Raw genomic sequence first — 71072 nt, 5'->3', positions numbered from 1 at the left:
CTCCTCCAGAGATTGAGACGCTTGCTTTTCCCTACCTTCAGTTTCAGCTGTGGCCAAAAAACCACAGTCACCAAACCAAACATCCAGAAATGCATGTACTGTCTGAACTGAGAAAGGGATTTATTCTGACTTTCGCTGTCGGATGACAAACACCCACAAGGGTGATGGCGCGACGTGCTGCAGGCAAAGCAGTGGAATGATGATCTGCGCAGTGAGTAGGAGGTCAGGTCCAACAACAGAAGATTCAAACGCGAAGTGTTTGCTGACACACCTGAGCTGCTACTCAGCACATGAAGGAGCAGCAACTTTTCACTGGACTAAGCTCGCCATCAAAGCCCACATTACTCATTACTTTCCCACCATTACCAGCCTGGACAGCTTCAGATTCTCAGCCCTCCCTTGCAGAAGTACCAAGTGCTAGCAGTATCCATGAACACACTTAAAAGGCACTCAGCATCTCTGGAAGAAAACCAAACCTGAAAAAACGCTTCCTAACTGGCCAGCCTTTAGGGAACTCCAGCTGGCAGGTCACTGCAGCGATGCATCAGGGAAGAATGAATTACTCACAGCTTAGTGCACAGAGATTTGCACAACAGGGAGAAAAGAGAAGGTATGAACTGCAAAAACAATGTGCTGAAAACCAAGAGGAAACAAAGTGAGAGAAGCGCAGGGGGCTGCAGAACTCTTAACCAACAGTCGTATCATAATGGAGGTTCCAGCCTCTCACACAGACTCTTGAAGTTTAATCAGAAGTTTTGCTCTGTGAAAACAAAAATGCCTCTAGACAAAAAAATCCATCAGAAGAAGACAGAGCTCACCTAAGGGAATGTCCATGGCTGTCACCACTGCTCCAAGAGTGTTCTGCACAGCTTCCCCCACCTTCCTGGCAATAAGTGTCCCCCCTTCCTCATCTGAAGGCAGCTCAGCCACATCTGCATGACACAAGAGTAAAAGGTTCAACACCTAAGTCCAACACAATTTCTGCCAAGTTTTGGTTAATTTACATCAGCAAAAACCAGCTGCAAACCCAAAAGGCTGCTTGGGGCCTCTACTCAGCCTTTATCTCCCACATCTCCAGTCTTGGATTGCAGAGTTTTCACTTTCATCTCAACAACAATGGACAAAATACGTAGTCTGCTGAAACAGCAGCATCCCTGCTCGGGTGCTAGCTCCTCACCATCAGCAGGTGCCAGGAAAACAAAGTAAAGACCCAATTAGAAAATAATTTTGTCAGGGGTCAGATATCTGGTAGCTCGTTGCAAGAATCATCTTCCTGCCAAAAGACACTGAGCTCTTGATCTTCCCTACTAAAAACCCTGTGCCGAATCCCAGTTTGAACAACGCTGTCTACACCCAATGGGAATGGGCGCAGAATCCAGAAGCCAGGAGCAAAGATTCAGACTAACTTATCGCCCAGGGATAATTCTGTCACAACTCAAAATTACCTAACTGGATGCCCCTGTTTTCATAGCAGTTGTCACACACGCGCACTGGTGCAGGTCCCCAGCCTCGCTCAGGCACTGGACGGGTCTTGGAAGAACAGCCATCGCAGAAGCCCTCTCCACAGGCCCGGCAGTGATGTTTAGTGTCATTATCTTTAAAAGGCGTGTTGCACTTATTACAACTCTAATCAGAACAACATAGAAAGAAAAACTGTTATCTTGATCTTCCTTAATAGAAAAACAGAGAGCAGAATCCCAGGACGGCGAGACTCAGACTAAAATTGTGACAAACCTAGTAACACCCAACACCTGGGTGCTACCAGCCCCATAACTTTACCCTAGGGAATGGATTCAGACAGGCAGATGTACAGTGGTTAAGCCAAAAGATTGCTATGATCCCTTCATTCACAATCACAAATAATTACAGCCACATCATGCAGGACTGAATGGTGGCTATTTGATCTTTGTGGGGGTAAGAATTCAGAATGCAGCTTTTGTTGAAGAAGTATCTGTTTCCTGCAAGACACAGGGAATCCTTTTCTAATTGGATGGTCGGGGCCAGCTTTTTGCATCTGGTATGAAACCAGAGTTTAATCTCTACACCTGTCTACTCCCAACTATCAACTGCAGTAGCCAGATTTAAGATGTTGATTCTTTGCTTTGAAGAGCAAGCTCATGCAAGCCAGGATTTTCTGTTATACTGCTGGGAGAGGATGTCACAAAAAGTAGGGAGGGAGCAGTCTCTTTAGCAGGGCTGGGCAGAGTCTCTGTTCATACTTCCTCTGACTAAGTCAAGTATGGCGAGAGCTGAAAGCTTTTCAGTTTTCTGCAAACTGTAGGAGAAGGGCTTGCTGCAATAAAACAAGAAGCATTTGGAATCTACAAAATACTACATTACTTAAGGAGTGAGGAAAAGGGTTTTTAGTTATGCAAAGCTTTTCTCTACAGCAGCTGCTGTTTACCAGAATCTGAGAGTTGGGTCTCCAGTAAGCTGGGGCAATCTGGTCTGTCAACCAGGAGGTCACAGCTTTTGTGGGTCCCAGGCTAAGTTCAGAAACTGATTGTGCCATGAAATTCATCCCATCCAACAAACGCTGGGCTGCATTGTTGTTGTCTTTCAGAAATCCATCAGTCTGGAATGAAATGCATATTAATTTGAGAATAAAATAGGGAAATCTCATTTTTCTAGAAGCAGATGGTTCTGTGACCCACTGCTCCTGTTAAACTGGAGAACAAGCATGAGGAAAAAATTCACCAGCCTTGCTTTAAAACACAGGGGTATGTTTTAAAGGTGTATCATTCACACAAAGCGTTCACAAACTGGCAACTTAGCTATTTCAAGATAGCCAAAAGATGACTGCAGGCCCTTGCAAAGGTTCGTTTAAGCAGCAGAGACAAGAAACAGCTCTAATGAAAGCCAATCTATTTTCTCCATCAATGTTCAGAAGAACCAACACAAACATGTGCGTGGCTGCACCCATACACAATGACTATCCAGCAACCAAACTTACCCCTGGCCAGACATGCTCGATTTCTGTCCTCACTACAGTGTTCACAGGATCTTGGTTGCCAAACCAGTACTGTCGGCTGCGGTACACCACTCCACAGTTGGGGCACTCAATCACGTACCTGCAGAAGGGGAAGACGGGTTACCTCAGTGAGAGACTGGAAGTCCAGTGTACCAGGCAGCATAGAGGCAACAGAGAGCAGGGAGATCTTAGCTGCAGTACTCACCCTGACCAGGCGTACTTGGCAAGGCCCAGCCAAGGGGAGTCAGTGGAAGCAGAGGTTTTTGGCACCACGCTGACCTCCATCCCTCGTTCATAACAGGCCTATAAGACAAAGGCTCAATTAAAAGTGCATTCTGGGGAATCCCAGACTCCAGGTCTTGCAGCTGTTTGGCCACATGAAGCATATAATTGGCACACAGTGGTCTCCACAGCAAAGGATAGCACTCATCAAAACTGATTTAAAAACAAACCAAAACTAGATCCACTGTCAATGACGACATAACAAAATACCTCTACAATAATAAAAATCATGATGGTAGCTTAAAATTTTCCTGTCTCCTGCACACATCCTTCAGAAAAAATGGCTAATACCAAGCAACAGGCATAAGCAAATAAGAAGAGTAATCACATCAAGTGTGTAGAAAGAGAACATCACCCAGGCTGAGAGCAGCCGGGTTCACAATTTAGCTAGCAAATGACACACAGGACACAGAGGTGATGACCTCTCCAGGCAAAAATACAAGTTCAACAGTGATCCATTTTTCTTGTCAAGGCCATGAGCACCTCTCCCATTTGAAAAATGCAAGGAAAGAGGCACGTGACTGATATTGCTCATTTATTGGGCCATCCTTTCTTTTTTCATTCTTCAGACCTTGTCCTCATGTTGCTACTCACCTTGCAAGTGTAGACTCTGTTATCATACTGGTGAGAATATCGGCATCGACTTTTGGATTCATGAGGGACTCCTTCCTTTGCATGGTTCATGCTCTTCTTACAGCCACACCTGAGTATGCAAAAGCAAACCATGAGCTGATGCTGTTAGATATGGGACAGATGTCACCAAGAGTTCATTTATGTTACTATCTCACGTTTGTACAGGTGTTGCAACCCCAAACCATGTTCACAACTGTACATACAGCAATGGCTTCATTTATTGCTGAAAGGCAGGCTCCTTGGAAGGTGTAGCAATTGTTTCACACTACAAAGCCGCACCACACAACAGTGTAGTGAGTGTAGGGAATGATCACTGTAGCCAGAGAATTTTAGGCAGAACTAACCGTGCTGGAAATCGACCAGGACAGAGTTAACACTGCAGTCTGTGCCAGGAGCTGCTAGAAATTCTCTGATGAGCATAAAAGAGCAGGAACATAGCACTGTATCACATTTGAGAGAAAATGTTTCCAGAAGCATAATCAGCCGTAACATCACGCTGCTATGGTGTGCTCACAGACTCAGAGCACTAACTGCCATCTACTGCCTTCCAGGCTCAAACTCTGGGCTCGTCCCAGACACCTACAAGCCAAGCTCTGATCAAACCTGGGGCTCCACTTAGATCTAGTCAATGAACACAGCCCAGGCTGATGATGATGTATGCTTTAGGATTGTTTATACTGTTTAGGTAATAAAAATGGCAGGAAAAAATCATCATAGGAAATTTCAGGGCATTTCTTTCAACACACCTTTCTTCCTGCCCTGCGTGCATTGAAGAAAAGACATGGGCAGAACAGGTTTGTAGCCATACACAAAAACAGAGTAGGCAAGGACCATGCATCCAGCTGGGACACAGCACTAGCAGCCATCCAATTCACAGAAGATTTGAATTTCAAGCAAATTCTCCCTGGAAGTACTACCCGATGATATATGATGTCAGGTGTCAAGAGGTCACAGAAACTTAACGTTCTATGGCTTCAGAGCAGGGCAGCACTGTCTTCTAGAAGGATGAGGGTGCATTTCTCATCTACTTACCCACAGCTCAGGCACACAGAGGAGCATGTGAAATATTCATCTGGAAAGAAAGAGCTGTGAACCATCTGGTCATCGGGGATCTCCCCACTGAACCGGTCACTTAGAGCCTGCCAAACAGAAAAGAATGAGCTGGTAAGCAACTGAGAGCAATGCAGACATTTTAGGAATGCTTTAATTTGCAAGCAAAAGCATGGGTTCATCTACTGGAGGGAGAGGCAGAGAGAGAGTACACAGCTATCAAATGTCTTACTAACCTGGAAACCAAGACAAGGATTAGAAACCAAGCAAGAAGACAATCTTGCACTTGTATGAAAGTGACCTGAATGCTTGTAAGGTACTTAATCTTCTCTTCTCCTCCTGCCCCTACTTTTAATTTTATAGCAAAAATGGGTGGTAGAAGATTGCACCCCCCTCTGTGCACACAACCCATGCCCAAAATAGCAGGGTGCTTGCTAAAAGGGCTTTGCATCCTGCAAACCTCCAGAAGGAAGCTCAGAGTCGATTCTCACAGTATATGAGGACTCATTCTTTGCTCCTCAGCTCAGAAAGCGCTGTGAGCTTTCCTCTGCCCCTTGAACAACTGCTCTTCTCTGCTGAAACTGCAAGACTGAGACAAAGGGATTTGTTCCCTTTCCTGGGAGCATCTGTTCTCAGAGTAAGTCAGTCCTTAGCCTTGGCACACTTAACTTTTTCATTTCTTTTGGGTGCTATGTTAAAAAAAAAGGCATTGGAACGAGCAGATGGTTAGGGTTTTTCTTGATGGAGACCTTTGAAGGCATAAGGTCTAACTGAAACTCTTCCTACAGCCAAGGTAACTATAGCAGCTGCCTTTCTTTCTCTTCCTCCCTCTCCCCTCCCAGGGAATGGGGCAGTGAGCATCTCTGCTGTCTACCAAGGACTGGCTGCACATACACACAGACAGACATATATCTCGCATCACAGCTGCTCTCAGATAAGTTCTCTACACAGATATCTGATTTCACAGAATTTCAAGGGAATTATCTTTAAGATCTCTTTCAAGCCTGACTGGAACTGGCCAATGGATTCAGAAGTTAGAAGAGATCGACATAGATCTCTAGGAAGCCTTGTGGCCTCAGGAAGTGAAGCAAAAATGTTAATTTGTCATCAGTAGTGATCTGAACACAGCAACCACTTTACTGGCCGTGAATTTAAGTATACTAGCAGCTCTATCTGAAACTACATTACTTGATTATTGCAATAAAGTGATAGAAATTAAACTGGAACTAACTACTCCAACTGTTATCCCCTTGCTGCCTGTCTGCTCCCTAATACAAGGAACTGTGTACATGCCACCCTGACATTCCCCTCTGTGCTTCAGCTAACTCAAATACAGAGCAGCTAGAATTATCTGTTCCAACAGCTGTGGCTAACATTCGAAAAGACTGCTAACACTACCTTCTTCTGCAGATACGTCCCAGCTCTGCCCACCCCTGCCCAGTGACAATGAGAATATGATGCTAATCAGGTAGTGGCAGCAACGTGTGGAAACTTGCAGGACAGACTGCAAATCTGAAGACCAAATAATCCCTCTGACATCCTAGCAAGGTGAACCTTCTACAAAAATCACCAGCTGCTCTCTCCAATTCCTTTTCGTCAGCCTTCTGATTTGATGCTGCACCTCTGAAATGATACATCATTTGGCTTGATCCCATCTTGTTTCCTAGCTACCAACACATCTCCTTCCTCCTTTTTGCTTCCTAGCCCTTGGGTTACACTACACTCAGTGCTAGGTTTTGCCAGCCATTAACTCCCTCTAAGTTTCTTGCATTCCCTCCCCTTGTGCTGAGGACATTCTTAGGAATTTCACCAATAACTCCTTCTGGGCCTCCTCTTTGTAAATCAGTATCATTAAGTGCTTGTCACTCACAACACCATTTATTTTTTTCCTTCCCAGTCAATTTCTTCCTGGCCCAGTTTTTTTGATTATGCTCTAATTTCCTCTTCAACTTTTCTTGACCTTTCAGGGTCTTTGCTAAGGTGTTTGTTTGTTTTGAAGTAAAAAAGCTACCCAGCCTACCTGGCTGTTACAGAAAAATCATCCATCTTCATGGAAGACTTGCTGTATCTCCAGACATCTGCAAGTCCACATCACCGGTTCACGCATTCTACCTTTATTAGCTGCAACTGACAGTTACTAGCAACAGCGACACAAATAAAGATTGTGACAAACTCTTCTCCACTTACTTTTAGTGCTTTGTAGATAACCCCAGGCTGTCTAGGTGACCGAGTGGTATTGTTCTCCAGCTGCTGCTCCACAGCTCGCCTAAGTCCAGAGAAATCTGTTGGAGGATTGTATGTCCTTGTTCCCTTGTAGTGGATTGAGCTGAACGCCTCAGGAAAACAGCTCAGCTTCCGAAACCGATCCTGAATGAGCTTCTCAGGAACCTCAGAAGGATGATCTATATATAAGAGTATCAGCAAGTATATAAACAACCGACTGTTTAATATAATATTTAAATTGCACAGTGCTTTCATATGCAACACAGCACTAGTTTTCCTAATCAAACCTTCTAATACACCTGGAATGCAGTTACCATTACATTTTACAAGAAGGAAAAGAAACAAACTGTTTCCAAAAGCAGTCTCTGTTTTTTGATGCACAGCTTTAGATTCTAAGACGAAGTTCCACAGGTAAAACCAGAAACATCTAGGTTTGGAAACACAGATATACAGAATAAGAAGCAATTTATGACGTAAGCAAATTCCATGTCAGCACACTTGTTAGCTCTTCTCACCAGACCATAACTTGGTATAGCGAGTCCTAGCACCTGGTAAGCAGAGCACATAAATCTTCTGTGGGCTGCTTATGCTCCATGCAACCGTGTAGCAAGGAAGACCAAGCCTCTATCAACCCTTTGTACATGGTGAAGCACTTCAGAACTGGCCACATCAGGTCAGGTTCCATAGAGCCGACCACATTCTTCTGCCTGCTTCCAAGGCCTGTTCTTCCCTGCCCTAAAACTACATAAACACATTTATCTCAATTATCCATTGAGACAGACGGTTACAGCTTGCTGCAAATCTACATGCTAAGAGGTTTCTCTCCTAGTCCTACCATGATCAGAAGTGATCATAAAAATATAATTTTTTTATTACCCTGACTTCGCACACAGGTGTAGCTATCATTATGGGTCACGAAGTCCAACCTGCTGAAACAGCAAATTTCAACAACTATATGAAACTCTGCATTGCTACTCAGCAAATTGGTCTGTAAGAAAAGGAATTGCCTTGGCAGGTAAGTTAAAAGTAATTAAGAAGTCACTCTAATAATAACCAGCAAGAATGCCAAGTTCTTCTACTAGCTCCAGATCTCAGTGGTTAGAAAAGCCAAAATAAGAATGTGGGCCAGCAGGGAGCTGCAGTGGTATTACACAGCAGAAGACTCCAGATGTTCATAGACAGCAGGACTGAGACTCAGCCACTGCAGGCCAGTTCATTAGGGCTCTTGCTCATCAAAGCATCAGAAATGGACAGAATGAAGGAAGGTTTCACCATGTCTTTCAAAACATGGAAAAAATGGGGCCAGGAGAAGAAATTTACATCCCTGTATAGTCAAAACCAAAATGTGCGATGACTTCCATAAGAAAGTGCATTTCACTCAGACATACAAATAAAACACACAATTTAAATATGTATAATCCAGTACGACACAAGCAAAGTTAAAAGCACTGGTGAAGAACACCAAAAGTGATGGCAATAATAGTGTGCCAGGCCTGTTGCATTGGCCATATCAGATACTTGCACAGAGAAAAGTGGCGTCAAACCATCAGCTCTGTGCCACCACAACCTGTCTCAACCTTATACCAGCCTCAGAACAACGTTGGTCCACAGAATTCAAAAAAAGTAAGGTGAGGTTACTGTAAGTATTGAAGTTCACCAATGTCATTATTCTTGCTCATCCTAGTTTCTATGTAGGGTTTTATTTTAGGCTTTTTGCAACAGGATCCTCCATATCCCTGCCAAAATCCCATGGTGTCTCACTTTTCGCCTTCGCCTGCCGTATCGCCCATACTCACGATCTTGTATGATGACCCCTCCTATGGGTGGCAGAACTGCCATCATGACTAGTCAGTGCCAATGCCCAGCTGGCTAAGAGGATTATTCTAGCTGATCTGGGGTAGTCAGATTGCCATCAGGGAATGCCCTGCTATTTCCACAGCCTGGCTCCTAGACTGGGACAAGTGAGAACAAAACTCAAACCACATCTTCTATGTGGTAGTAAAGAATGCTGAATATTCAATGCAACCTGATAATTTATAGATAGCATTTAGCACATTGTAATTCAGTTTCTTACTGCCTACTCACCAGAGCCCAGTAGCTTGGTGTACACAGTCTCGTGAAAGATGATGACACCTGGACCCAAAGTTGACAGAGGAACATCTAGGCCACAGCGGGCTGTGGTAGCTTTTAGCTCCTTGGTGAAATGTTTTAAATAAGCCTCCGAGGCATCACCAAGGAATTTGAAGAGATCATTGTGGAGCCTGTCAGCACGAGTACGGTAGATGACAAGGTCAGAGATGGCCAAGACCTTCAGCAGCAGCCGTGTTCTCTGGCTCAGGTTCACAGTGGCCCCCAGGAGGCCCTCTGTATCAATTACCACCACTTTGCGGACTGGGTCATAGGCTGCCCAGACTCCAACTGTGCAAGACTCTTGGGCTGGAGACGTCTTGAAGACTTCCCGGCCATAGAAGAAAGTGTGGTTAAGGGTGTGAGACTTGCCATCCCCCGTGTTCCCAAAGATGGACACTACCTTTAGATGCTGGTCAGGACTGCAGTCCAGTTTCTTAATAAAATCTTCTTCATTCCTTACCTTCCAAAATAAAGAGAAAAATATTATAACCATGCAGCTGGAGTGGACAACACTGAAAACACAGCTGGTTTCAGGATTCATAAGATTAATGAGAGTGATTACTTCCTATTGAGATTTCATCATAGGTTTCTGAAGCACCAAGAAGTCCAAAGCAAAATATTAGAAAGCAGTTTTGTAACACGTACGTATCAATGGGATTTAGGCTGTTCCATCACATAGCTGTTTTGGAAGTGATGCCTCACTGTGATTGCCTGTCTAGTGAAACCTCTCGTACCTCACCCCACTCCCTGAAGCAATTCTTTCAGAGAAGGGAGCACAACCCTACTTCCAAGCCAGCCAGAACAGCTACCTGAAGCATGGCAGACACCCTCAGCAGCACTGGTCTCCTGGCAAGAATCCAAATTCAGGTGCAAAACAGGGGAGTGCTTTTGTCACCTTAACTTGCCTCATCCACAGAGGCTGAGCACCCGTCTAGGGAGAAAGAGCTCCTCCATGCAGCTGTGCTGCATCTGTCCACAGCTGGAGGCTCTCAGACATAGCCTGCCCCGCTCCCACTGCTCTCCAGCTGACAGATCCTTCAGCTGGGAGGGGCAGAGAAGAACAAAGCAAAGTTGTGCACTGTAGTCCAGTTGTTGAAGCAGGTCAAAGTGGCTTTTACAGAAGTGCCACAACTGCCTCAATGATCCATTTCATAATTTACTGTATTGTTCTTCCATTTAAAAAAATAACACACACACACACACAAAATCAAAACAGAGTAGACAGCCCTCAGCAGGTAACTTCTCTTTGGCATCACGTAGATTAAACAACAAGCATCATGCTATTTAGGTAAGAGAACAGGGCATTTTCTGTTCCGATACTAGAGCAACAGGGAAAAGATAAACAAACAATGAAACAGGTTAGGGCTTTGTATGAGAGCCTGCCTTGTTTTCGTTGCAGAATACGGCCTTGGCTTTCAAAGGTTTCAAGCTTCTGGCTATGGCTGGTTGTCACGTGCTTTTTCTTCTTCCAACAGGTTTTATCCACATGTTATGTGACAGAGAAGAATCCAACAGAGGCACTTTTTGACAAGGATTAAATTCACCTCCTCAATCACGATTCCCTTCTCAAGGAATCCCCATCAGCTGAGAGGAGCAGGGCTTCCATCCCCTCTTGCCTGCCTCTCAACTTCTGGAAGCTCCTTGGCTATTTCCCCCTCCATGAGCACAGGTGGAAGGTCTCACACTACACAGAGGCCATGAGGTAATAAACAGTTTATTTGAACAAGTTTATTCTTAGATCAGCAAATTAGTTTAATGCTTAGCCAGCCCCTTTTGTTCTGGTCAAATCTACCAGCAGCACCCAGACCTTGAAGGAAAATAAAAAACAGCCAGTGTGCCAAAAAAAAAACCAAACAACCACCCAAAACCCACACCAGTGTGCCAGACTGCGATTAGGAACAGCGTTCAGAAAAGAAACCTGTGGACTGTGAGGCTGCAGTAGCTTCTCATGGACTCAAAGCATCCAAGGCAGTCTCACAGTGTGGAAGAAAACAGAAAATAGAGAAATCAAAACACTCTCAGCAGAATCTTTTCTGCTGTCTGTGGGAGACCGTCAAGATACGCTCAAGTTACATGTGCACAAGAGAGGGTCTGCTTGTCATCAGGAAGGTAGTTTAGATGGCAGAAGCAGTTTCTCTTAGTGTCTCTGGAGATGTCTCTGTGGATTAAAGAAGTTCTTGGTTCATGGGATACCTCCTAAAAACATTCACAGATCTGATAATATAATAATGTTGTGTGTATGTAAGAAAAAAGGAATATGATAATTTCTTCTCCAGATTGTTTTGGTTTTAACTCTGGCCTCCCCACCTTCTTCCCATCAGGGTGGCAGACCCTCCTTTTGACAGAGTCAGTGCCTGACCAGACCCAGTCATTCTGATTATGTACTCCCTGGATGGCCCAAAGAAATATCACACTTCAAACAGCTGCTTAAGTATTGCCAGGACAACTAATAACTAAGGTCTTTCAGGCAGCACTGGTTATTATTCTGGTATCACTTTGGGAAGTACGTGGAAGGGGCTGAGTCAGTAATGTCAGAAGGCAGAAAGGACAATAGCGACTGCAAGGATAAGGGTAGCTCTGCAATGCATTCCCACCAGTAAGAAACAGAAGTCAACTCACACAAACTCCACTGCAGTTGAAATTGTCCCAAACTGAGCTAATGCAAATTGTCCATACCAACAGCCTTCTCTCACTTTCAACATACTTTAACAACTGCTGATGCCAAGGGCAACGTATTGTGGGAAGAAGAGCTGGATTGCTGAGCCAGACAGAAGAAAAATTGGTTCCAGGTCAATAATCCAGATCACTCCAACAGAAAAGTTACTCTGAATATCAAATCAGACACTCAAAGCACTGAGCTGTTACCCCCTTCTAAGGCACTAGGCTCTTTCAGACTTCCTTGCAGGACAGAACTCAGGAGTGATTTGGACAAGCAGGTCACCCAGGAGCACAAGAATGTACCGAAGTCCAGCTAGTCCCACGTTGTATCTCACGACTCAGTAATGAGTGGCAAAGAACTTCAACATGAAAAGAGTAAACATTTCCTAGCATGCTTTACTGGCTTTCAGCAGTCAGATGTCAAAGGACTTCCCAAGCAGTGGCTGCATCTAGACGCTCATGTTTGGTAGAGAACCAGTACATCTATCCTCTAAGAGGCTGTCTAATTGCTTTGTGTGCCTAGTCATAGTTTTGGATCCTGCAACATCCTGTTACAATAAATTCCATGCATGGGGGGAAGGTGACCAGGAAACACAAAAAACAAAACAAAAAAAACCCAACCAAAAAAACCCCATCCTTTTGCTGAATATGCTTGTACGTCATGCGTGTTTCTTGCTCTTGTGTACCTGTCTTCTTTAACCACTGCTGTGTGCAGCAATGATATTCTCTAAAAAAACATCCAAAACAATCCCCATAGTAGTAGCCAAATTCACTTCCCTTGAGCAAGTTCCTTTAAGACATTTAAACTCTTGAGTGGGTAATAAGTGTGCCAAAGTACTAATCCCCATTGGGCTCAAGTCCCGCTTCTACATCTTGCTTCTCATCTCTGAAGAAGTCTGCATGGTACCACCTTCTGCTGCATGTGCAAAGAACTCCTGTTGCCGTAGCTGTGTCTACTGCCACGTTGCCCAAGAGCTCCACATCTCTGACATGAACAGCACAAGGTAAATATGAAACCTTCCTTAAAGTGCACAGCAATGTCAGTTAAGAACGAAAACTTGTATGTCTAACCTAAGACAAGATGCATACCTCTCCAGCCCCTTCTCTATTTTGCCATTTCTAATATCAGTGACTCATTTATACTTTTGTTATAGATCTTAGAAGAAGATTCTCTTATAGAAAGAATAGTTTTTACTCCATCATAGGTTAGAATCATGTTTAGCCTTCTTTTATAGTTTTAACTACATTTCTGTTAGCAGCTGTCATTCAGCCCTCCATGCAGTCACTTCATTCAAGTGGAGCTGAACTGAAGGTGAAGGTCTTCAGCACGAAAACCAGAGAACTTTACAGCTAGGTCCTCTGTAAGGAGGACACAAAAACTCATACCCCGCTGCTGTGGAACACGTTTAGACCTGAAGCCTCCTTGTCACCTGTACTTGGAAATCTATTATACCTAACATAAGCTTCCTAGATCCGAGCCATAATAAAAGTAGAACCGTTTAGGAAGAGACAAGAAACAAATACTGCTAAAATGCTGTTCCTGCCTATTAATTTCTTGGAAACAGTGTTATTAAAACAGTAACATGTCAAAAGCTTAGGAACAAAATCCATAGAATAGAATGGAGTTTCCAATGACCTGTACTCATACAACTTTAACTCTGCCTCCAGGCAAAACAAACACATTGAGCGAACGAGACATTTTTACCACAGTTTCCTCCTTTTAAAACTCCTTATGAACCCTTTAAGGCTTGCTAATATTCATGGGAGCGGTGCACAAAGCCAGAGCTGTGCCACGATGACACAATAGCTCAAAACAAAAATCAAGAGCGCCTTCATTTGCTAGTCTTACGCTGTCATTTTGACTTTCATTAGTACTTTTGTTGTTGCGTTTTGAAATCTTACTCTTTGCTTGATCTGATTTAACAGAGTATTTTTAATAACTGAAATACATTTTCTGCAATGAAGAAAGATACCATCACATAAACAATTAATGAGTCATTAGACTTGTCTGACAACCAGCACATGACAACATCTTCTGACATTATTCTGATATATAACCATTAAATCACTAAAAAGGATATAAATTTAACACGCTTTTCAATGAATGGAAAAATAAGCCACAAGATTTGTAACAACACATCCAAATATATACCAGCATAAAATTGCAAACATCAGAAACAAATCAGTCTTCAAGTACAAGTGGTCAAAACAATCAAGTGGAAAAAGTACTGTTTCCCTTAAAGCATTACTTAACCCTGCAATACAACCGATTCTCCTTACAGTTCAGAAAGCATTTTAAAAAGATAATGCTAGCAAGAATTCAAACTAACACCTGAAATCAGGGGGAGAAACTGCTAAACAAGCTAAAACAAGACCTGCAACCTTCTAAGCAGCCCTGAACTTCTAAAGCACAGAACAGACAGTTTTTGGTAATTGATCTTAAGAACAGAGTATCATATCAAGCATTAAACCTGGAAACAGAACAGATCTATCAGATCAGCCCACCTCAACACAGACCAGTTCTTTATGACACAGCTTCTAAATGTTGGCAGTTGTGTTTCAGCTCTAAAGAACTGAGCTCCTATCCAGAGTTAGATTCACACACAAGTCTTACGGATGTACGCCTAAAGCTCCAGGTCCTACCGTTAGGATCATTACATCAGAATTTCAGTGCACACTGAAAACAAACAGGAGGGAAACCTATGAAACCAATTTCTTCCTTTAACTACAGCCTCTAAGACAAATCTCAGAAGAATAACCTGCACCACTGTACAGTGCCACGACCAAAAAATTCACATCTCTGCAGAGCTCCTCACTACCGCTCCCAGAAAGGCAGTGCATGAACGCAAAGATGTGCAACAGGCTATTAAAAAAGCAGCTGGAAACTCCCTGCTTTTGCCCCAGGAGAAACTTTTGTTGATATTCCCAAATGTTTCTTGCTACCAAGAAAGAAAAAGGATTGGATAGCTCCCTGTGAGGAAGAGAAACTCCTTGCTATGAAACCCATGGCATCAGTAGAGCTGTGAGAGGTGCTCTAGACTATCATAATTCAAAGCCTGTTTCTGCTAAGATCATAGGCTAATTCAGGCTGGAAGGGATCTCAGGAGGCCATTACTCCCTTCCAGCTTTTAGAGGCCTCTAAACAGGGGAGGAGATTTTGATCATAAGCAGGTACTCAAGAAGAATCAAGGCTGACTAGTAAGTCCAAGCAGCTCTAGCTTCCTACCTTAGTTTGTCTCCTATTTACCTCTTCTTCTGCATGACTTCCCCCGGAAAATGTCATGTATGCCATTACTCAAGTCTTCCACATATAACTTAAAATCCATAATCCAATGACATAGACATATTTGATAGAGAAATAAGTGCCTCTAAAACATAAATTTCCTAGAAGATTGATGAAAATAAACAGCAGAGTAGAAAAGACTCTAATAACCTTTCTGAGGAAAAAGCTTGTCTTGTGTCCACTCCACACAGCCACTAAGATACAGCAGTAAGCTGAGCAGTCATGCCCATACTTGCTAGCCAGTAAGCATGCTTGCTGGTGCATGGTAGCACACCTACTGCAGCTTACCCACAAGACAGAAGATGTGGATAAACCCTGGATAACAGGAGGTAGGAAACTCAGAAATTAGGCTTCATTAGTTCTACTGCCCAAAGAGTTACTTGCTACTATGCAAACATTTTATGGTAGCTTGGGAGAGGTTTTCCCAAAAGGGCTGTGTCAATGGATTAGTTTGTAACTACCAGTATGACATACGCAATTTTATAATCTGGTATTCAGGAATAAGTTATTAATCACTGACCCAGCAAACCCTTAAATCTATTTATCATTATTGTCCTCAGTAGTCTCCCAGACTTCAGCCAAAGTGACATTTGACATCAGCATTTCCAGGATGGGAGTCCTACAAATCCTCAAGCCCAAACCGAGTGACCTGACACTAGAAGCAGGGAGGGCAAAATAAAGGAAGGGACAGACGCACCCTGAGGATTTAAGGTTAGATTCCAACACTACTCCTCAGGTTCAGATAGTTTTGATCTTATTCCCCACTGGCTCAACCAAAGGAAAGCATTTGTATTACGGGTGTTTCTAACCTGAAGTTTTTTGTACTTGCTTATTTGCCTTCACTGCAATACCACCTATGGGTTTTGTTGAGATTTGTTCTGTTAGGCTCTGTACCTACCCACGCAAACAGCATTCCTTAACTGAATATCTTCTTCAGAACAAAGTTATCCTGTTCCTTGCCACAGCTCTGGCAAAGGAATGCAGGGACAGTCTTTTCATGGGTCTGTACAGAGCTTAACAGAATGACTCTCAACAGTACCTACGGGTCCCTGCAATGAAGGGTGGAGGCTGCCCATGGCTGAAACCCATGTCTGTTACAAGACTCTTTTCTGCTTAACAACCCTACCCAAAGGGAGAGACCTTATTTCAACAGTCTTAAGACAGTGGTGGAAAAAACATAAGGGTATGGGAGGTAATCAGTTTGATTGGACTCCTCCCTAACACAAGAGGCAATATTGACAGAAATATTGCTATTACCAGATAATTTACCCTTGTAGAGGACAACGGAGTTATATGAAACTGCTGAAATGAGAAGGAAGACCAGACAGCCCACTAACCTGTTTGCTAGCTGAAAAACTACTGTTGCAAGAACTCAAAACTAATAAAGTCTTCAAGGTAAATGCAACTGCTGCAGAAATAACACTAATTTAAGAGTGTCATCTAACTCTTAAAGAGAACAGTAAACAATTAAGCAGAAATCATTATTCTGTATCCTAAGTACCTTTCAAATTCTCCATGGATGTTAATTTGGCCACGCAACTACCAATTACCACCCCAACATCACAGCTGTAGCAGCAGAGACCTCATACAGGTAAAGAGACTTGCCCAAAAGACAGCAAGTCAACGAGCGAGTTCATGCTGTAACTATTCATCTTCCTCAATACTAAGGGTAACCTTCTGGACACTGCTTTATACCACTGTCCTTGTTAAGAGGGGCATGGACAAACTTACTTGTATTACAGTTCCACTCTTCCTAGGAAATAGTTACTCTGGTTATTTTCCCAATTGCAGCGTGTTTTGACAGGCAGACCAAAGGACTGTGAAAACTCTGCCTTCATGCGATCCTGACGCAAGGCATTAACAACCCAGGTACAAAAGTAAAAGGTATACTGCAGCATCATCTGCCTCCTGGTGACCCCTGCAGAAGTGAGCAAGTGGAAGAGATAGAAAGGACAGGAGGGCTAGAGGACAGCAAGCTGCTGGCTCCCTTTTCTTTCTTGCATGCACCCCAAAGTACTCACATCCTGCTCCTGCTGGCAGCACCCAGGAGCCCAGAAGGATTCACTGGATAAGTGCAAAGAAGGGTAGAGCAGAGGAAGCACAAAAACACCTCCCTTCCCCCGCCAACCCTATTTAGTTCAAAGGGACCAGACAAGCTCGAGAAGTGGACACGTGTGAACCTCACAAGGTTCAACAAGGCCAAGTGCAGGGTCCTGCACCTCGGTTGGGGCAACCCCTACTATCAATACAGGCTGGGGGATGAAGGGATTGAGAGCAGCCCTGCCGAGAAGGACTGAGGGGTACTGGTGGATGAAAAGCTTGTCATGAGCCACCAATGTGCGCTCGCAGCCCAGAAGGCCAACCGTATCCTGGGCTGCATCAAAAGCAGCGTGGCCGGCAGGTCGAGGGAGGGGATTCTGCCCCTCTACTCTGCTCTGGTGAGACCCCACTTGGAGTCCTGTGTCCAGCTCTGGAGCCCTCAGCATAGGAAAGACGTGGACCAGTTGGAGCAGGGCCAGAGGAGGGCCACAGAAGTGATCCGAGGGCTGATGCACCTCTCCTGTGAGGAAAGGCTAAGAGAGCTAGGGCTGCTCAGCCTTTCAGTACCTGAGGGGGGCCTATAGGAAAGATGGGGGAAATATTTTTAGCAGGCTTGTTGCAACAGGACAAGGACCAATGGCTTTAAACTAAGGAAGGGTAGATTCAGACTAGATATAAGGAAGAAATTTTTTTTACCATGAGAGTGATGAAACACTGGCACAGGTTGCCCAGAGAGGTGGTGGAGGCCCCACCCCTGGAAACATTCAAGGCCAGGTTGGACGGGGCTCTGAGCAACCTGGTCTAGTTGAAGATGTCCCTGCTCACTGCAGGGGAGGTTGGGCTAGATGACCTCTAAAGGCCCCTTCCAACCCAAAACATTCTCTAAGTTCAGGAACTCCTCGAATGAAACAGTGGCTAATTCCAGACTGGCTTGCTGCCAGCTTCTCTCACCTGTGACCTGCTCTCCTTTGCTTCCACACCTGCGCTCATTTCGGCGCACAGACAAAAGAGACAGGAAGCAAGCAAGAAATTTGACTTTAATTACAGCCCAGGAGGACTGCATCATGAAGAAGGTGCAAGAGCAGTTCCAGGGGAAAGCAAAGTTTGTAAGTGGCTATGTTCAAATTCGCTAGGAGTCAGCTTGAGCCTGGTAAAGGAGCTGTGCATTCGCCGAATGGATGGCTCCTCTCCCATCTGCTAAAAATACTCTTCCATACACTGGTATACGTCCAGAGGAAGAAAGAACACTCCTAACCAGCAACTGCTAAGTAATTTTTCCACTACTTTATACCAATGACAGAAAAACAGTGCACTTCAGTGTAGGAGAGGGAACTGCAAAACTGATAACAGACTAGATGGGAGGAATACTGAAAAACAACAAAGAAATAAGAGAAAAATTCTGAAAGGATATGACAGCAAACTCCCAAAACCAGTTTGGCAAGCACAGAGAGGAAAACTCATCAATAGTACAGCAACAGTGATGAGGGACAGAAAACAGACTGACAGATCACACTGACCTAAGAAACTTGGATCTTTCTCCACTTCTTCCTCCTTTACATCCACGGCAAATACACCGGCTGCAACTCTTCAGTTTACAGGATATGGACTACAATTCCCAGAAACTTAGAGCCGACTGCGCTACCCTAATGTACAAAAAAATCCCAACAATCCCCCAACAGCAAATCAAGCAAGTGTGTCACAGGAACTGGTACTATTTGCTAGACAAATGCTTTTCTACTACAGAAGCAAGCAACAAGATTTAAGAGATTGTGATCCTCTCTTAGGAGAGAGGACATACGTTAGCTTGCATTGACTGACAAAGAATACTTGACTAGAAAAAGCATTCCTAGCGAGTCTCCATTCTCTCATCCCTAGACTTTGGCCTGGCTCATATCAGTAGATAGTAAGGAAGAAAAATCACAGCACTTTCGTCACGTTTACAGTGGCAGTGAGAAAAGCAAAGCAGCTAGCACCCCTAAAGAGTTATCCCTCTGTATGTGTAACTTCATAACAGGAGAGGACAGAGGAGGACACACAGACTGTTACGTTCTTAGAGGCTGGTTATTTAATGATTGTATAAAATGGTCTGCATTTAAATAAGGGCTACGGGTCATTCTCCGTCATCTAAACTGACTGGAAAGCATTATATAGATTCTGCTCAGTATTTGCTGAGGGAAAGATCTTAATCCTTTAGGTGTCTAACCCTGCTAGCCAGAATAAAAAGAAATTAAGGAATGGGGCTGAATTTAGGAAATGGAGATGTCTAGTGGCATAACAAAATGACCTGCTAACTGAAGAAAGGGTATCTCATGGTGGGTATCTCAGGGGAGACCCAATAATAAATGTATGCTCCTTTCTCTCACATAAAATTATACTGCTGGGGATATTGGTTTTGTCACTAGCTAGAGGAAAAACTTTCTTTTCTTCTTGACTCCTTGGTAAGACAGGCTACAAAGTCAGTACCTTTTATTTTTCTTTGTAACCCAGAAAGCGGGTAATTTCTTATGACGGAGCTAGTTTCTGGTAGATCAGCCTTTAGTCTTAAAGGCAGACTAATAGCAATCAAGAATGTCTCCCGTCTTCTGGGGTCAACGAAAGACTTTCTCTACTTCTATAAAGTATATGTGTCAAGTCCTTAACTAGGGCTTTGGACAAAGCGTTATCACAGAAGCCACTAGTGACACCACAACCAAGTCCTGATCCCGTGGTAAAAACTCTCAACATCTGTTCTGCAAGATAAAAATATCCAATGGCTGTTACACGTTGTTAAGCATTTCTTCTCCCTTACCTCAGAAGCAGCAGTAAATAGAGTTCACTGTACAACTGATACATAACTCTCTCCTTTATGCTAAAGAGCTCTATTGCAAAAGTGGTGTATAAAGACAAGGCAAAAATGGATACTATTCCAGAAACTGCATAAACATAAGAACAAGAGACAAAGACAGGCACAGACCAGTGGAAAAGTTCAAGAGACAGTGAGACAGTATCAGGACTCGAAACAACTATGCTAACCTGAGTGGTGTTTTTATTGTTACATTTTGCTGTGTTTGTCTTAATAGATCTACGAGTACAGGGGAGTTCTAAACAAAACCAAGGAACTGATTCTTTAAGTTCTTAAGGGAAGTCCCCTCTGTGTGCAAGGGGCAGCACCAGTGACAGCAGAATGACGCTTGTTTGAAAATTCAGCAAGTTACAAGATAAGAAAGGAAAGCTGACATCTTGAGAGCAGATCAGGAGGTTCAGCTGGGGGATTTACACACATTAAAAAAAAAGAAGGCACACAACTGGAGTCTAACATGGCAAAGAGGAGATGCGGAAGATGTAACGAGAGCAGCGACAAAACCAAACAGCTGCTGCAGTTATCAAGAACAATTTGATTGAAGTCTCAGCTTTATAAACACAATAGATAAGGCCAAAAGTTTAATACCATGTAAAGTGAAACTACATAATACAACCTGAGAAAAAGGACCTAGAATAAGGTCTGAACTGCAGGTGATGGCAGTTTGTAAAACATGGATGACATTTTTTTTCTGATAGAAGAAGTCAGTAAGGTCTTTTGAGGGGCAGTAAGTCCTGGAAGAAGGAAATGAAAAATTGGTGGTATAGGTCAAGATGGCCGGGGACTAATTCACAAGAGTCGCAAAGCATCACACTGGGTGGCATGTGACAGCTGGGGTTGGGCTCCATGAGGAACAACCTCTCTCCCTGGTTCTTCCCCAGACTTGCAGCATGAACTTGGATTTAACTTTCAACGGTATTTGCTTAACACGAGATACCAATCTCTTCTTGAAGTGCTCCGATACAGTGTTATTACAATGAATATCACAGATAAGCCTGCATTTCACAGGTATGAGCTTAAGCTACCATCAGTTCTCTACAAACAACTGCTTCTCAAGCAGTGGTTTAAAATGGGACCTTTCCCGACTAAGTGGATTTGAAACAAGCACAAGAAGTCCTCGGCTTTCTGAGCTTATGGTTATGTCTGCAAAGCACAAAAAGCTCCAATCTATCTCTGAGCAGGCCAGCATATCTGTGCAACATGGCACAAAGACAATTATGCAGGTCTCAGAATTACCATAGCTTCATTAGTGCAGTGCTGAGCCCAAGCCGAGAACCTCTACCTCTCAGCTAAACTAAACTAATTTTCTTAGGCACAGCTCCTTATGGATTAATCTGCATTGCTTCTGGATCTGGAACTTGCTCAGTCATTGCTTACACACTATAAATGCCCTTGAGTTTCAGAACTATCAGCCCCAAGAAGCCAACAGGAAGAATAACATGAAACATTACTACTTGAGCTGAACAACTCCAAGTTCCAAAGGAAACTGAAAGAGAAATCTCTTTGTCTTGTGTTCCCATCTCATTGAACTCCTTTCAGGTTAGAAGTTTGTAAACATGTATATTTCAGCATGTATCTCAATACATTATGCTTGCTCAGCAGCATAACTAGTTCTGCCTAATTTTGTACGACTAGCATTTGACATTACTATGGCAGAATCTACCACTGACAGCAAATCAGCAGGTTCCTCTCTCTTATTTCCTAATGCAACAGTCTTCAAGTTCCAAAGGTCAGAAAACAGATGGTTAAAGATAGCTGTACTCTGCAATTCTGATAAATACTTTCCTGTCTGCTCAAATTTAAAAAGCCATACACTCTCAAACCTTGTATCTCCACATTTCAAGTTATTACTGTTTTAGTGTTTTCGGACAAAAAGTTGGTTTAAATGAATAACGTTCTAAGGATTTCTCCCCAGGCCACCAGCAATAATCTTCCTAATGACAAGCACAAAAGAAAAGACTGAGGATGACCTTCCTATAGTTAAATTGGCTGTTGAGTATTATCAAGAGCCAAAGATGCTACAGAAGATGTCTTCAGGGCTAGCTAGTCATCTGACAGCCCTCTCTAAATAAACGTCCTCATGCTCACTAGCACAAACACCACTGTAACAGCAAGCACTCTTTAAGTTCCAGCTGCCAGAAAATATTTTAACTGAAAACCCTCAAACTGCTTTGAGACTGGCTGCGAGGTGTCACGTAAGTATTCAGCTATGAGGAAGAGCAGATCACTCCAGATGGAAGAGCTCTGATTCAACATCTTGATAGTGAAGATGACTTTTTGAGAGCTTTTCCAACCCCATTCTGATCAAATTGCTATGATCTGATAAAGGACCATTGCTGTCCCAACAAGGAAGTTGGCTTTACTGCCTGTGACATTTAAATAGCACGCACTTGCTTGCAAGGGGCAGCCAAAAGTCTGCCTCAACAAGGCTTACAGATTCTTGAGTTTAAAGATAACTCAAACTGGTGCAACCATACACAGCCACATCTTGTGAGCAGCTTTCCAGGACAGCCTTGTTCTCAGGCACTTCAGACCTTGCTCTGGTGGCTAAATGAAGACTACTGAAAAGTCTGCATCTTACAGCAATAGTTGCATCTGCCTTGCACTACAAGGAAATGTGTGTGTGCTCAGGAGAGGCATACAAACTTAGGACTGCTACTACACCTGAAACTCTGTCACTCACATTTACAGTCCCTGGTGTCCTGCGTAGTGTGTTTTCTCTGTCAGTGCATCACAGGGACTGTCATCCTTTCCTCCCTTTCCTTTCCAAAAGCCACCAGAATTTATCAATCAGAACACCTAAACTGACCAAAATGTGACCTAAGTATCTTGCACCTATTCTATACTATAGTGTAAATATGGCATACATACATATACATACAGTCTACTATGAACAGATACAAAATATTTAAGTCATATTTCCTTGTAATACATGGCAGACCCATTGGCTGTTACTATGATGGATACAAAGAACTGGTCTACCAACAATCAGAATATCATCACAATTCTTTTTACTCCTGGTAGCACGAATATGTTAAACGAGAGCAACTAGATATTGAGTCTTCAGGCGAACTCGCATTTTCTTTCTGTGTCTCCTGAATGACATTTAATACAAAAGATACAAACTGGAAGCCAGAAGATGAAGCTGAAATTTCAGTTGTGTAATTAACCTGCTCTGTGACTTTCACACGCTGCTGTTTTTACATTTGTAAAGTGCTTATGCTCACCAAATGTAAGGGCCAGCAGAAGAGTTAAGTAACTGCATGTATTGCATGCTAGATTCTGTAAAATAACCCTTTCTGAGAGACTGTTCCAAGTCAACCAGTATTTCTGTTCTACCATAATTACCAGCAGGTCTACCCCAAACTGATGGCCAATTTCTTCCTCTTTCGGCAAAAGGCTAACGTGGAATAGTATTTGTGCCAAGCAATACAGCTTAACCATGGTGTCTGTAGGACTTGGATGGCACCCTTTAGACATCTATTTCCACTTTGTCCTATTTAAAAAAATCAGATGGATTTACTGATGCTAAAGAAGGGTAGCAGGGGGCCGTGGCCTTGCATTTGCGCTTCTTGGTACAGCGCCCACTCCTTGTCATACGGTAGGAGACTGGCTGACAGCACTCCCATTTGTAGGGCATCTACTGCAATACTCTCAGTTCAATTCTGTTCAGGAATGATCAGCATCCTGCGCAGAGTGCTCTTATCTTCGTTGTGTGTGCCTCAGTACAAAGTCAATTCTTCCACCAGCTTTGCCTACCAAGCCTCTTAGAGGGGGGTCTTGCCACACGTAAGGTTTTAATGGACTTGACCTTTCGAGGAACTGGTGAGCAAGGCCACTCCAAGGCACTGTGTCCTTTTGGCACAAGATACACACTTAGTGTCACTTAACCACCGCTGCTGCCAGTTACGCTTTGAGTACTAATCATGCACCGCAGCAGCCTGTTAGACTAAGACAGCGACTAAAGGATCTCGCCCGTTCAAACAAATCGCAGCAGTTCTTACCTGAATCTCCTCAGTTTCATCCACCAAGAGGAAACTCACAACTTTCTCTGTCATCTTCCTTCTCTTGGTCTCCTCATCCATCCCCTCGTCGTCTTCCTGCTCTGGAGCTTTGCCAGCGTGGTACACGGTGACAGGGTGCTTCCTTCTGTTCCCCCCGGCATGTGTTCTCTTCTGACACTCCACACAGAGGTTGATTTTGCACACCTGGCACCTCACCGCTGCGATCTGCCTCGAGCCCGGTGTGCTGGCGTGCATTATGTTCCCGTTGGCGCCTTTGCACGAGTCACAGTACGGGACATGGCCGGGTCTGATACGGGTCCGCTCGTGGTGCCGTAACCTCTCCGGCTGATGCAGCTCTTCCTCACAACGCTGGCACTGTAGGCTCCTGCACTCGTCACACTCAAAGATTGCTTCATCTGTCCCACTGCAAACATAGCTCTCCTGGCACAGGAGCGTCGTGTTCTGTCCTTTCTCTGCAGTTTGCGTGTGGGCACTCATCTTCGGTTTTCTTTAAAGCAACGTTTTTCCCTCCTGTTTCCGTTTCAAACAATCATATGTGTAAGTCAGCTGCAAATTTCGTATTTTCCCACGGGAGAGAAACACAACAGGGATTCTGTCTGCACTGAATTTTAAATAATAGACCCTTCCATAAGATCCATACGCTGACCTGCTGCCCGCGAAGAGTCTTACGTGCAGATGAAGTTTTCTTTCTCCAAAATAAACTTGCAGAACATGGCTGGTTCCACGTACCGTTATGCCCAGACGCTGGCACGCATCCTTCCTCTGCCTCACTGTAGCAGGTGTTTTCAGGGACGAAGAAAACACCCAGCCTGGTGTGCTCCAGCGGGCAGGGCAGGCGCCTCCCTGCAGCGGAGAATGGAGGGGGCGGTTAGTGACACAGGGACAAGGAAGGCGTTCAAAATGCACAAGTGCACACACACACACACACACAGAGGGCTGTGTCAATACCAGAAAATTCTCTGCTTTCACCCCCCGGCTAAGCTCCTCCTTCAGAGTTCACAGGATTTATTTATTCGCTGGGAATTTCCCGGTGCGCTTCGCCAGATAAACAGCAACCCGCCCGCTCGGCGCGCTTCACCTCGTAACGCCGGGGAACGACGGCTGCTGGCCCCAGCGCTGCCCCCGCCCGGCCCCCGCCCGCCGTCGCGGGCTCCCGAAGCCGGCGCCCGCCGAGGGCCGGCCGCGCACCCAGCCGCCTTTGTCTCGCCCCGCTGCCCTGCCCCCCCGGCCGGCGCAGAGCCGCTCTCGCTGCGGGCTGGCCCTCGGCGCCCGGCTCTCCCCGGCCGGTCTGTCGGCCGGGAGCGCGGCTGTGCCGCGGCCGGCACTTGTGGCTCGGCCAGCCCCGGGCCGGGGCTCGGCCGTAGCGACGTAACGCCGCGGCCGGCCGGCGCCTGGCTCCCGCGCCCCGCACCTACCTGGGGCTGCGGCCGGCGGGGAGCGAGGGGGAAGCTCCGGCCGCGGCTCCCTCCCGCCGAGCGGCGGCAGCGGGCGGGGAACAAAGGTGGCGCGGCACGGGGCGCCGCGAGCCGAGCTATTGTTTACGAGCCGGCGGCCGCCTCTCTTCCCCTTCCTCCCGCCGGCAGCCGGTGACTAAGGGGTCGGGTCCCGGCCGCCGCTTCCTCCGCCCCCTGGGGGTGTCCCGGCTCTCCGCCCCCAGCGCCCGGGGCGGCGGCCCGACCATGCAGGCGAGGGGCGGGGCGGGGCGGGGCGGGGCGGGGCAGGACAGGACCCGTGCCCCCGCCGCCTGCTCCCCTCGCTGCCGGCCGGGATCAGCTGATCGCGGGGAACTTCGGGGTTATTTTCTCGCCGCGGAGACGGGCAGGCGGCGGGAGGCGGGGCGGCGCTGGCACGCCGGGAGCTGTAGTCCGGCGGCCCGGCGCCGCCCTGCCGAGAGCGGCCGGCGGGCCGCCCGTCCCCGCGGCGCCTGCCGGGAGCCGTAGTTCCTCGGCGGGGACGGGAAGGGGCGGCGAGGCCCGACGTGTCGCTGCCGGGGCGGGGCGGTCAGCGGGGCAGAGGTGGCGGCGGGTGACGGCGGGGGGAGGAGGGCTGAGGGCTGAGGGCGCGGCCGCGGGGGCCGAGCCGTGAGGCGGCGCTCCCGCCGCCCGCCCCTGAGGGCCGACCTCCTCCCCGCGCTGCGTGTTGGGCCCCCGCCCCGCGGCCGGCGGGCTCCCGGGGGCGCGGCAGGCCCCAGCGGGTTCCCCTGAGGCGGGCGGGCGCAGGCGGCGGTCGGAGCAGCCCCAGGGGGAAGGCAGCCTCGGGCTCACGGTACTGGCTGGAAGGGGCACGGAGCTGGAGCAAAGGGAGAAGTTTTCTCTTTTTTTTTTCATTGGCTGTACACGTGTGTGAAAGTATATGACTTGGGCAATATGCAAAAATATTTTTTGTTGTAGCCAGTGAGCAAGCAATTTCTCTTCTAAAATTGCCACAGTTTTTGGCTGGATGCTTGGACCCAGTGCTGATGGTGACATGCCCGGAGGAAGGCAACGCGCTGTGCCGCTGCACCTCCATGGGCCCCACGTGTTGATAACCGCAGGCGGGCAGCTACGGAGCGCCCGTTGTCTGGTCACATACCAGTAATGTGGAGGGGGAGCTAAGTTTAGTGATGATGAACGACTGAAGATCGGCACAATAGCTGGCTTCTCTGTTCTCCTTCATACTATTACGATAATGTGTTTCCAGTCGGTATTTTGCAGAAAAGATTACTCAAAAGGACCAACTAAATGGACTTTACATCTATGGGAATAAGCTTTTGCTTAGCCAAATGTCTTCAGAGTGAAGAAATCCTGGATAGTGTATACATTTAATACATACGAGGTAGAAACTTTTTTAAATCTCAGAGTGCTATTCACAGGGAGCCAAGGAATCGAATCGATGTCCGTTTGGCATTTAAGGGATCTTCCTCTAAGTTCCTGTATTTAGACTGGCAGTGTGACAGAGGGAGTGATTAAAGCATATGAGGAAGAGAAGACAAAATTTAATTTTTTGGTTTGTGGTGTTAAAAAGGCTACTTTTACTTAATATATTACAAAATGCACAAAGTTGCAGTAGTTACTACTCTCTGCATAAACCCTAAACTTTCCTCCTGCACCGTTTCCTACTTCTCTGTCTTAGAAAAAGTGCAGAGCTGCTCCTCCTGGAATAGCAAGTGTAGATTTGATTTCTCTTTTAAATGCCCTGCTTATAACCATAAATTTAGTTTTGTTGTATGTCAAAAAAGCGCAGCGGGGACTCACTCGCGGCTCAGGAGCGCGCAGCGCCGGTCCTGTCCAGGAGAACGGGTCTGTTGTGCGAGTTTGTGTCGTATCGTATTTTCTTCTTATCTGTATCGTTGTTGTTACTGTTCCCTCTGTTTGCTGTTCTGTTAAACTGCCCTTATCCCGACCCACCAGTTTCTGCCTGCTTCTTTCCATTCTCCTCTGCACACCGGCGGGGGGAGGGGCGGCCGCGTGGTGCTTTTTGTTGCTGGCGGCAGTCGAAACCAAGACGTTAATTTGGTGCCCAGGCGTGGGGCGGGGATAACGGCAGGGCTGAGCTAGCTGGGCGTTAAAACTGCTTTCTTAGATTTTGTTAAAATTTATTATACGCATTTTTCTGTGTTAAGTAGTCTCCGGTAAAAAAATGTTTCTGACTTTGATCAAGTGGCTCTGCTATGTAAATCCGTACTTGCACTATGTGTTCATTGCCATGCTGTTCATCATGGCTGGGAAAAGGATCAGGATGATGATTTTCCTCTACTGTACGATATTGACTTATGACATGATAACATCAATGTGCATGAAATTAGGCTTGTATTTGTATGCGGCACTGCGCTTATTTCCATACCTCGAATCCTATGTCTTAGAATTTGTGAATAATCAAACCCAATCTGCGGGGAAAACCGGGGGGGGGATACCTTCCCCCACTCTTTTGCCCCCCCTCTCTCCTTCAGGCTGGTCCTAACGGCTTTTGAGAATTTCGAGTACCCGTGGGATGCTCAGGCCAGCACTCTCCTTTTGTTCTGCCTCCTGAATGGGTTTCAGCTTTTGTTTAGTGTTAAACAAGTAGTTAAGAACATCGTGCAGAGACCTGCCCCGGGGCCAGATAGCTGTGAGTGGCTGGGTGTGTGGGACAGCATGGGCAGGTGTCTAGAGCAGTTGGGCACCTGCGGTGTGTTTTAAACTCACCCCTGAACAAATACAGAATCCGGACAATCTGGTAAAATATCTGCAAAAAGTATGCTGCCACCCTGGGAACTTGAGAGAGACACAGATCACTGCAATGTGCTGGGGCTATCCTGGCAAGTGGACCAATATGGAAAGGGGTATTCAGTACTTGAGGGAATTAGCTGTGCGGGAGCTGGTTTACTGTGACACAGACGATGAGCAGGTACCCACAGACCCAGATGAACTCCAGTGCTCACAATCCATGTGGAGGAAGTTTGTGCGGAGCGCACCCTCCTCATATGCCAACTCACTGGCAGTTGTAAACTGGAAAGGTAAAGACGCACCAACAGTGGATGAGGTGGCTGTCAGACTCCGCCAATATGAGGAAAGTCTCTCTTCCTCCCGTGTCTCAGCTGTGGAGAAACTGGCCCGGGAGGTCCGGCAAATGAAAGAGAGTAGGTCCTACTCCCCACCTGTACGGGCCAGTGTCTCAGCTATTAGGGGCAAGCGTTTCTCTGCTCAGGAGAGGGAATACAGAGGCTACACACCCCGGGGCACCCTGTGGTTCTACCTGCGTGACCATGGAGAGGACATGAGGAAGTGGGATGGAAAACCCACCTCAAGTCTAGAGGCACGAGTGCGTGAGTTGCGAGGTAAAATAATCACCAAAGGGGATTCTCTTAGGAAAAATGCCGCTCCAGTTTCCAGCAGTCAGCTCTCCAGACAAGGTAGACAGTTTGATTTTGATTCCGATCCTCTGGAGGGGACCTCCAAGTCATTTTTACAGCAGGTGAGCAGCAATTTCTCTGACCAGGATTAGAGGGGCCCTGCCTCCAGCCAGGTGGAGGAAAGGGACAACCGTGTTTATTGGACGGTGTGGATTCGGTGGCCCGGCACGTCAGATCCACAAGAGTATAAAGCTCTAGTGGACACTGGTGCACAGTGTACTTTAATGCCATCAGAGTTCAAAGGGTCAGAGTCCATTTGCATTTCTGGAGTGACAGGGGGGTCCCAAGAGCTGAGTGTACTGGAGGCTGAAGTGAGCCTCACTGGGCAGCAGTGGCAGAAGCACCCCATTGTAACTGGCCCCGAGGCTCCGTGCATCCTTGGGATAGACTATCTTAGGAGAGGGTATTTCAAGGACCCAAAGGGGTATCGGTGGGCTTTTGGCATAGCTGCTGTGGAGACGGAAGAAATTAAACAGCTGTGCATTTTGCCTGGTCTCTCGGAGGATCCTTCCGTTGTGGGGTTGCTGAAGGTGGAAGAAAAACAGGTACCCATCGCAACCACAACGGTGCACCGGCGACAGTATCGTACCAACCGAGACTCCCTTGTCCCCATTCATCAGCTGATCCGCCAGCTGGAGAGTCAAGGATTGATCAGCAAAACTCGCTCTCCCTTTAATAGTCCCATATGGCCAGTGAGAAAATCTACTGGAGAGTGGAGACTGACAATAGACTACCGTGGCCTGAATGAAGTCACACCACCGCTGAGTGCTGCCGTGCCAGACATGTTAGAACTTCAATATCAGCTGGAGTCAAAGGCAGCCAAGTGGTATGCGACAATTGACATCGCTAATGCATTCTTCTCCATCCCTTTGGCAGCAGAGTGCAGGCCACAGTTTGCTTTCACCTGGAGGGGCATCCAGTACATCTGGAATCGACTGCCCCAGGGGTGGAAACACAGTCCCACCATTTGCCATGGACTAATCCAGACTGCACTGGAAAAGGGTGAAGCCCCAGAACATCTGCAGTACATCAACGACATCATTGTCTGGGGTGACACAGCGGAGGAGGTTTTTGAGAAAGGGGAGAAAATAGTTCAGATCCTTCTGAAAGCCGGTTTCGCCATTAAGCGAAGTAAAGTCAAGGGACCTGCGCAAGAGATCCAGTTTTTGGGAATAAAATGGCAGGATGGGCACCGTCAAATCCCAATGGATGTCATCAACAAAATAGCAGCTATGTCTCCACCAACCAGCAAAAAGGAAGCACAGGCCTTCCTGGGTATTGTGGGTTTTTGGAGGATGCACATCCCAAATTACAGCCAAATTGTGAGTCCTCTGTACCACGTGACCCAGAAGAAGAATGATTTTGAATGGGGCCCTGAGCAACGACAGGCATTTGAACAGATTAAACGGGAGATAGTTCATGCCGTAGCCCTCGGTCCAGTCTGGTCAGGGCAAGATGTTAAAAACGTGCTCTACACCGCAGCCGGGGAGAATGGCCCAACCTGGAGTCTCTGGCAGAAAGCACCAGGGGAGACTCGAGGTCGACCCCTGGGGTTTTGGAGCCGGGGATACAAAGGATCCGAGGCCCACTATACTCCCACTGAAAAAGAGATTCTGGCAGCATATGAAGGCATTCGAGCTGCTTCAGAAGTGGTTGGCACTGAAGCACAGCTCCTCCTAGCTCCACGATTGCCGGTCCTGGGCTGGATGTTCAAAGAGAGGGTCCCCTCTACGCATCATGCCACCGATGCTACGTGGAGTAAGTGGGTCGCTCTGATCACCCAGCACGCCCGAATGGGAAACCCCAGTCGCCCAGGAATTCTGGAGGTAATCATGGACTGGCCAGAAGGCAAAGATTTTGGAGCATCGCCAGAGGAGGAGGTGACACGTGCTGAAGAGGCCCCACTGTATAACCAGCTGCCAGAAGATAAGAAACAGTATGCCCTGTTCACGGATGGGTCCTGTCGCATTGTGGGGAAGCAGCGGAGGTGGAAGGCTGCTGTATGGAGCCCTACACGACAAGTCGCGGAAACTGCCGAGGGAGAAGGTGAGTCCAGCCAGTTTGCAGAGGTGAAAGCCATCCAGCTGGCTTTAGACATTACCAGTCGAGAGAAGTGGCCAGTGCTCTATCTTTACACCGACTCTTGGATGGTGGCCAATGCCTTGTGGGGGTGACTGCAGCAATGGAAGAAGAACAACTGGCAGCGCAGAGGCAGACCTATCTGGGCTGCCCCATTGTGGCAAGATATTGCTGCCCGCCTAGAGCAGTTGGCTGTAAAAGTCCGTTACGTGGACGCCCACGTCCCTAAGAGTCGGGCCACTGAAGAACATCAAAACAACCACCAGGTAGATCAGGCTGCTAAGATTGAAGTGGCTCAGGTGGATCTGGACTGGCAACATAAGGGTGAACTGTTTATAGTTGGCGGGCCCATGACACCTCGGGCCACCAAGGAAGAGACGCGACATACAGATGGGCTCGTGACCGAGGGGTGGACTTGACCATGGACACCATCGCACAGGTTATCCATGAATGTGAAACATGCGCTGCAATCAAGCAAGCCAAGCGGGTAAAGCCTCAGTGGTATGGAGGACGATGGCTAAAATATAAATATGGGGAGGCTTGGCAGATTGACTACATCACACTGCCACAAACCCACCAAGGCAAGCGCTATGTGCTCACAATGGTGGAGGCCACCACCGGATGGCTGGAAACCTACCCTTTGCCCCATGCCACTGCCCGGAATACCATCCTGGGCCTGGAAAAACAAGTCCTGTGGCGACATGGCACTCCCAAAAGAATTGAGTCGGACAACGGGACTCATTTTCGTAACAGCCTCATAGACACCTGGGCCAAAGAACACGGTATCAAGTGGGTGTATCACATCCCCTACCATGCACCAGCCTCTGGAAAGATTGAACGTTACAATGGGCTGCTAAAAACCACTTTGAGGGCAATGGGGGGTGGGACTTTCAAAAACTGGGATACTCATTTAGCAAAGGCCACCCGGTTGGTTAACACCAGAGGGTCCACAAACCGGGCTGGTCCTGTCCAGTCAAAACCTCAGTGCCCCGTAGAAGGGGATAAAGTCCCTGTAGTGCACATGCGGAACATGTTAGGGAAGACGGTTAATCCTGCCTCAGGCAAAGGCAAGCCCGTCCGGGGGATTGCTTTTGCTCAGGGACCTGGGTGTACCTGGTGGGTAATGCGGAAGGATGGGGAAGTCCAATGTGTACCTCATAGGGATTTAATTTTGGGCGAGAATAGTCCATAAATAAATTGTATACAGTTAATTGTTAAATAACCCTGTCACTGTCTGTTATCACTGTTATAATTGTTATATTTTGTACCAGTAGTAGCATAGTAAGAATCGTCCAGATTAAAGAAGGATGGACTTTTTCGATGAAAACCTAGCAGAGCACAGCGATGATGGAACTGGACCTGGTTTTCAACAACTGGCATCCAGCAACTTCATCAAGATCAACATCTCCTGCAGACTGTGGGCATGGGCCGCACCAGATACATCAGCCGTGAGCTCCGGATGCAGCAAGTGACTGCCCATCACCACATATCACCTCTCCTGCCACGGAAGACCATTACGACAGATGGAGCCTGAAGTCATGGATTAAATGAACTCAATGGACACTTTAGAGAGATGATCCATAGACTAAGGGAATGATATCTGGAGACAGGAGAAGTGGTGGTGATCAACTGGACAATGGGGGACCTGGGCGTGATGTAGATGGTATGGAATAATGGGTGGATAATGTCCTGGGTTTGGCCAGGACAGGGTTAATTTTCACCGGACTCCAGGAAAGGGGCACAGCCGGGGGGTGGGGGCTGACCCCACCTGGCCAAACAGAGCCCGGTATTCCATACCATGTGACATCACGATGGGTTCCGGGGGGGGGGGGGGGGGGAGGGGCGGGGCGGCGCGTCGGGGACTCACTCGGGGACTCACTCGCAGCTCGGGAGCGCGCGGCGCCGGTCCTGTCCGAGAGAGAGGGTCTGTTGTGTGGTTTGTGTCGTATTTTCTCCTTATCTGTATCATTGTTGTTACTGTTCCCTCTGTTTGCTGTTCTGTTAAACTGCCCTTATCCCGACCCACCAGTTTCTGCCTCTTTCTTTTCATTCTCCTCCGCACGCCGGCCGGGGGAGGGGCGGCCGCGTGGCATTTTTTTGTTGCCGGCGACAGCCGAAACCAAGACACCCCTGTACCCTGAGATGCTGCCTAGCATGTTTGGAATGATTTCTCGTGCTTGAAATGCAAAACAATCTGCAGACATAAAAAGCTCCTCTCTTAATTTTGGCCTTAATTTTAAAAGCCATCTACTGCACTCTTCTTGGTTAGCTTGAGTGTGAAACTCTGTGGAGTCCGCAGTGGGGAACTGAATGAACTGAGATCAGTATCTGGAAATTGGGATCTGAGTTTCGCAGTTCAGGGGTAAAAAGGTAACGTGGATAGGTTTAGGAGTGGGTAATTCTAAAACTCAGTATCAGAAAAAGTAGAGATGTGGAAGCAGCTACTTTTAGTGGATGCTTCTGATGCTATTCTTTCTTGATTAGGAAGGATACTGGACGCTGAAGTTCATGATTTGTACAAGGAGAGTAGATGCAAAACGGTCTCTTTCTTTGGCTAAACAAAATAGATGAATGTCTAAACAAGGAAAGCCTGTGCAATGTTTCCTGTAAATAAAAGGGCTTGTTACAGCAACATGAGTGAGTTTGGATTTTGGATTTCTTTTTTTGAGCAGATAACGGTTTCAAACTGAGACAACAGCATGGAAGCAGGAATCTCAGAAGATTCTTTTTATGCCCTTTCTTTTTTCCTTGGTTCTCCTGCAAGCTGCAAAATGGGTACCATTTTTACCTACATAGGTATAAACATTCATAAATTATTTGAACTATTAGCAGTAGTCAGTATCGCATTTACTAAATTTGTATTCGTTGAAGTGAGACATGCAGGCTGCATGGAATAAGTTGTAATTAATAAAAAGCACAGATGCTCTTTCTGAAAGGGGAAGGAATTGCATTCAATCTTGAAGTATTTCCTAAACCTGCTACTGGTAAAATATTTGCCCTTGCACATCATCTTGTAAAGCAAGGGGATGAACAGGACCTGAGTTCCAGCTCAGTTGTTGACTTTTCAGTGGCCATGTGTGACATCAGTCAGGTAGATTTAATCTGCTTTGTACTGAAGAACTCAACAGTGTCTGCTTTGAATGTTTTTTCTTGCTGTTACAGATGGAGGCGATTGTTTCTCATTAGACCCTGGTCTTTTGAGGACTTGTCCTTAAACAGCATATATAAACAGTGGAAAATGTAATATAGAATTATTATTTTTTTCCCCTAGCTGATCCAAAATGTTTTAAACAGCTTTGTGCATATATGCTCATGTTGTGGTCTACCTCATAGCCATCTGTAACACTGCCTGCCTTCCTTTCACAGTCACTTCCTCTTCCCATTTGCAGTTGCTTGCCATCATTGTGGTAACTACAGCAATTACCGTCTTGCATGTAACATTGGGGGGAATTGTGCGTTTAAAATTGTCTTTTAATGTAGTCTAAGTGCTGGAAGTAGGTCAGGGAAACTATAAGTTGTAGACCATGGCTAGGCCCAACTGCTTTATAGCACAGTGACATCTTTTTGCTGAGCATATGGCCACTTCAGATACTGGTGTTTGCTCTTGTTGCTCTGTAAATCCTTGTTTTTATCAGCAGAGATACAGCCTTCCACAAAAGCCAACCGTATCCTGGGCTACATCAAAAGCAGCGTGGCCAGCAGGTCGAGGGAGGGGATTCTGCTCCTTTGCTCTACTCTGGAGAGACCCCAGCTGGAGTCCTGTGTCCAGCTCTAGAGCCCTCAGCCCAGGAAAGACATAGAACTGCTGGAGCAGGGCCAGAGGAGGCCACAAAAATGATCCAAGGGCTGGAACAGCTGTCCTGTGAGGAAAGGCTGAGAGGGTTGGGGTTGTTTGGCCTGGAGAAGTGAAGGCTCCGGGGAGACCCGATTGTGGCCTTTTAGCACCTGAAGGGGCCTACAAGAGGGCTGGGGAGGGACTTTTTACAAGGGCATGTAGTGATAGGACAAGGGGTAATGGCTTCAAGCTGAAAGAGGGTAGGTTTAGAATGGATGTTAAGGAAGAAATTTTTTACAGTGAGGGTGGTGAGGCACTGGAACAGGCTGCCCAGAGAGGTGGTGGAGGCCCCATCCCTGGAAACATTCAAGGCCAGGTTGGACAGGGCTCTGAGCAACTTGGTCTAGTTGAAGATGTCCCTGCTTACTGCAGGGGGATGGCGCAGGCGACCTTTAAAGGTCCCTTCCAGGCCAAACCATTCTATGATTCTGTATCTTTACACCTGACCGTTAGGACTGCTTCTTGTTCTAGCTGTCTAGGCCCTTAACATTTGCTAAACGCACCTAAAGCTCCTCACCAAAGGCCTGCCAGCAGCGCCAGGCGCGCTCCCCACGCGGCTGTGCCTGCGGTGCCGCCTCACGCACCGCCGCCGCAGCCGGGTCGCAGCTCAGAGCATGGCGCCGGGGAACGGCTCCCCGCACCGAGAGGCGGCGCGGACGGGCGGACGGAGGGGGGCACGCCAGCAGCCAGGAGAGGAGCCGGTGCCAGCCCACAGCGGGAGGCCTTCCACGGCCTTCCGCCACCCGCGCCGCAGCCGCCAGCACCCCCAGCCGCGCCACCTGACCTCAAGATGGCGGAGCTCTGGGCTGGGCCAGGGCGCCGCATCCCCTGCCCCCAGCAAAGATGGCGGCCGCGCGCACGCCTCCTTCCTCTCTCTGTGCCCTTCTAGCCGCTACGGCTCTATGGTCGGGCGCTTTATTGTCTTGGCGCGGAGAGGGAGGGCGCTCTAGCACTGGTGCGTCTATGGTCGCGTGGCGCGGTGCAGGTCGGGCCGCCGACGGAAGGGGCGGGTCACATGACCCCGCGCAGCGCGGCGGCGGTGGCTCGGCGCGGTGTGTTCGCGGCCTAGCGGCGCCCCGGGGCCTCCCAAGCGGGCCTCAGGCGGCCGAGCGGCGTCCCCCTGCGCCATCCCCCACCCGCGCCGCTCGGAGGGGCCGCGGCGGCGCTCCGGACGCGGCTTCCGCTCCGCGGCGAAGGGGTGAGAGAGCGAGGGGCTGCGGCGGGGCGAGAGCGGGAGGAAAGGCGGCGGCGGTGGCCGCGCTTCAGCCGCCCGCTGAGGGGAGGCGGGGCCGGGCAGAGGCTGCGCTGACGCGCCCCCGCACCCCGGGCCCTGGCAGGCCGGCGGCGGCCCGCGCCTCGGCGGGGAGGCTGTGCGGGCCCAGCGGCGGGGCGGAACGGGAGGGCGGCCTCGGGGAGGCGCTCGCGGGAGAGCGGCGGCGGGGGCCTGTCGCTTCCTCTCCCGCCCAGGAGGCGTGGGAGCCCTTCCGCCTCCCGGGGGCGCAGCGGGGAGCCGGCCCCGGCGGGCGGGGCGGCGGGAGCCCGCCTGGCCCTCGGCGGGGAGCGGGCGACCCCGAGGCGGACGGAGCTTTGCCGGCGCCCGGCACCGCTCGCAGCCGGGTCCGGGCCGCCGCGGGGCGGGAGAGGCAGGTCGTGCCAGGAGACGTTTTTCGGAGGTGTGGCGGCGGGGAAGGTGATGTCCGCGGTGTGGGCTGGGGTGGTCGCCTTGAAACACTTGTGGCGCCTGGAAGAGCCAGGGCGAATCGTCCGCATCGGTCGGAGTTGTGTGTGCGGGCGTGTTTTTGTCGTGATGCCTGTTTCCAGCATAGCAAAAGACCTTTGTCTGCCTGAGGGAGAAGAGGGCTTTTTTTTGTTGTTTCAATACATTGAGAATCCCGAACACAACTTACTTTTTTTTTTTTGTTTTGGTAGTAGGGCTTACATGAGCTTATAGGAAGGGAAATCTCAAAGATGTATTGCTTTCCGTCTATTCAGATTAAAATGCATGGACTCGGATTCTTAGTAATTTTTTGTGGGGCAGGGAAGCCTTGCTTCAGGTGTGACAGCAGCATTTGTGGAAGATGGTCCAGAACAAACTGACTTTTGTCCTTACTTTTCCTGTCGAGGGGTGGCATTGTACATAGCAGTTCTCATTTCTCTGCTTCTGTCTCTTGAGTGTCCATTCGCATAAACGTGATGCCACAGCCGTATTTGTGTTTTGGGAAGAGTTAATAGCAAAGTTAGAGTGGAGAGTCACTTATTTGACTGACTAGGGCTTTATATGGGTGCAGAAGCACAGAATGGGGAACTGAATCAAAGATCTTGAAAGTTCTGGTGACATGCTTAATGGAGCCCTAGTTAAAGGGCTGTTGGACTGGGGCTTTGGTTTAGATAAGCATGTTGCTTTTAGGGTTGCTTCACAGTAAGAGTCTGGGATACAACTTACTTCGTGGCAGTTAGCAAACGCTTTCTAGAGCACCTCTGAAAAACAGGCTTGAGCAAATACTAGTTTTGTTTGTTCAGAAATAAATATACTTAGAAAATCTGTGATCTGTTCTGTCTTTCTCCATGTCTGTTTGACATTGATGCCTTGCTTAGCTTGCAGCTAGTTTTGGAGAAAACTGTACAGCTCTATGAGAAAGTGGTCATCTTCACTGACGGAATCAGTTGGCTTGAAATAAAACATTTTTGTTTTAGGGAGTTTTTTTTCCTGTGAGAAGCAATAATATAAACAGTATCTCCAATGTGTGACAAACTGTGTGGTTAGTTATTTTTATGATGGAACAGCTTAAAAATTCATACATTGTGTAGAGATGGATGTACAAGCCTATGTGATTATACTTACTTTAGTAGGTTGGTTTACTGTGTGTGTTTTCTCCAGTTGTTTCTGAAAATGCTTTTGTTGCTCAGCTGCACCCATCATGTGACACAAGCTGTGTAAAATGTTTTGTCATAAATTAGAGGACATTATTATTCACTCTGTGTTGCTGCCTAGGTATTGATGTTAGAATCAAATGCCAAAGCATTGTACAATTCTTAGTAGAAATTACTCTAATTCTTAAAAAACATTAAAAACATTATTATGCATGAAAGCTTTTCTATAGGGACATTTCAGTGAAACAAAACAATGTGGATATACAAATCAAATGTCTTGGTATAACATCTCCTTAACCAGGGTGTTACTATACAGTATATTGTTACACACTTTCCATAGGTGTGGGATTTTGTCAGGTGCTCTGGTAATATCTAAGTGTTAGGATTGTAATCAAAGGTGGATTGTAGTTAATTAAAAAAAAATTCTAAAAAAGTTTTATGCTTACTGCTCTCTTACATGAGGGACTGGCTTGCACAGCTATTTCATGCAACTTACTCTAACAAAGTGTACAGATTTTTTTGTGGTGCAGAAGAATTATATTGGGAAAATGTTGAAGGAAAGTTAAGAATCGGACAAAAGGAGATCAAGCTACATCAGCCGTACTGTCATGACACTACGTGTATGTATTGTATGTATTCTTAAAGCACAATGTTTGTTTATCCATTAAAGACTTTGGATTTTTACAGTTAAAATTAACTTTGTTTAGTGTAACAGCAGCTCAACAGTAAGTATTGTGACTGTTTATTTCATGGGGAACTTAACTGTTTCAAAAATGGTTAAAATGTTTTGCAGGTTTTCAGATAAAATGATGTGTAAACACAGAGATACTAAGGAGATTAATCCTGTGACATTGGTAGAATTATGATGCTGCCCTAAGTAGGTGATATAATTGTGAGTGTAAAATACATTAGTTACCAGTGATTTTTAATAATCTTACATTCTGTTTATGACATCTCTTTACCCTTTATTAAAAAATCGAGTAAATAAAAAAAGATTGAAGAATACTGGGATTAAAAAAAAAAAGTTACATTAACAGTGCAGCCAGACCAGTACAATCTTCTCATATAGTCAGTTCCCTCTTACTGGGACTTTTGGGGGTCAGAGATAATATAGAAGCATGGGGCAGCAATATCTGAATGACGGTGACTCTGGATTCATAGTAGTTCTGAGTTCTGTCTGGTCTCAGACACCTGAGTCCGGCACACTCTGATGCCAGCCCCGTGCACTTGCTTAGTTGTGTGTCAGAGCTAGCGTGCTTCTAGTGGACAGAGCTCCGTCCCGGCAGGGGTAGCACCGAGTCAGAATTAAAAGTCTTGGTGGATTTTACCAAGCCTTATAGCAATTTCTGTACTCTCTCCAAGTTTCAGAAGATTGGTGCAGCTGGCTCTGCATGGCATTTGGTTCCACTGGGACTTACTAACTCAGAAGAGAAGTGTGTGAAAGCAACTGAACTCCTTCTAGGCCAAAGTTGAACCTGGAATATTATAGCTGTGATTGTGTAGCACTTGCTGTAGTTAATAGCTCGAGCTGGATTTGACCTGGGTTGGCTTAGAGTAAGCTTAGATGTTTTGCCATCCATGACATTGTTAATTTGCAGCTTACAAAAATAGCCCAAGGCTAATAAAGTGTACACCTGCGTTACTGTGTTGACTTGGATCAGGGGTGTGCTTTTGAAGGAAGTCTTGCAGTCATCCTCACTCGGGAGACCTTCTTTCACATCGATTTGCACTATACCAGTGGATGAACTGGATTCCTTTTGGATGAAAATTTAATGAAAAGTGCATTCTTACCTGCAAATGGGCATTCATTCCAGTGGGGTGGACCTCCCCAAAATGCGTAGTGTGGACGTTAGGGTCTCAGCTCCATCTGTTTTGTTTAACAGACCCGCTCCTGTTGTACTGCCCTGCGTGGTAGCATGGATATAGCCTAAATTAACTACACTTTGACTCAGAGACCTGACACAAATCCGTCATTTTGGGGGCTGAAGATGTCGTGATTTCAGTATTTTGAATGGTGTCAGGCCAGATGTTCACTGTTTGTCTTACACCTCTTATCTTCATGACCACTAACATTCACACAAATTAATCTCCTACTTAAAGAGCTGCTAGTTAAAATGCAGCTATTGAGAATGCTGCTTACATCCAATTTCATTTGAGATAATATTTTCATAAATCAACCAAGACTTTAAAAATACCTCAGGACTGTTTAGTTCCTCACTCACGCATGTGACTATATTGGGGAAATTTGAAGATCACCATATACAATACTGAGACCACAGTAAATATATCGGCCACTGATCACTGGACTGTACTGGCAGGCTAGCAGGACAGTCTGCAGAGAAGTTCAAGATGCTGTGCCTGAGATTTCTACAAGTGTATTCTACCTGGACCCAGCTTAGCATCTCCTAGCTTTTCAGACCTAACGCTTGCTTATAAACTTGATGTGTCAGAGTCTGCTCTGACTGCTGGAAGAGTGTGTGTATTGCTTGTGTTCTCTAGCTCCTGACAGAAAAAATGTGCTACTCGATTCCCCTCGTCGTAGCATCTTGCCGGCTGCAGGGAACTGGACGCATCTTCCTCTCTTGTCCAGATCTCTCACTTCTCCAGTGAGCAGTTTCAGTCTTGGTATCTGTTGATCCTCACCGTTTTCGTAACGGAAACAGAATTAAACTGTTCTCTCTGCAGGTTGCACATTGGTGGTTAGATATAGTAGCGAGAAAGAGACCAAGGCTTTCATGAATTCTAGTGTTGATCTTTAGTGTCTCACAGGTGCTAGGATTGGTCCGTGCAAGAATTAAGTCAGTAACAGGGCAGCTTTCTAGCTGCTGTGAAAATAACTGTACAAATATGGAAAAAATGAAAACGGAGTGCTTCAGGTAAAATGGATTGTTGAAGCCCTACAGAGAACAGTGTGTTTCACATCCGACTAGAAGATTGAAAGACTAAATTTGGTCCATTCTTACTAACTGCCTTGTTCCTTTCATGCAGTAACAATTACTTTGTTGACTGCTAAATCTTTGCTTTTGTGTTTAAATTTAAAAAAACCCAACTTTGCCTGTGTGCCTATGTAACATCCATTGAGTGTGGTATGTTTCAGCATCTTTTGATCCAAAGAGCTGTTTCACCTCTTAGTCCCTAGTCTTTCTATTAGCTTCCTCAAAATGGTGTCTCAGACAAAGTTCTTATCAGAGCAAGAGAAGGGACTGCACCTACAGGCAGCCTGGAAAATTACTTCTTCAATTGTCCTTTTTTGTTTGACGAACCACACCTTAAAGTCTTCTGGACCTCAGATGGTGTAACGCTATTGCAGCCTGTTTAGAAATATCTCTGGCCCAGCTGCTTGTTGCTCTACCATCCTGGCCCAAAACAGCTTTGAATTTTGTCCAGTGGTCTGTCAGGTTGCAATGTAGATAAGGACTTAGAGCCTTAAAGATCTTAATTTTCTACCTTTCCTGGGACTGTTGGCTGTTTTTTCTTGGTGAAGAAGTTTCAAATAGTAATAGCAAGGCGGATAAGGGAGTTCTGTTGCCTTCCATACCATCCAAGTTTCACATTCTAGAGGAATGTCAGCTGATGTACACGTAGTCTAAAGAGACAGTAAACAATGTTCTTCCAAATAAAATGTTTTGGCAGTACACCTGCTGCTTTTCTTTGCTGATTCAGTATAAAAAAATCAAGAATGACTGAAAGGAAGTTTTTTCTTAATGCATATGGATTCTAAGGGACAAAAAAAAAAAGGTTTTATGTTTATTATAGTGTGTAAAATAATCTTTATTGAACTGTTGAAAGAATGCTTGCATTTGCTCTCATTTCTTTTACCATCTTAGACCTTGTGTCACTGGAGCATTTTATCTTTTCTGCTGATGAGATGTTGATGAATGCCCTTTGAGGCCAATTAATCAATGCCATCATCACAAACTTCTTGTAACTGATGTAGTTCTAAATGTGTCTTTGGGTGAATTATGCTATAGGGTCATACGTGTGTTCTTACATCAGAATAAAGAAGTTCTGATGTTCAAAGGTGTTACCAAATACATTTGGATTTCCCTTTCATCCTCTCAATTCCGCTATGTACATTTATCTTTCATAGCTGTTTCCGGAGTCTTTTTGCTATGTGATTCTCTTACTATAATTTTTTAGCTCTTTCAAGTGTATCTACTGTTACGGTAGAGTAGTGATACTAGCTCTTTCAGTATTTAAGACTACTTAGCTACTTGCTCTTGTGCCTGTATGGAAGGCGCGTCAGTCTCCAGCAGAGCATGTTTCCTGTTTCTTCTGTGTTCAGTGCCAGGAAGCTGGGGAAAGCATCTGATAATCTACAGGTCTGTTGTATGTATCAGAATTTTGCTTATCATAACTCATTTTGTCAAGGCCACCCACTTTGGTTTTGACTCGTGGTTGCCTGTTTGGAAAGCAGTTGCAGTGAAGGTGCAGTACTGTAGGTTATAAAGCAGTCTGTACAGTCCATTGAGAAATGCAAGTGTTTGTGCTGACCGCTAGCTGGACTCTTGTCACTTGTGATACAGTGTCTTTGTGATTCATACCCACACAATCCAGTGTGTTTGAAGTTCCTCTAGTGCTTCCTCACTGCAGTGTGAATGTACCTATATGCTCAGCAGTAACACTGGTGACCAGTTTCAGGTTTTCTTAGAATTGAGGGCCACCCTTTTTTGAAGACTTGACCACTTAAGGTTGCTGAGATAATATTGGAAGCAAGCATACATGCCTTGTTAGTTGTGTTAATCTTGATTTTTTTTTTTTTTTAATATTATTGGGTGATGTCTGCTACAGGGTCAGTAATATACATAATATAATAATAATAATATACATAATATAATAATAACAACTCTCTGAATAGCATATGATGTTAAAACAGTCTTTGCTCTCCATGGTAGCTTATTGACTCTCAGCTCATGGGCTGTTGTCCAAGTTGAGTTCTAGGAGATGTGTGAACTGGCAAGTTAAAAATAGATCAGAGAACCCTTTTCCAAGCTTTTACCTGACTATGTGCTGGAATTTGGGGATCTCCCCAATGTCATCTTAAATACAATTCCTGTCAATGCTGAGCATCGCGAAGTCCCAGTTCTTTCTCTCATCTTGTTCCGCGGTTGTATTGTGTGTGATCATTTCTTGTACAAGACAATTACTTGCCTTATTGAAAATGTATTACAAGATTACTTCTATTTTCAGATACTGCAAAAGATATCTTTAAAATAAAGAAACTATACAAACTATTAAATGCTGTTTAATTCACACTCCTTGTAAATCATTGCTATGAGGAGTCAGGCTTTTCACTTCATTCTGAAACACTTTCCTAGAAGTGCTGGTTTTCATTGTGAAAGAAGACTTCTACTACATTTGTAATGTAATGAATAGCTGGGGAAAAAGAGTTAAAGATAGTTTTAGTTTGTAGTTCAATGTCCATAGAAAGATTTAAAATCGTTACGGACACTTATCATTTGCACTGCGTTTGTAAATTATGTTTGGGAACTGACAAGTACCAGTTTTCTTTTTGACAGATTGTGACTGGAAGGATGTCTTTTCCACCTCATTTGAATCGCCCTCCCATGGGAATCCCAACGCTTCCCCCCGGGATCCCACCTCCACAGTTCCCTGGCTTTCCTCCACCTGTACCTCCTGGTAAGTAATGTTAGTGTATGGAAGTGTAGTAGAAATAAATTACCTTTTATTGTTCTGAATTTTATTATTTACAAAAGTTACTGGCTCTTAAGATCTTCCAATAATTCTGATGCATGTACATTACAATTGAGTTTCTGGTTTACCTGTAGATCATGTTGTGTGAGCAAGCTCCTTTTGGTCTACCAAAAGCTGCTTATGTCTGACCAGAAATCAAACCATTAGAGACAGTACTGGACTTTGTCTTGGACCTTTTTTCCAAGACTGAAGCTAAGTGGTGATTTTTGTTAATGTTAGATATTCTAAGAGCCACCCTTTTGACAGTAGACTACGGTTTTCAATTCCTTTCAAAGAAGCCACTGTAATAGCCTTTGGAAACGCTTGGTACACTGAGTACGTGTGGTGTGAAAATCTAGGAGTAACTTTCAGAGAAGGTCCAACTTCTTGCGTTGTTTTTCTCCACTCTTTTGTAAGTCCTGCTTTCTTTTATTCTGCTTCTTACATACTTCCCTCCACACATCTTGCAAACCTAATGTTATGTTCCTCATTCCTTCTAATCTTGCGAAAACCAATTCTGCTTTTTTTAATTTGTTCATGTGTAAGATCAGCCTCTGTTTTTTGCATTGAGACTCTAATTTGTTGATCTGGAACCACCTTCTTTCTGTACATTGCCAGTATAGATAACAGTGAGTGGAGGCAGGACACCATAAAGCGAGTGGAAGAGAGGAATACTTCAGAGAATTACCCCTTTAAAATTCATCACAAGGGCTGCAGAAAATAACTCCTGTCTGTATGGCTGTGTTGTACACAGGTGTTTTATAGACAATAGAGGCGTTCAAAAACCAGATGGCTGAACTCAGGAATGGTTTGTGCACATCCATTCATCAGGCTAATCCTTACTTGCATTAATTTTTCTATACTTTTTTTCCTGAGAGCCATGAGATGTTACCTATTTTCTGCTAAAGGCAGATTAGGTAGCATTCTGCCATCGAAAATGTCAGGTTAAATTTAAAACCATAGCTCTTACCTTTACTAGCTCCAGTTTATGTATACCAGTGTGAAAAATGCCAGATGCTTTTAAAAATAACTTTCTGAAGACTATTTAAAAATGCCTGGTACAAGTTTCTGCACTGAACACTTGCTTCTTGACATGTACGACAAAGATCTTTTTGTTCTCTTGCTGTGTTTGACTTTTTATATAAATAGTCTTATTTCAGTATTAGTAATCAAAAGAGTATGTAGAGTGGAGGAGCCTGGTACTAGGCAAGAATTTTCTCTGTACATTAGAGACATAATGTGCTTACCTCTGCAGATAACATATTTTGATACATAGAGGATATGGATCTCTAATTTCTTAGCACAACTGTACTGATAGAATTGAACATGCCACAGTGACTTTATGAAAGTCTACTCTGAAGTTATTCCATATGTAAGATCACAATTTTAATGGCTTATAATATTATCTTTAGCTAGCTGTTTGGCCAGAATTTCATGTTCTGATTGTCTTAGTCTATAATTTTTTGAAAAGTTTCAGCTAGAGCAGTTTACTTGTGTAAAAATGAAGTTAGAAGAAGTGTTCTGCTTTGCTAAAGAGTATGGCTGTTAAAAATAAGAAGTTCTAGCATTTCCATCTATAAGTGTGGAAGGTTTGGTAAGGACGTGATTCCGATAAGTCTTGTTGTCTCTGAAGATTCTCAGATACCACTGAGATGTAAAAAATTACTGTTCATATGTAGGAAATGCTGTAGTGGATCAGACCAGCAGTCCATATAGCCTGGTGCGTTGTCTGGGCAGTGGCGGTACAAGGTAGTATTTAGTGTGGGCATGTACACCTGCCTACTTGCTGAGACTGTTCCCTCATACAGCTGTAGTGTTAGGGATGTTACAGAGCATGATCTTTTGTTTTTCCTTTATCTTTTTCTGGACCTGTCATTCATGACCACTTTGATATTTTTTTGAACCTGCTGATACTGTCCATTTCCACTGTCGCCTCTTGCACCAAATCTGAGAATTTCTTTAACAACTGTGTAAAGTGCTACTTTCTTACATCTGTCTTTAAACTCATTGCCTACTTAGTGTCCCCTCCTGCCCCCAGTTCTGATGTGGGAGTTGAGTGAGTTGCGTTTTGTGGTTTTGTACACCTCGATCATGTTCCATGCCTTGCAAACCTCCACACTTGAAGAGTCTGAGCGTAGTGTCTTTCCTAGCAAAGCAGCTGCTTCAACACTGAAGTCATGTAGTTGCTCCTCTGTAAGGCTGCGTGTTGTTCTTGGCTTGCAGAGACCAGGTCTGTAGGCAGTAGTCACGATATAGGTGCACCACGTTTTTGTACAGCAGCTAAATGGTGTCTGTGGTCTTGATCATCAGTAGGATTGCTGATGATGCCCAACGTTTTAGTGATTTTTTTTTTTTTTTTTTTTTTTTTTTTTGGCTTGTGCTGAGCATTGGGCTGATAGTTTCAGTGAACTGTCAGTGATAACACAAGTATCTTTACTGAGTTGTGACTTCAAAATCCAGTTCAGCATCATGATAATTATAGTTATAATAGTTACAGGGGTGCACAACCAGAGTTTGGCCTTGGAGTGGTTCCTCCAGTCTGTGAGATGCTATAGTGCATTAAAACTGAGAGCATGGGAGAGCAGTACACCTTTTGATTCTCTGGCGATTTGGGGGGATAGGAGCCAGTATAACTTTAAATGAAGAAACTGAAGAAGAGGATTGAGTGATGGACAAAATAAATGATGGAGTCAAAGCAAAACCAGAGTGGAGGAGGAGTAGTGTTGTTTCGGGACTAAGCACTGGAGAATGTGGGGGAACAAATCCTGGAACAGTAGGTTGCAGAAGTTCGGTTAGGATTTTAGGAATACAGCAGTAAGAAAGGTGGAGAAGGGAAGGATCAAAAGGGAAGGGTTGAGAGTGAAAGATAAAGAAAGATTTTTGTAGAATTAAAAAAGAGATCTAGGATCCCTAGAGGGTATTTCTCAGAAAGCCGTGAGATTGACTTCATTGTTCTTGAGTCTTGGTGTCTTTACTGGCCAGCAAGTAGTTGAAAAATCCATTCACGTAATAGCTACCCTGCTCTAGCAGCTGGCATAGAAAGATAAACAGCTTTTACTATGGTCAGCTATTGGCTTACATGATAGTACTTAAAGCTGCGAGTGAATTTGGTAGTGGCAAAGAGGGTATTGCATGGTTTCACCTTTTGCTCTCTGTTTCTGGAATTCCCTGCCTCATTTGTCACAGAACTATCTTTTAGTGGCTTGAATGTGCTTTGAAGATAGATTTGTTTTATGACAAAGTAGAAATGGTAGTATGATAAAAGTGACCAGGATGCATATGGTATGTTAGCGTAATCAGGCTATGCTTGAATGCTTAAGGAATTACTAGTAATTAATACTGTGGAACTCTTATTTGACCAAAATTGCTGTCTGGTCTGGAAATCATGTCTGCGATCAGTTAATTTCTATTAATCAGTAATCTCAAGAGGGCAGATTAATATTAATGTCTTGTCTTTCTCAGGGACCCCTATGATTCCTGTACCAATGGGCATTATGGCTCCTGCTCCAACTGTAAGTATTACAGTGGGGATGAGATGGTAACAACACAAAGTGGAGAGTAAAACTTAGTAGATGTCAACAATATTTTTGCTTTGCTCTATTCCATCAGAATTCATGCTGTGAAAGGAAATGCTTTACTTTAAATGCAACTATTATGCAAATTTTATGCTAATATCTGACCAAGACAAAGTCTGAAGTAATGTCTGGAGCTGCTAGCTGCAAAGCTGAAGCAATTGCTGTTCTTGCAAGAAGATGTACTTGTCTCAGATACAATGATTTAGGCTTTGGCTTTGGGTCATGCCTGGTCTTCCTATGGAATGCAGTTAGATCAGTTAGATTCCAGGTCTCTTGCTTTCAAGTCTGTTGGCCTGACAGTGCTCTGGAGGCATCACCTCATCCATGTTTATAAGGCCATCATGCAGCACTGCTGAGTTGGCCAGAAGATATGTGCTGACGGGCTTACAGACAAGCTCTCTTTCCCAATGTTGCAGGGGAAGGAATAGTTGCGTGTAATACACATCTATGGAAGAGTGTATGAGAGAAAGGTCTCTTTGTTTATTTTACTAATTTCTAGTTGGAAGGAAGGTTTATGACTGGGGGGGAAGAAGGTGCTTTTTAAAATACACAGGTTACTTGTTAGCTTCAAGGTGAATTACCACTCCTATGATTTTGCATAAGTGAAATCTCCCCAAAATACTAATTTTTTGATAGCTTGTATTTTCTGTTAACAGGAGGGTATGTTCATGGTGACTGATGCTTTTAACACAAAGATGCTGAAACAAATGCGTTATTCAATTTTCTGATGAAAATGATTTTTAAGTGACGCTTATATAAGGGTGTTGAGGAACTTAGTGTGTATGTACCATTGGATGGAAGGAGGAAGGTGGAGCAAAATGGAACAGATGATCATGCCTGTCTCTGTGTGGTTTATTTTGCAAATATTTGCTCGTTTACCCAAAGAGGCTTGGAGTTGTGTATTGATTAAATGAAGCAGTAGTGTTTATTCATTCTGTGAAAGCTTTAAGACCTGTCATGTGTCCATTTAAGCCTTTTGAGTCAAGTTACTCTTCTATTTGCAGCTTGCTTTTTACACTGTTAGGTAAGGTACGTTAACTTCCAGTGACTCAAATGTGGCACATTAGTTATTTGTAGAAGAAATAATGCCTAATGTTACTGTATGCTCACCTTGAGGCCTTCCAATAGACATGTTCAGGTACACCTCGTTTTTTTGTCTGTCAGCAAATGGCAGTCTTTTTTGTGTTGTATAAAATGTTAAAGCCTGAACCACTTACGGGTGTCTCAGTCCGTAAGCCTACCGAAGGTTCATGTGAAAATTTAATTTTGAAATACTTGTCCATCCCCAGCTCTTTTATCTTATGAATTTAAATACAGAAGGAAAAAGCCCACACAACACTTTATTTTACATTCTCTTCTCCTCTTTCTAGGTATTAGTTCCTACCACAGTGTCTATGGTTGGAAAACATTTGGGAGTCAGAAAAGAACACCCTGGCTTAAAGAACAAAGAAAACGATGAAAACAGCGGTCCCACTACCACTGTTTTTGTAGGCAACATTTCTGAGAAGGCCTCAGACATGCTCATACGGCAGCTTCTAGCAGTAAGTACAGTAGGCTGCTTGTTGAATTTCATCTCTGGCTGATGAATGAAGTAACGACCCACAAGCAGTGGATTGAAACGAAAAGCGAAGTTAGTCCCACTCGCTGTAATAGCAGTCTGTTACACTTGAGTTTAAAGTCAGTAAATGAAGAGTACAGCTTTTTTAAACCGTAGGTGTCAGTGAACATAGGCATACTTTATTTTTAGTGTTGCATGTCATCTTTTGCAAAAGGTGGTGAAGTTTTTGTGATGTTTTGAACATAATCATAGTAAATATTTGTCTTTAATGCAGAAATGTGGCTTGGTGTTGAGTTGGAAGAGAGTACAAGGGGCATCTGGGAAACTTCAAGGTAATTGTTCCTACTTTTCGAAACCTTGGTCAGACTCTTTGTTTTATTACCTGGCAGCTTTTTAAAATGTCTTGACGTATTGCTATTAAGCTTTTACATTTTAAGATATTGTGTGTGATACTTAACTGCTAAATACTTCCTAGTAGAGGGCTAGTATTTTCAGTCCTTGGAATCAAGGCAGAAGGAGAAAAATAAAATTGAGGAAGATTAAATGGGAGAATATCTTGGGGGCCTAATTTTGTTCACCTTTCTGTTCTGAGTCTGAATCAGTAGTTTATAAACCATTCCTGAGAGAGGTTTACCAGTTTGGACTTAGCCTCCGAAGGAGCATATTTGCAACATTAATAGTCTTTCCCATTATTATGTATTATTCTTCCCTGTTAAGGAAGTTTTCCTGACGTGAAATTTATTTTCCTTGCCTATTCTCAAATTGAACTGATTTATTTTTTCGTATGACCTTTTTCCAGTGGGTACAAGAAACAACTTTGGTTACTATTTTTTGCTGTTAGTGTTTTCATGTCTTCCCTAGGTTAGTTTTTTCTTTTTTAAGATATAATCCATTTCTTCAGCTTTGTTATGTATCATACTTAGTTTATTTTGCTCTGATAAGGTGTTTTTATGATTTATGACTTTCCATAACTGTTACGAAGACCCTAGGCTGAAATAGCCCTCCCTCTAGGTTAATAATGAGCTGTTGATTGATGTCCTTGGTCTTCAGACAGTTGCAAATCCATGTCGTCATATAGACTGTATTCTTTCGTTAAGACAGACAGGTCAGAAGCGTTACACAACGTATGTATTGCTTTCACCTTATTCACTGGGCCGTTAGTTATAATAAAGACTGATGCAGTGAATGATCTTTCTGACTTTTTATGATGTGTGCTCCTGGTTTAAAAAAAGAAGTGCCTAAGTTCCAAGTTTATTAATTCAAAACACTTCTGTTACACAAAGTAAATTACCTGAAGAGCTTTTACACTTCTACTTTTCATTTCAATGATCCATTTCAGCCTTTGGATTTTGTGAGTACAAAGAACCAGAATCCACACTACGTGCACTGAGACTACTCCATGACCTCCAGATTGGAGAGAAGAAGCTGCTAGTCAAAGTTGATGCAAAGACAAAGGCTCAGCTGGATGAGTGGAAAGCAAAGAAAAAAGCTTCTAATGGGGTATGTATTTAATGTGTGACTTGTGTTATTTTGGTAGGAGGGCAATGTAATATAGTTGCTAGATCGGACTGTGAACGTGTCTCTTAGTTTCTATTCTTGTTTCTGCCCTTAATTCATTTTAGGATTTCACCAGAATCACATTAATGAGTCTGAAGATATGTTGAAAGGCAGTGAAGTGTAAGCTCTTAATTCACCAGCATTCAAATTTACCTGTAAGCTACAACTGAATCTCTAGAATTAATTCTGTAATACATCCTGAAGTGTAGTAATACGTGCTATACCTTATGTTTCTGTTTCTTCATTTTAGTTTAGAAACTCTTAGTATATAAACTCTAGAAATAATTCTTACTCTGTCAGAGTCTGTAAGTCAGCTATCTGAGGAGAATTGGAGTTTGTTTCCTCTCCACTGATGATGTTCTAGAATGAATTAATGGAAAAGGAAAGAAGTAGATCATTCAGTAGATGATGCAGTTATCAGGCAATGGGCAGCTTACAGACATGTACTAGATGGGGAAGTTGGTTTTGTACCATTCCTTTCTCGAGCTAAGGATCTGTTTTGGAATAACTGCAGATGTTTGTGTTGAATTCTTGTGAGATATGAAGATACTTAACTGAGAAATTTGCGTTAAAATGAATTTTATCTGTTTCTTTGCTACAATAATGTATTTCCCATCACAATCAAGTTGTTGGGCTTGGTCTCTTTTAAAGTTGTGCACATGCCTTAAGATAGTACTTAATTACTTTCTGTAAAGTGAAAGTGAGAAGAGGCTCTTGTTCAGAAAACTAAAAACACTAATCACACTGTAGCAGGCAAATTTTTTAAATTGCAATTTGGAATTGTCCTGAAAGGTGTGTAAAGTATAGTAGGAACGCAAGTATTTTTATTTTATTGTATTTGACCAGAACTAGAGGTACAATGATGACTGGAAGTACTTGACACATTTTTGACTGTGTACGCAGTGTATGGGATTAAATGCAGTGGCTCAGTAAAGCAGCGTACTAACTTTGTGGGTTTTGAATGGCGTAGTGTATTAGCTGTTAACCTAGGTAAGGGTTTGATCTGACTGCCTCTTCCATATTTCGTTGTTTCCTGTTGGCATCACCTGTAATACTGTGCTTTACAGCTGATGCTGTAAGCAAGCTTAAAGTATCAGCGGAGTTCTTGTACGTCCCTCTCGTGAATTTTTTTTTCTGTGAGCTCCTGTGAGTTACAGTCATTTCTGGGGAATTGGTTGTAATAAAACAAAGGGTGCTGTTTGTGGCTTTGGTGAAGTCAGTGGTATGTGCCGACTCCATTGAACTGTAGAGTGAGATTAGCTCCAAGTGTTTTTTCGTTCGCGGTGGTGCAAAGAAAGGCTGTGAATTGCTGAGGAATATTCATGAAGTTACTGTAATCATACTGTTTGCGATTCTTTTCATACTATCATTGGTGTGCTGCTGCTACTCAGATCCAAATGTGACAACTTTTTTCTTTTAATCTTTTTATTAAGTAATCAAATGTGTATGCTACAACACAATTTCTTATAGAGACACATCAAGCAAACATTTATCTAATTAGCTCCTCTCCCTGATCACTTCTTGTCCCTGGACCTCTTCAATTCCACTCCCTGTCACTACCTTCTAGCTCTTTTCAGCCTGCTCCTCCTTGGCCTGGCAGCCTCTTCAGCTCCAACTGAATCCTCCCTTCCCCCTCATTCTTAGCTGCTGCTCCATCAGACCCTTCCCTCCCCCTCACTCCACCCACCACCTATCGCTTGACGGGATACACAGCTGGATTCTCAGGTGAGATTCCATTTTTTTAAAAGATTTAGGGGATCAAGAGATGGGCTGCCTTGCTCAGTATGCAGATCATTGTTCTACCCTCTCATGTGATGTTTAGTGAAATGAATTCTTTGTGTGTGTTCCCAGTCCTCCATGCAAGGTGGAAATGGACAAAAAGATAAGGAACTACAAATAATTGATCAACAATAATAAGAAAATGTGTGCAGTGCAATGAATGTTTTCCCTAACAATGTTTCTTTAATACAGTTCTCCCATTATAAGTTACAGCTTGGAAGTTATAGGTGGACAATTTGTATTTCATGGCACTTAAGTAGAAGGCTTTGAGGAACTGCTGTTGAAATGACTTGAAGTTCTGGAGGATACAAGGCAGAAATGTTTGACCAAGAACTGGACTCTAGTGACTGTCTTTCTGTGAGCGTGTGTGCACTTCCTCTTTTCTTGCCTACCACCGAAAATCACCATTGATCTGTTCTATTTTATTATGCAATCCTACACTTGCTCTCTGCAGCCATTCCACGTGTAAAATTATTTGGTCCCTATGGTATTGACAGTGTGAAAAGATCTGTCTGAAATAATGCAATTGATAACTACTTGTAGGTGATTTTCTTTTTGTGTGTTTTTGTTTTGTTTTTTTTTTTTGTTTCATGTTGTTTTGGTTTCGGGGTTTTTTTTTGTTTTTGGTTTGGGGTGTTGTTTTTGGGTTGTTTTGTTTTGTTTTTGGTTTTTTTTTTAGTAAATGCTGTAGGGGCATGAGTGAGATGATCAAAGGTGAACTTCTGAAATAAAACTCATATTATTCTCAATTTGTTGATTCCTGTTACTTTGTCATTTTTCCTTAGAACTCCAGACCAGAGACGACAAATGATGATGATGAAGCACTGGATGAGGAAACAAAGAGAAGAGATCAGATAATTAAAGGGGCCATTGAAGTCTTAATACGAGAATATTCCAGCGAGCTCAATGCCCCCTCCCAGGAATCTGACTCTCACCCCAGGAAGAAGAAAAAGGAAAAGAAGGAGGACGTATGTGTTTTGATTTTGGACAAAACAGATTTTTCTTCAACTCACCTTTATATAATGGCCAGACCTTGTGCAAATACTTTAAACCTAAACTTCTGATGAGAAAACAAATCAACAAGCATTGATGTCAGCAGCAGTTTTCTTTTTTTTTTTTTAAGCTGCAGGCTAGTCAGTTGTAGACACCATCCCTTCAGGATGGTTTATGCATCTAAGGACCTAGACTTCTTGAACAACGGGTTTGAATCTGGGCAGGATTGAACCGACCTTTCATCCCTCTGAAGGTGGAAATAATGAATTTAGTGCGGTTTAATCTGTATATGCATGTAGGGTTTTTCAGATGAGAACTTAAAAAACAACTGCAAAGAGTTCCTGCATACCATCTATTTCATTTGAAGGATGCCAGGGTGCTTCTGTAATGACAGGAATTTGCTCTGGTAGCTTTTGACAAAATTCTTCTCTCTGCTTACAGTATGCATTCTTGTAGTGTGCCTTGATCCAACTGGTTGCAGCTGTCTCTCCAGATGTGGAAATGCTTCATTAGTTGTTCATATGTATACCTAACAAAGCTTGGAGGGATCCTTCAGGGATGAAAGGCATATTGTAATCTTCCTGCCTTACGAAATTCTTTTTACACAAATGTCTCAATTTTGGCTGGAATTTATCAGCTGGTTTTCATATATTGTTTAATGCAAAAAAACCCCAAACAAAACCAACATAAAACAAACCTGTTAAGCAGGAATGAATGTTCTGGTTTAGACCTGCTTCTGTGGATGACCTTTTTGTGGAATAAAACAAGCTGGAGAAGGGGGAATAAGAATGAGCAAACTCAGACTTAGCTTTTCCAGACGGGTTTCTAACCACGGAAAAAACGGGCCTTCACACCTACCATTCTGCACCTAATATGAAAGAGATTGGAAAATTATTTGACCAAGATTTTTACCCACTTAAGTCTTCTGCAAAGTACCTATTCCAAGGCAATCATGCAGTTTCAAATGCTCACGGGGTTTAAGTGTGATGCAAGAAGCAACATCACCCTCAGGGAGCGAGTATATCTTCCCCACAACATTGTTAGCCATGGCTGACCTGAGGTATAAGAGTGCTGAGCTGAGAATTTATTTTTCTTTCCTCTCCCTCCTTTTGGGAGAAGATGCTTTCTTGGATGAGAATTTACAAATGAGTCACTGTCTAATGCGATCAGCTGTATTTTTTTGTTACAAGCACTGTTACAATGTGTATTGTTCTGTGGGTTCATATATATATGTATATATATGGCCATGAATAATGCCAGGTAGTTAAACACTGTAAGAGATCATTGCAGTCTTGGAAGAGCTGGGTGCTGAGCATGTCCCTGGGACAAGGGGATATTCTACTAGCTCTGTATTATGTAGGATTTGACCAATCTGAGCTAGTTGAGTAGACAAATAATCTCTTTTTAAGTACATGGCACTTGTGGGTTGAAATTGCACCCCGTCATCCCTCCCATACTGGGAAGGATGGAAAGAAACTTGGAAGTTGCCAACTTTGGCCTGTGTGGATAGAGATGGGAGTGAAGAGATGGTCCTAGCTCGTTGCTCTCTTGTCCTTAAAGGAGAAGGGAGAGAAGGACTGTGGAGGGTGGGGGGGAAAGGGAAGGTGGACGCAGATATATGGGGGGGGCTGAAGGGCTTGCTGTGAAGACGACTCCCGCTGGTGCTAGCAGCAGAGTCTGTTGTTAGTTCTTCTGTATGAAGGCATGACTGATGTGGGGGAGTTGAAAATGTGTGTGGGGAACTGAGAGTGAGTGGAATCTGGTTTTCAATTTCAAGCACGGGGGAACCTCGCTAATTCGCACTAAATATTAGTTAGTAGGTGCAATCTACCAAATTTTGCGAATTAGCGAGTAAATAAAATCAAGATATACCCACCGCAAATCTACTGATCATTTATATTGGCAAGTGTAGCTTAGTCTTGTTTATGATGCTACCACAGCGTACTAATATCCTGTAGTATACCTGTAATTCAGTGAAGTCTTACTAATATGAGACCTCACTATGTATTTTAAGTAGTTCAGAGAAGGGAGAATTAGCGAGGTTCTTCTGTAATTTTGTTGAATCAAAGAAATAAGATCACAGCAATACAATATTGCTTTGTAGTACAAACATACAAAACATTGTTTTTCAGAGTAGTGTGCAATCTATTTGTAAAAAAAAAAATTTCCGTGGATTTTTCCGCAGATTTTCCGCAGATTTCCAGTGGCCCCACTGATACCTTATCCACTCATCACCAAGGTTCGTTTACATTGTAGGCTTTGACAATGACTATGTTTACTGCTAGTTGCCAGATTTGTGACTCTTGTCCATCTGATTTTTTTTGTTTTTTTTTTTCACTCATTAACATCAGACTGTCAGGTTTGGTACTGCAGAAGGACTTTGTTTATCTCTTGCAAGACTGGTTGAAAACTTCTAACCTTCAGCTTTTCTCTTGTTCTCTTGTGTCTGTACAGATGGCTCTTAATGCTTTTCCTCCTGTCCCCCTTGTTTTTTAGGAGGATATAAATGCTATAGAAATGGAGGAAGACAAAAGAGACCTGATATCAAGAGAGATCAGTAAATTCAGAGACACACACAAGGTAGTATTCTTGTTTTTGCACTTAATACAAATTAGGCTTTTTCAAAATCCAAAAAAACACTATTATGAAATTTAGCATTACATTGCAGTATCACTTAAAATGATGTTTATATTAGGTTTAATATACATCTAGTTTTTTACAAGTCAAAAAAAGACAACTACCACGTTAAAGTGGCCATTGACATCTTTATGCTAAGACTTTGGTTGCTACTGAGTACTTTGCAGTCTTCTCACTTTAACATGAATAAAGGCAGCTGAAGTTTCTACACATACATTAAGTCAAGATATTTATAACTAAAGGCTAAATGGGGCTGAAGTATGAGACATACACTTGAGTGTGTTTCTGTAGGTAGATTTGTAACATAATCCAAGATTTTATGAAGAGTTGAAACTTGAATTAAATTTTAAGTCTTTTATTTTAATAGTTCTAAGTTAAGAGTGGGGGAAGATTAAAACTAGGTCAGTGGTTACCAGACTTACCAAACTTTAGATGCATGGAAGAACTGTAAATTCCCATAAAGCTAATCTATTCATTGACCCCCACCATTATGATAGAGATCATATGGTGACTAATGCAAGATGAAACTCACAGCTTGGAAAGTAACATGGAATAGGATGTAAGTATGAGCTTCTGTTTTTTATTATACTTATGGATGCCCCCTCAGAAAAATATGCAAAGGGGTAACTGGCTTGGAAATGTTTGTGCACATCAAGTCCCACCTCAGGGTTCCCACTTACAGAAGTTTCTATTAATGCTAGTGCATCTGTGAATGTTTCTGCTTTGGAAAATGATACGTGCGGGTAGTAAAGTACAACTATGCATGTAATGTTCTTATTTTAATGTTTAGCTTAAAGTTCGTATTATTTTTTTCCCCAACAAGACTAGAATGGTCCGTGGCTTAGGGAATTATCAGCAAGCTTCTAATTTGAGCGCACACTTTTATTTCAAAATACGCCCAAATCAATGTTAAAGAAAATGTCGAAGGTACAGCAAGGTGAAGTATGCCCATGTTACTCAGTTTTACCACATGCAGTCACTGGGGATGGTACCCTGTTTTCACACAACTGTATCAATATAAACACAAGTGACTACACATTGTTGTATATACACATATTCAGTTTTTTGTCTTGACTGAAGTTGTTGGAGATAAAAATCTGGGGAAAAATTCTAGAAGGAATCATCTGGAGCAGCTCAGCAATTGAACGTGAAACTGGTCGGTGGTGAAATGTCTGTAGAATTGTGTTCAATTCCAAGCCCCAAGTCGTCACTTGTACTAAGATGCAAACAAGTATTATGTTTGGTTTTTTTAAAACAAAAACAACAAAAACCAAAAAACCCCCCAAACAAACAAAAAACATGCTTCATTGTTTCAGAAGCTGTTGGGCTTTTTACTGCCTTTAATCTGTATTATTGGGTGTGCTATTTTGAGTTTCTTAACATTAAAAATCAACTGAAAGTAGTCATTGTGTATATTGGATATGTTTAAAAGAGGCTGTTGAATCTTTAGCAGCTGACTAGTGAGCACAGTGAACCTTTGCATGTTTTTGGTATGAGTTTATAAAACAATAACCACAGACTGTCAGGGTATCAGCATTGCAGGGGGCGTCCATTTACAGCACGGACGAGTCTGAAGAGAGCTCAAGGTAAGATTTATAATTCTTCTACCTGTTCATTTCTGTTCATTACTTCAATATATCTGATACTGTTCCCATCCCATTACCCTTTCAGATCCTCTTATTTAGGTTAATAGAAGCTGATGAGGTCAGATTTTGATTACAAAATAGACCAATTTATTTTTTCAATTGGATTTTAAGAAAGCGGGCCTGCAAAATGGATTTTAATACACCAAGAATTGTGTGTGTGTATATTAAAAAAAAAAAAAAAAAAGAAAGAAACAAACACTCTCTTGAGAAATCATTTTCTCACCACAAACAAAGTTTTTGAGAGTGGCTAAAAAGCAGGAGTTCAACCAAAGAAATTTCTTTTGGAACATCTAAGATAACCTGTAAGTATCAACCACTTCAGTATGTTAACTTTTCTTTAAAAGTATATGAAATTTGAGGTAAGTTGGATTTTTAAAAGTTGACAACCTAGTTTAATATCTGACCGTACTGAGGTTTAACACTGTAAAGCTCCTGTGAAATACAGTCCTTTAGAAATTGGTTTTCAGCCCAGTCTATATTGTAGAATCTAAGTTTTGGTTTTTTATATCAGTTTTCTACCAATTCCTACCATTTTTAGTCCCTTTTTCCTTTTGTGATTGGAATGTATCCAACATTGGTTTGCCTGTATTGCGCTATCAATGCGGCGTGGTTTCACTGGATACATTAATCACTAGTGAATTAGCTTTATTTCTGTAATCCTTTGTCGGTTCTCTGGTCCCTGTGCCTATGGCAGAAGAACACTTACCAGGTAAGATTGCTTTTTAAAGTTGTCTTAAATGCTTTGTTTAAAAGAAAAGAAAAAAAAAAAAACCAAACCAGAGAAAATGCTGTTTCATTGTTGTAGTTTTTAATTTCATTTCAGTGATGGTAAACGTGGAGCCAAAGGGGATAAACCTGTTTATTCTGCTCAATATTTGTTCAAAAAAAGTGGTATTCTGGCATCCATCAGGTTGAAATTTGGTATATTTGGTTGTTATTTGGTATATTTGTGAACCGTGTACTTGCTCTTCCTCCCAGAAACATAGCTTATAGGCAAGGTTAATCCAGTGTTGGCGGTCCATGTCCTAGCACAGCATCTGTAAGTTAACACATAACAATTGCTTCCAAGGATGGATTTATCTATCATTCTGTTGATGTATTTTCTATTGTCTTATAGGAATTCTGGTCATAGGAACTGTTTCTAATTGAAAAAAAAGTGGCAATTTTGTACATTTTTTAGTAGAACTGTAGCAGGTAACCCTTTAGTTTCTGTGTTTCGAAAGAGCTATTTCCAACCTTTTTTTAACTCTCTCCATCTTGCAGAGGTGGAAGTTAAGGATTCCATTCTGCAGAGTCCGGTTCTTACCAGTGAATTGTTAGAACTTTTTTAGGGAGGGAAAGGGGAAAGGTTGCAGCTCTCTTCAATGTTTAACCACATGCACCACGTGTAAGTGGATAAATTTCTTTACCCAAGTTTTCATATAGGATGGTTTTGGTCTGCCAGGACTTTTTGGGAAACAGCTCACTGTCCCAGTAAGCATTCCACTGAAATGTATTTTCCTAGTTGAACAGAATTAATTTTATCAGCTAGAAGTTCACGTTGCTTGTACCCAAGTGGCTTATAGGGCCAATGGACTTTGTGGCCCACCTGAATCATGACTGGCAGTGCACTGTGTATATGCAGTTTAGTTAGCTTATAATGCGAGGCCAGCCATACTCTGCTAAGGTTGGAGATTGCTGGTCTGTGTAGATCTATGCTTTTGCACGAAACTTAGTCTTGTGATTGCTGCATTTTGATTTCATACTTATGAGTTCCAAAAAATACCCACCAAACCCTATTTAATATTTTAAAATCAGTGGCGGTTTTGGTATTTCCATTACCAGCCTTGTGTGTTGCGCCGGGAATGTCCAGTTCCTGTAACTACAGAATTAACTATGAAAGTTCTCTTGTTGGTTTTTAGAAACTGGAGGAGGAAAAAGGCAAAAAGGAGAAAGAAAGACAGGAAATTGAAAAAGAACGCAGAGAAAGAGAAAGGGAACGGGAGCGTGAACGAGAAAGGAGGGAGCGTGAAAGAGAGAGGGAGCGTGAACGAGAGAAGGAAAAGGAACGGGAGCGTGAACGAGAGCGAGATAGGGATCGTGACCGAACAAAGGACCGTGAACGAGACCGCGATCGTGACAGAGACCGTGAAAGGAGTTCAGATCGCAACAAGGATCGGAGCAGATCGAGGTAAATGCACTTGAATTCCCACTTATTTCAGTTTTTCCTAGTGATGTTTACTAAGTGCGTATAGTTCAGCAGGTCAGCTGCCATTCAAAAGAGAATGGTCCTTCTGAAAGATCAGAGTGAAAACAGGAAATCAAACTTTCAGAAAATGTTGTATTTACACAAATTGGAAGAATAATTGATTCCCTTCGCAACACAGGAATATAAGGACTGCAATATGCAGTAAGCAACCACCCAGCTAGCACTTAAGCATACTGGTTTTATCTCAAATCTTTCTTAGTTTTTCATGGGTAGATTTATTCCTACTTGAGGTTTGCTTATGCCTGTGGTATCTTTTAGCTTAAGTACGATTTACCTCTTCCTTTGGAATGTGGAGTGGTTTTGGGGTTTTGGTAGGGTGGTTTTTTGGTTTGTTTGGGCTTTGTGTGGGGTTTTTGTTTTGTTTGTTCGTTTTGATGTTTTTGTTTGGTTTGGGTTTTTTTACATAAAAGCAAGAGGATTCATCTTTCAGTCTTCAACTGTGACTAATCATGTCAGGCTGTAGATGCTGCCTGTAGAAAAAAAATAGTTGTTTCACTGTAAATTGTCCTGTCAGTAGGGTTCAAGTTGTCTGTAAGCCATGTAAACATGAAGGATTTATTAAGCATACCCTTTGTGGGGTTTTTAGCTGTCATGTATTTTTGGAGAACTACTAACATAATCTGATAAGAATTGCCATGTGATTACGCGTAGTTTCTGTAGATATCACTATTTAATGGTTAGTGCTCAGACAATTACTTTTAGGTCAATTTTTTTTCAATGTATTAGGAGTATTGATTTATGCTCATTGCTGTATCAGCTAATCATCTTGGACAACTGCAGAAGAAGGGTAACTTGCAAGATGCTATAAGTAGTGCATTATGCATTTGAAATAAAATAATTTGATTGATCAGAGGGGAAGGCTTTGTACTTAACTTTGGACTTTTTCCTTCAGAGAAAAAAGCAGAGACAGGGAAAGAGAGCGAGAGCGAGAGCGGGAAAGAGAGCGAGAGCGGGAAAGAGAACGAGAGCGAGAGCGGGAAAGAGAACGAGAGCGAGAGCGGGAACGGGAGAAGGACAAGAAGAGAGACCGAGAAGAAGATGAAGAAGATGCCTATGAACGCCGAAAACTAGAGAGGAAACTGCGGGAAAAAGAAGCTGCGTATCAAGAGGTAGGTTGCAATTTTTAAGGCTCCTTATGGAAAAAATTGTTTCTGAGGGGTGACAATAAGTCTTCGACTATGAAATATGTCATTCCTTCTCCCTCTCCTTTTCCTAAATACATTTTTAATCCTTGGACTACATGAATTGGGGCAGAATATGTAAGTCACTGTCAGAACAAGTGACCTTGGACTTCTTATTCTGGTGTTTTAAATTATAAGTAAGTGACTTGCTAAATTTTAATTCAGTTGGTTTTAAACAATAATCCAAGCTAACTAAACAGTAGTACCAGTGTTCTTAATGTCCTTGAGGTTGGAGTGTGTGTTTTTTCTTCTGTTGTAGCGTCTTAAAAATTGGGAAATCAGAGAACGGAAGAAAAGTCGAGAGTATGAAAAAGAGGCTGAAAGAGAAGAAGAAAGAAGAAGGGAAATGGTAAGGCTTATAATTTTACTTGTAATTTTTCCCCCTTGTTCTGTGTCCCATTTAGAATGCAACATAGTACTGCTGTATGGATAGTGATAGAGCTCTCACTTTGTATTAACACCGTGTATGTTTTATTAAAAAAAAGAGTTAGACTTGAAACAGAAGATGTCTAATAAGTGGGAGTACTATTGAGAGTCTGGAAAACAAAGCCTGCTGTCTTGGTCTTATGAAGGCAAAGAAATGAGAAGTAGGCAGCAAAATACTGTGGTTTGATCTTCGTGTGCTATTACACCTGTATCCTGTGTTTGTGTCAGATTTGTAGCAAAACCTACTATATGTTCTGTGTCATGCAGGTGGAACTAGACCAGTCTTTTTACTTTCAACCTGCGTATTTGCCTGAACTTCTGTAATATATAATAGTCTATAATATCACAGAATCACAGAATGGTACGGGTTGGAAGGGACCTCTGTGGGTCATCTAGTCCAATGCCCCTGCCGAAGCAGGGTCACCTACAGCAGGCTGCACAGGACCTTGTCCAGGCGGGTCTTGAATATCTCCAGAGAAGGAGACTCCACAACCTCCCTGGGCAGCCTGTTCCAGTGCTCCGTCACCCTCAGAGGGAAGAAGTTCTTCCTCATGTTCAGATTAAACTTCCTGTGCCTCAGTTTGTGCCCATTGCCCCTTGTCATGTCGCTGGGCACTACTGAAAATATACTTAAGCACTTCATAAATTTCTGTCTTCATTAATTGTGAAATTATCACAGTTATCAATGCAATGCTTGGAAGTTTTGTCTGAAAAGTCAGCTTTGGAAGATAGATAGTTCTGTAATCTCGTAGTTTTGTACTAAAGCATAAAGAAGTTATTTTAAATTATGATGGTAGTATTTAATTTCATAATTCTCCCAGGGGAGAGAAGGTATGAGAGAGTTTGAAGTAGGAGATGGGTTGGGAATTTCTTCAACACAAACAATGCAAGGAGACACAGGAAGCGGTGGGAGAGAAGAAAATACATTGTTTTACAAGGAAATCTAATTCTTCCCCTAAATGCTTGAGGAGGGGGGAAAATGTGTTTGTCTGACTCAAGGATATTTTCTGTTCATGGTCCTCCTGGATGCTGGCTATGGATGGCAGTTGTAGAGAGCAGTGTTAAATTTTATGCTGAATTTACAACCATAATTGTAATTTGTTTCTCAAAGTCATTAGCACAGACATACCTTACTGTTGGTTTAAAGGTATTGCTTGGATACAGGCTAGAATGCCCTAATTTATATTCTCCTTAAAGAACTGCTTTCTTTTTTTTCTTTTCAATTTTATCAGGGAGTGGATGTGGAATATCTCCTCTCTCTCTCCCTCGTCCTCTTCAGTTTTAGGCCTGTGCATTAATACAGTGCCATGTGGTTTGAGTATTAGTAACACAGCAGGAGAGTGCTTATCCTAGAAGTATCCATTATATTTGTTTGTGTGCATAACTAAATCTTTTTTAAAAAGCACAACTCTTGAAACAAAACAGTACTGATAAAATACACTTAAGCTGCCATATTATAATGTCCAATACCAGACTTACGGATCTGAAGAACAGGAACTTTGATCCTCCTCTTTTGCAATGTAAAAAACATTTTAAAGAGAGGGAGGGTATATTTAAAAACTCTTTGAAATGCTAGTAACAGTAGTCTGCAAATCAGAGACATGATCCCAGTGGACCTAATGGATGTGCTGTCTGCTACTGAACATACGATAGCAAGTTGACAGATCCCTGGAAGATGATGCAATTCCAAAGCATTTCCATTTTCTGTGTGGAAAACTTTGTATTTTTAGTTTGAAGCACAGTAGATATTAAATTAACTTACTAATAATACTACTAAATTTTACACTCTTGGAAAGAAAACCAGAAATAATTCTATAACATTATTTATGTTTCAATTTCTTGCAGGCAAAAGAAGCGAAACGCTTAAAAGAATTCTTAGAAGATTATGATGATGACAGAGATGATCCAAAATACTACAGGTATGTGTTTGTATTGGTTCCTAACAATAAAAATCTTCATTGTTCATTTTAACACAATTGTGGAGTTTGTTGACAGAGGCTTATCAAGGTTATATTTGACTGATTATGTGGCGATGTAAGGGTTATATAGTTATCTAAATTATTTCAGTGTCACTTGAGAAGTGCCAGTGGGAAAAGGGAAACTCCTTACTGCTACTTGTTAATGCTTGGGAGTAGCTGCTCCTCCATATCACTTAACCTGTGGGTGAGGCAGAACAGAGGTCAGTGTCGTGCCAAAATAAGGTGGTGGGGGCAGAAAGAAGGGATCCAGCATGTCTCTCAAAAAATTCACTACAAGGAAGACGTAAATTGTACAAAGAACAAGCTTGTTAACTCTGAAGGATGGGGAATATCCTGAGTTTGGGACTAACTAAAATTTGCATCAAACCAATTTAGCAGAACTGTTTCTTGTTGAGTAAAAACGTATAAAATTGATTCTTTTTCTAAGAAGACTGGCAGTCACATTTTCTACATCTGTTTAATGTGATGGGGCAAATTCTCTATAATAATGTTGGGAACTGGTATCTTAGATTTTTCTGTTACAAAAATAGAGGACAACAGATGCTCTTATGAATCTTATTTACTGGAAGATACGTCTGTATCGGGTATTTCTTGTACTGTTTTACAAGGTTCTCATTGGAATGTTCTTTGAAATATGAAATCCGTATTTTTTGTAGGGGTAGTGCTCTTCAGAAGAGGCTGCGAGACCGGGAGAAAGAGATGGAAGCAGATGAAAGGGATAGGAAAAGGGAAAAGGAAGAATTAGAAGAAATTAGGCAGCGCCTTCTGGCAGAAGGACACCCAGATCCAGATGCAGAACTCCAGAGGGTAAGTAGCTGTTGGTCTGACAGGAAAAAATAAAAGAGCCCTTGGTATTCTGGTAGTATTGAGCAAAATTCTGTAAGAGACCTGATAGTTAATAATATTTACTCTGTTCACATTTTCTTAAAAAGAAGTCCAGATAAGCAATAAGAATACTGAAACAAAAAATATCTTTCTAGATGCATGTTTGGATGGTGTTTGAAAAAAAATTTGGATTAATCAGTATTTCTGATTATAATGGCAGTAGTTGCATGTATTTGTTCTTGACTAACAGAGACTTTGTTAGGAAACAGAGGATCTTTAGATCCATTTCAGACAGTGCCGTTTTTGAGAGAGCTTCTTTTTTGTTAATTGTCCATTTCATTGTAGATGGAGCAGGAGGCTGAGCGGCGTAGGCAGCCACAAATAAAACAAGAGCCAGAGTCTGAGGAGGAAGAGGAAGAAAAGGCAGAAAAAGAGGAAAAAAGAGACGAGCCGGAGGAAGAGGAGGAGGAGCCTGAGCAAAAGCCCTGCCTTAAGCCAACTTTACGACCCATCAGTTCTGCCCCATCTGTTTCTTCTGCTAGTGGAAATGCAACCCCTAACACACCTGGTGATGAATCTCCCTGTGGCATTATTATCCCTCATGAAAATTCACCTGATCAACAGCAGCCGGAAGAGCATCGACCCAAAATAGGGCTTAGCCTCAAACTGGGCAAGTTTTACATTTTATTTCAATGTTCCATACGGGATCAGAATGGAAAAAATGCCAAGCTGAGTAGTTACACAGTTTTCCAAAGATGTTGTGTGTTTTGACATACTGATACCAATTTGTTGTTATCTGGATGCTGTGCTTGATTTCTCCTATCCAGAAGATATCTTCTATAGATCTCTCTTCTTCCAAAATCTGGAGGGGAAAAAGCAGAGGGACGTTTTGGCATCCTAAAAACTTAACTGTTTTAGGAATGCTGTAGGCTGGCATTAGTTATTTCCACGTGCTCTTTCACCTTAATAGATCTCTAGATATCTCTGTTAAAACTCATTGCTACTTTTCATTGATGTGAGTAACTGTTAGATTTAAGCCTTAGATACTTCTTATGTTTATTCACAAAGACCCTTTCAAAATAAGATTCATTGCAACTTCTCATTTCTGTGCTCTGCCTCTGCTAAGGTTTGAACTCATGCTATAGTCCTTCCTCAGTGAGGGTGCTAATTGGTTTCAGGGCAGTGGAGGACAGTCCTCGTTTTCAAAAATCTTGAACAAACTCAATTTGAGATCTTTATATCTTTTGCTATTTTTATAACAGTGTTTGAGAGATTAAAACACTGATGTTAGGCATTCACAGACACTTGTATAACATACAAAACGATACTCCTCAAGAAATGTGAAGAGCAAACTAGCTTCCGTTGGAGTTTGAGTATGTTATTTTGTCTTTTGCATTGTAGGTGCCTGCAATAGTCCTAATCAGCCCAATGCTGTAAAAAGGAAGAAGCTTGCTGTGGATAGTGTTTTCAATAAATTTGATGATGAAGACAGTGATGACGTTCCCCGGAAAAGGAAACTTGTCCCACTGGATTATGGAGACGAAGATAAAAGCAGCATCAAAGGCAGTGTCAATACAGAAGAAAAACGCAAACATATTAAGAGTCTCATTGAGAAGATTCCCACAGCAAAACCAGAGCTGTTTGCTTATCCTCTTGACTGGTCAATTGTGGATTCAGTAAGTTGATTTCTTCTAACCGTTCACCAAAAAAGCATATTTTTTTTCCCAACAAACCTTAGAATTTAATAGAAAAACAATGTTCCTGGGACCACAGTGGATTGGAGCATCATCATTATCATCACATAGACTCAAACTCGAGTACTGTATTTCTTGTCCGTATGTAAAACTTATTCTGAAATATACCTGCTTATTTTTGTTTGGTCTCTTCTGAATTGTTGCTATAAATTGTCTAACAGTTTTATGGAAGGGCAAAAAAAGGTCCTGTAAAAACATGTTTAAATGACTGTCAGAAATAGTTGCAGATGCTAAATCACTAAGGGTTATCTCATTGATAGCAAAATGCGTTTTTTGCTGAGTAGTTGTTTGGGTCTTCTGGCTGCCTGTCTGGCAGTATTGTTTCAAGACAGTAAAGTTTATGGAAATTATGTGGGTTGTTTTTTTTTTCCAGACACTAATGGAACGTCGAATTAGACCATGGATCAACAAGAAAATAATAGAATATATTGGTGAAGAAGAAGCCACGCTAGTTGACTTTGTTTGTTCTAAGGTTAGTATCTTCCTTTGTGAAGTCCGGGTTTTGCTCCCTGTTTAAGCTGCAGCAATGGTTGCTGTATCTGTATTTGAAGGCAGTCTGTTCTTAGCTTCTCTGTAATCTATGATATTGGTCAACAGACAGTTGGCGTACTCGGAATCAATATACACCCTAACGTTTTACAAGTTACCTCCTTTAATGCTTATACACAGTATGTACTTGCTAGATGCCCTCTGTTATCAGTTAGATAAGCGTATGGAACTGGATTGAAATAACAAGCAGCTGATAAGAGCAGCTGTTAGATTTCAGCGTTAACATCTCTTTGGCCATTAAAATTTTTTGCTTAAAAATAGGACTTGTGTGAATTCAGGAAAAAAAAATCCCATAGCTTGATTTTACATACGTTTTTGGATTAACCAGATTAGCTTCTTAAGAAGCTTTTTAGATGCTGTTGTTGCTTTAGTAGTAAGCAAATGTTAAGATTTTAGTTATCATTAGAAGTCATTTTGCTATGCCTTTCAGCCGTTGCATGATTTGTTGCAATTAGACTCTACGTAGCTTCTTCCATCAAATTGCAAACTAAATTCTAGTAACTTGCCTTTTTAAGTCTGTCACGACAACACTATGGCTTTTCATCAACAGGAAGTTTCAAAAATCGGCTTTTATGGTCCTCGTGTTTACAATGGCTTGTCTTGGTTTATCTTCTAGGCTACTGTATGAGAGGCAAAGCAAGTGACAGTTTTGTGGCACAGGTGGTTAGTAAAAAGTGAAAAGCAGAAGTTGAATATTTGCCAAGCTTAAATTTTATATATATATATATGCCATTTTCTAGTACTGAAAGACAAGTTGGTTCTGAAAAAAAATAATTTTAAATACTTAACAGGTAGATGGAAAATTCAGTTATGAAGTGCAATACAGGGAGAATTTTGCCTTTGTCTTCCAATAGGAATTAATTGTTGAAGGAAGGGGAGCTTACTCCTTAAATTAGGAGAGCTTAATTGTAGATGCGAGAATAGCCAGCAAATACAGGACCTGTTAAATCTCTGGAGCTTCCTGGAACTTGTTCCTCAGTAACTAGCCATAAGTGAGCATTCACTATGATGGAATCTGATGTAGTTTAATACTAGTTTTTGCCCTGGCTAGTACTGCGAACTGATGAACTGGAAATACTTTTTTTGCATGTGCAATCCTTCAAAATCCTTGAGAAGTAACTGTTTTTTGTCCAAAGATGTTTGTATGGTTTACTCTGAATTTCCAGTCTAAAAACATCCGTTTCTTTCAGGTTATGGCTCACAGCTCACCACAGAGCATACTGGATGATGTTGCCATGGTAAGCAGAAATTGTGTAACTGATATACCTGCTACATTGTACTGAAGCTAATAGTCAGTTCTGCAAAATAGAATCGTAGAATCATAGGTTGGAAAAGACCTCTAAGATCTCAAGTCCAACCATCCACCCAACACCACCATTCCTACTAAACCATATCCTGAAGTGCCACATCTATACATTTTTTTAAACACCTCTAGGGATGGTGACTCCACCACCTCCCTGGGCAGCCCATTCCAATGCCTGACCACTCTTTCAGTGAAGAAATTTTTCCTAATATCCCATCTAAATCTCCCTTGATGCAACTTGAGGCCATTTCCTCTCATCCTATCACTAGTTACTTGGGAGAAGAGACCAACACCTGCCTCACTAAAGCATCCTTTCAGGTAGTTGTAGAGAGCAGTAAGGTCCCCCCTCAGCCTCCTCTTCTCCAGACTAAATAGCCCCAGTTCCTTCAGTCGCTCCTCGTAAGACTTGTTCTCTGGACCCCTCACCAGCCTCGCTGCCCTTCTCTGGACACGCTCCAGCAACTCGGTGTCCTTCTTGTAGTGAGGGGCCCAAAACTGAACACAGTAGGAGTCCATAACAGAAATATTTGGCGTTCATAAAACATGCATAGAAAACATGCATTAGATATGAAAGCTGGTTTTGATTAAACAGATCATGCTATAGCACAGGCATGATTTTGCAGTTACAACATCTAGGTAGAAATTACTGATCCTTGTTCAGAATTTCTTAGTATTCAGAAATGTGGAACAGAGATGCTGTCCCTGACAGTAGAGGTAAGGATCAACAATAACAGAACTGTATCAGAAATACAAACTTTTATTCCTTCTCAGTCTTGTAACTAGATTTTTATAGTTAGTGGTTTGGTGGATCTATTCCTAAATAATGAGCGAAAGGTGATTTTTCTCTAGAAGAGCAAAAGCTCTTTTTTGCCTGGTGTTGGAAGAGACAAGATTTATGAAATAATGCTACTGTTTCACCATGTTTTCATACACTGAAAGGTGAATGAAAACTAATTGTTCGCTCTCTTCCACTAAGGAAACTTGGAGGCAAAGTTGATAGGAGTGAGATTCATGGCAGAAGTTAGTAGGTTCTTGTTGTGACTAGTAGGTGACCTGGGGAACTTGCTACGAGATGTACATGCTAAAAGTTCACATGGATTCAGGAAAAGCCTGGATAATAACATCAAGGAAGATAATTCCATCAAGGGATTACTTGGTAAATATCCAAGGAAGTTCCAAGCTGAAAATGAATAGAGACTAGGAGAGATTTAAGGGAAAATACCACGTGTATATCCTGTTCTTACATTCTTCCCAAGCTTGCCATTTCTCTGCCCTTCCCAAACCACTTTTGGAGACTAGGATACTGGTACTTTTTATCTGTTAGTGTTCTAAGAGCTGCATTATACAAGTATATAATTAAAGCCTAGTCAAGTCAGGTGATAAATGCAGGACAAATTCACTGAAGTTTTATTCAGTGCCTCACTCAAAGGTTTAACTTGGATTACACTACCTCCACTTTGCAGTTCTGATGTGTTTAGAATTAGTCTTTATAACTGGAATGCCTAACCTAAAAAATAACCTATAAAATGTGTATTTCCTACAGGTACTAGATGAAGAAGCTGAAGTTTTCATAGTCAAAATGTGGAGGTTGTTGATATACGAGACAGAAGCGAAGAAGATTGGCCTAGTGAAATAAAGCACTCTCCTTGCTTCTAGGGTTCCATTTCAATTTTGGGCTTTTTTTTTTCCCCATCATTCAAAGACTTTGAATTTTCTCTGTTCTCAGAGACTGGAGACCTGTATTTTTTTATGTAGAAAATGTGAAATTTTTTTTGTCCTCTACTCTGAGGCCCCCTTTCCCCTTCTCAGTTAGTTATCTGAATCCTGCATTGATTCTCTTTATAATTCACAAGGTACAACTACCGGTATGTTTTATAAGCCGCAGCTACTGTACATGCTGTCTGGTAATTTTGTTATGTTACTCTGATTCTTGTAAATATGAAGAAAAAAAGTGCCCCTGTTTTGCAAAACATTTGCACTTAATGTAGAACTGTATCAGTCACAAAGACAAATGATTTTACTGCAAATTTATCAGCTTTTTTTTTTGCATACTCTCCATCTTTTTATTTAAGGAATGATCAGAATACAATGTAAAAATAAGTGGCTTGAGCTGCTTTCACAGAACAGCTCTGTGTGTTCATTTGGTCCCCTCATCTGGCTCTGGAAAAGGAGTTCCCTCAGACTTTTCATTCTGATATGAACCAGCAGTTGTCTTGGTACTTTGTTGCCCATGTAGAATTAGTAATGAAGCTGGGAACTTAATCTCCTGCAGATGCTCTGCTTCGTTCCTATAAAGCGCAAATTGCAGGAAGTTTTTTATTCTTTGCTCAGTTAAAACAAGAGCAGGACCTCAATTCAGTAAGTGCTATTTAATGATTTTTTTTATTTTTTTTTTAAACCTAGTACCTCTTCTGCTCAATTTCATTTTTACCCCTCCCTGTTATCCCTTCTGTCTCCAAAATAATCAGATGGAATTTTTTTAAAAGAAATTATTTTTAAAAACATGTTTTAGTATTTAAAAATAAAAACGTTTGCATGTAACTGACCATAGCAGTTGACAAAAACTAAATCATAAGTTTTCAAACAAAGTTGAAGTCTTGTTTTTATCCATAGTGTTAAACTAGCCCCAACTTTTGTTTTCTACTGTAAGCAGTCTATTGTCCACAAAGAGAGGGTGGTATTTTCCTGCTTTGTTTGTATGGGTTTTTATAAATAGGCTGATATGGTATAAATGATGAGATGTACTGTAAACTGCATTTTTTTATTTCATACCTGGGTAAGAAGACAAATTGATAGTGTGCTGTGAGCTTTTTGATTGCAGGAGGACTGTGTTCCAGGGAGCAAACTGTCTCAAAAACATTTTTAATTTTTAAACACAATTCTGAATAGCAAACAAATTAAGTAAGGGTGTTCCAGTATCTCTATATTGTATTTAACTGAAGGATACAGGTTGACCTGTTCAGAAAACATAGCTGTGACCTTGAGTTGCTAGTTCTTTGTATCTGGAGAGGACACTTGAAAACACTGTTCTTAACAAACGGGATTGTGTAAAGGTTCCACCATGTAAATATTTCAGATATTAAAAATGTATATATTTGATTTAAGGGCTGACTTTCTTTTGGAGTCTTGTGCAGCATGCAATTATATTGAACACTGTTTTCTGAATCAACAAATGTGCGCAGATTAGGGGTGGGTTTATTAAAACTACATCCTGCTTCATGTCAGGTGATGAGAAGTCTGCAAATGCAGATGAGATCTTAATATGTTCTTTCTCATCCCTGTAATACACACCACAGAATGTTCTTTTTTAACCTGAAGTGTAATACTCAGATGTTACTTTCATGTTGTGCTTGAGTTTGCGTGAGAATGTTTTGTTTTACATACTTGCATGCCACTACCTTCCTCTTTTTTTCCTGCAATTTGATGTTACCCTAAGAAATTACTTCCCCGTTCTCCCCATACAGTTTTGCATCAGAATTTACCAAAAATTCTCCAAATTCTAAATAAATTCAACACTTGCTCTGTTTGTAGTAAACACAGAGAAGAGGGAGAGTGAACTTCCTGAGTGCTTTTTGTCCA

General features: G+C 43.0%; 2 protein-coding genes across 3 annotated transcripts in view; one reads left to right on the top strand and one right to left on the bottom strand.

The window, feature by feature from the left end:
• Positions 1-25910, bottom strand: part of ZFYVE1 (zinc finger FYVE-type containing 1) — a 32917-nt gene extending 7007 nt beyond the window's left edge. The window contains exons 1-11 of the mRNA XM_075425306.1: positions 25550-25910; positions 24114-24977; positions 9245-9749; positions 7124-7338; positions 4919-5025; positions 3848-3956; positions 3177-3274; positions 2954-3071; positions 2405-2575; positions 1446-1626; positions 819-932 (exon numbers count right to left, since the gene is read on the bottom strand). Coding sequence (XP_075281421.1) covers positions 819-932; positions 1446-1626; positions 2405-2575; positions 2954-3071; positions 3177-3274; positions 3848-3956; positions 4919-5025; positions 7124-7338; positions 9245-9749; positions 24114-24611 — 2116 coding nt within the window. The 5' untranslated portion in view covers positions 24612-24977; positions 25550-25910. The remainder of the gene's footprint in view (positions 1-818; positions 933-1445; positions 1627-2404; positions 2576-2953; positions 3072-3176; positions 3275-3847; positions 3957-4918; positions 5026-7123; positions 7339-9244; positions 9750-24113; positions 24978-25549) is intronic.
• Positions 25911-35955: 10045 nt separating this feature from the next.
• Positions 35956-70592, top strand: RBM25 (RNA binding motif protein 25). 2 transcript variants are annotated; one of them, XM_075425498.1, is made up of 19 exons: positions 35956-36116; positions 43309-43429; positions 46946-46995; positions 48429-48599; positions 48891-48948; positions 49956-50116; positions 52738-52920; positions 55131-55184; positions 55442-55525; positions 59130-59398; positions 60369-60585; positions 60917-61006; positions 62929-63002; positions 63719-63869; positions 64233-64557; positions 65289-65563; positions 66015-66113; positions 67381-67428; positions 69037-70592. In XM_075425498.1, the coding sequence occupies exons 2-19, from the start codon at positions 43324-43326 to the stop codon at positions 69127-69129; spliced, it is 2508 nt and encodes an 835-aa protein (XP_075281613.1). In that variant the 5' UTR covers positions 35956-36116; positions 43309-43323; the 3' UTR covers positions 69130-70592. The 2 variants fall into 2 exon arrangements, with proteins under 2 accessions (XP_075281613.1, XP_075281615.1); XM_075425500.1 differs by lacking the exon at positions 55131-55184.
• Positions 70593-71072: the final 480 nt, after the last annotated feature.

Source organism: Opisthocomus hoazin, chromosome 7 (assembly GCF_030867145.1).
Source record: "Opisthocomus hoazin isolate bOpiHoa1 chromosome 7, bOpiHoa1.hap1, whole genome shotgun sequence".
In the NCBI taxonomy this organism is placed as follows: Eukaryota; Metazoa; Chordata; class Aves; order Opisthocomiformes; family Opisthocomidae; genus Opisthocomus; species Opisthocomus hoazin.
The sequence above is the reverse complement of the archived record's forward strand: the minus strand, read 5'-3'. Positions and strand labels throughout refer to the sequence as shown.

Excerpts from the sequence above, each read along its gene's own strand:
- RBM25 (XM_075425498.1), top strand. The coding sequence starts at position 43,324 with ATGTCTTTTCCACCTCATTTGAATCGCCCTCCCATGGGAATCCCAACG. Across the intron at positions 52,921-55,130 it reads AAAAGGAAAAGAAGGAGGAC|ATTTTCCGCAGATTTCCAGT; the intron begins GTATGTGTTTTG and ends ATTTTTCCGCAG. Across the intron at positions 60,586-60,916 it reads AAGAAGCTGCGTATCAAGAG|CGTCTTAAAAATTGGGAAAT; the intron begins GTAGGTTGCAAT and ends CTTCTGTTGTAG.